The 70,727-nt window shown below is 47.9% G+C and overlaps 1 protein-coding gene across 2 annotated transcripts; it reads left to right on the top strand.

Annotated features, from left to right (window-relative positions):
• Window positions 1-51,086: 51,086 nt before the first annotated feature.
• Window positions 51,087-69,242, top strand: LOC128782190 (serine/threonine-protein kinase PAK 3-like). 2 transcript variants are annotated; one of them, XM_053932398.1, is made up of 20 exons: window positions 51,087-51,417; window positions 52,207-52,244; window positions 53,609-53,712; window positions 54,102-54,240; window positions 54,392-54,585; window positions 55,957-56,084; window positions 56,287-56,456; window positions 57,276-57,350; window positions 57,678-57,755; window positions 58,029-58,157; window positions 58,734-58,875; window positions 60,951-61,014; window positions 61,813-61,861; window positions 63,151-63,260; window positions 64,034-64,151; window positions 64,982-65,081; window positions 65,508-65,704; window positions 66,035-66,169; window positions 67,680-67,823; window positions 69,066-69,242. In XM_053932398.1, the coding sequence occupies exons 1-19, from the start codon at window positions 51,342-51,344 to the stop codon at window positions 67,722-67,724; spliced, it is 2,091 nt and encodes a 696-aa protein (XP_053788373.1). In that variant the 5' UTR covers window positions 51,087-51,341; the 3' UTR covers window positions 67,725-67,823; window positions 69,066-69,242. The 2 variants fall into 2 exon arrangements, with proteins under 2 accessions (XP_053788373.1, XP_053788374.1); XM_053932399.1 differs by lacking the exons at window positions 54,102-54,240; window positions 54,392-54,585.
• The last annotated feature ends 1,485 nt before the right edge of the window (window positions 69,243-70,727 follow it).

Below are 70,727 nucleotides of genomic sequence, written 5' to 3'. Positions count from 1 at the left end.
TTGGTATGCACTGTGATATGAGTTCCTTCAAGAATGTTTAAATGGATTTGTTTGAATCTCTGAATTCTTGATGGTATACAGGGAGAGGTTTAATGCACTGTGATGTCTTCCCCCAAATCTGAGCCCAGTGTGTAACAACTACACTTTCAAGCTCTCACAAAAAATGTCTAATGTCACCTTTCTATTATTTTTGTTGTTATTATTATTATTATTATTATTATTATTATTATTATCATTATTATTATCATCATCATCATTCAGCTCCAGAGAAAATGAATTCTAAAACTTTTGTGCTAAGGGAAACGTGCAGGTTTTTCCACTTTTTTTTTTTCTCTGTTATACCCCTTATTTTTCCCGGTGGATATGCTGAGTTTGAGGGCCCATCTTCATCAAGGTAACTGAAGGATCAGGGCTTGCCTTATAGGAAACCTGGAGGTTACAGTATTTTTCCAATAATTTGCTCACCTATTCAACAATGAAATGTCAATATCATAAGGAGAGAGGGCAATTCAGCTGTCAGATATCACCACTACTTTTATGTCGAGGCATATTGCAGTCTGTGAATCCACATGTCCACATCTTCTGCTCAAAGCAGTGACAAAATTTAGTGTCCATGTGCATTTTCAGTACAGATTAAGTCAATGAATGCAAATTAATCAGGTATTAATTCAGGATTTTGACAGAATTACTGTAATTTGTGCAAATGCTGTCGTGATAAGTACGTAAGGTACCCATCCTGAGCAGACCACAAGATCAGCACTTTGTAAGGTAGCAAAGTGACATAAATTAAACACAGAAAATTATCTCATGTCATCTCAGGACCCAGTTAATGTGCTGTCATTAGCAGCACCGCAAACAATTAGACTGCTTAAAACTCCAATGCCTTGTTTTAATTAGCTTAATGATTGGATGGGGATGGACAATTTTAAATTCATTCAGGTGCTGTTTACACCAGAGGGAAAAATAAGCTTTTATAAATATAAAGAAATCTATAAACTGATTTAAAAACACAGCCTTTTCAGAAAGCATTTATGGAAAATCTTTTCCAATGAAGTTTGATCCCAAACAGGTCAGAATTGATGAATGTGTCGACAACACCTTGTAGAGCACTTCTTCACTCATGCCTTAAAAAAAAAAAACCCTTTTTTTTTTTTGTTCTCTTTTTTTGTTTCTCATAAAGTTCCAGGGCAGCCTGAGACATGACAGATCTCAACTCTCTGTCAGGCACACGGAAAACTGGGAGCAGTGAAGTGTTGAGGAGCTAAACTCAGCTTTGCCCATCACAGACTGCCAGCTCCTGCCTTGTGAAGCAGGGAGTGCAATGAGGAAGGACAGGAGGGTGCAGTGGAAATGATGCTGAAAGTGAACAACACATTATAACAGAAGAAATAATTGAAATGGGCATCAAATCCTGGTACATGGAGGCGTCAGTGCAGCAGAAAGGAAAGACACAGTAAGGTTATTACCTAAACTCAGGGGCAGTGAAAAGGCTGCTGTAAATCTGTTCATATCAGTGGTTTCCTCTTAGAAAGCAGCTAAATTATAAATATTCCTGAGGTTATAAAGCTGTTGAAAAAAGCAAAACTAAAAATGATGGTAGTTACGTGCTTTTCAGAACAAACACCCAAATTATATGAAACAAGGGAAAGAAAAATGACACAAACAAATTGTCTCAACAGAGATTAAGGGATTTAAATTTATTTACTGTATAAACAGAGCACATCCACATGAGATACATGATCACAGGCTATAAATACTTCCAAGTTAATAATGAAAAATGGAATTATTTACCAGCTGTGCCAACAGACAACCCTTGCAACTTGCAATGAGGGAAAAAACCCTAATGTTAAAAGATTTATTATAAGCTTCAGAACCTTCTGAAAACTTAGCCATTCCTATTGACAGCTCTGTCCCTTTCTGAAATTATATTTATTGCAGGCCTGCAGTCCAGGAAATGTTGTGTTGCCATCAACAGCAGTAGCCACAAGATTTTGTTCTGCTCTTGGGAGGCCACACGACTGAGGCACATCAGGTTTCCTTTGTTCCATTTCATCACGACCTGCCTGGAGCTTTGTTTTAACTTGTTTTAGCCCTAACAGTGATTGATTTTTTTTTTTTTTTTTCCTAGTGGCCAGTTGGCTGTGGCCAATCTGTCTTACTTTTGCCAATCTTTGTACAGTGCAACCACAGATTCTGGGCAAGGTGGCAGTAAGAGGGAGTTATTTTGAGGGAGAATCAGGTATTTATTACTCCAGTGAAGTGTAGGAATTTATGAGTGTATGGAGCAGGGCAGAGCAGTGCAGGCATGGAAGGAGAGCAGTGGTGACAGAGGGGAAGTCGTGGCGTGGGTACGAGGCACTGCAGAGGCTGAATATTGGAAAATGGAAAAAAATTGCTCCCCCAAGGTGAATCAAAATAATCAGAATGGCAAGGAGGAAAAATAAAGCTCATCCTATTGAAGCAGTACCACTGTTTTGTGTAACTGAGCTTTTTACATAATAATATCCTTTATTTTCCTTTATTTTTTTTTTCCTGTAATGATTTAACCTAGGCTCTTGAAAATCTTTTAGAATTACCATTAAGACAATAAAGATTTTATTGTTATTATTCATAATAATAACTACTGGCTTTATGTCTGTGGTGTGTTCTCTTTTTGCCCATAACAAGCTTTATGAACATTGATAGCAGGGTAAAATAGACATTAAGTTACTTTAATTCCTTTAATATCAGGACATGTAATAAAGCAGTTATTTTATGAGGAGGGAGTTCTTAAATGCCTCCCAAACAACCACAGAATATTCTGCGTTGGAAGGGACTAACTAGGATCAACAAACTCCAAGCCCCAGGAGTCCCACCACCATTTCAATTGATTATCAGTGATTAGGGCAGCAAATGAGCCAAGGGTACGCTCACTATCTCACCTGCACTTAGGGCAGTGTTATGAAGGCACAAGGAAGCTTGCTCAGGAAAAGAGGCTCTCAGGTGGGACACATGAGCTGGGATAAATCAGCTTTCCCTGGAGCTGAGACAGGATGGGAGCTCGGCCTCGTCGGACGAATGTGACATTGGGACACAACTTCCATATCCCCTGTCAAATTTCTGAGCCAGGGAATTTCCCCAGAGCTTCGGCATATTTCTGTATCAAACCCACACTTGTTTAGGAATCCTGCAGACCCCCGGGAGAGGTGTGAAAAATGCACATTATATGACTCTATGCAGATAGTTACTATATGTATTATGTCATATTAACTAGTTGTGCTGTATTAACATTTTAATAGTGTGGTAAATGTAGTTTTGTAGTTAAAATAGAAACTATGTATGTAAGGTTTGGGTTTTTTTTTTTTTTTTAAGAAAGAGATACTCACTTCAAGATAACAGTCACAGAACACATAAATCTTCCAAAGAAAAAGAATTTATAGTTTTCTTATCAGAAGAAGCTAATTTCTTCAAGCCTTGCTCAGACTCAAAGACACCATAGGGATTAAAGAAAGCAGTTGAAATATAACAGACAGAGTTTCTTGTTTTCAATAAAATGTATGCATTGCCATGAAGTACATATGAATATGCAACAGTGCGTCATGTTAAAGGTTATTACTTTGCTTGTCGGGGGTGCAAGCAAAGCATGCTTGTCGGGGCTGAAGTGCCCAAGAGCATCCAGACGTCCATAATTCTTTGCTTTTTATTGTCTTGTAATTGTCCTAAAATTATATTACTATTTTTATAACCATTTTTTATTATTAAACTTTTAAAATTTTAAAAACCAAGTGATTGGCGTTTTTCACAAGAGGGCTTCTTTTCACAAGAAGGTTTGGGCAGCCGGGCAGTGAGCAGCCTGGGCCTAACCACGAGTTAGCTGTAGCTGTGATTTGATCTGTGCACCCTTTCTGCTCTGCTACCTGCCCCTCTAATTCAATTTCCTCAGCCCTAGCCTTCTCATTCTCACAGCACAGGAAACTCATTTGTTTCAGCGTGAGGAAGCAGGCCTTTTACATCTAGAGCTGATGGCCCTGAAGCAGATGCCACAGCTTTTGCTGCTCTGTGCTTTCGGGAAGCACAGAGCAGCAAAACAATCCAGAACTTCAAGTCTATGCAGACAAGGATGGTTTCTGCCTCTCTGTGGTCCAAGCACCAGCTCCTGCTCCCAGGATCATCAGCAGCTGGGAGAACAGAATCTGAAGAGGATTTATACCCTGCCAATGCTGTGTTTTTTAACAAGAGATTTCCACTCCCTGCCTGTCAATGGCTGCTGCTCTGTTGTTTTGGTCTGGTGTACATGTCTGGGATGTCTGGCCTCCAAAATCCCTGCCTGATTAAATGTACAAGAGAATCCTCCATCTGCCTCACAGAGAGAAGAAATTCAGTGTGCTTAGTAAAGGTTAGACCTGCTGAGCAATGACCTGAGGCAGAGTAGCCAGTTTTGTTTGTGATTAATAAAATCTACCAGGATTTCACAGATGCCAAACTCAGCCCTACAAACCATCTCCCAGAGCCTCAGGTGCAGCAATGCCTAATGTGTGGATCCTGGAGGCCCTTTAAAAGGGAACTGCTCAGTGCTGTCATGAGAGAAATTCAGCAAGGTGCACCTAGAAATAAAGCATTATATGTTTAAAGGTCTGTCAGGATCAGGAAAACAGAACTCTTTGTTGGATTTAGCTGTGTTTATAACATAAGCAGGAGTTCTGAGGATCTCCCTCCCTGGGGATATTCGATCTGGACACAATCCAGTGCCATGTGCTCTGGGATGACCTTGCTTGGGCCATGAGGTTGGACCAGATGATCCAGTGTGGTGCCTTCCAACCATTCTGTGATTCTGTGATCTCAGTTTTAGGCTAGCACAAAAATCCCTCTCACATCTCAGATTAAATATTTAAACTGTCATGGACGGCGCTGGACACTGTTCAGGTGATTTGATCGAACCAGTCAGCCTGGACTGCAAAAGCCCTCAGTTCAATGGTCAGTACAGCAATCCCTCTTTTTCCTAATGAGATTACAGGTCTGCTCTGTTGTTGTAGCTGAAAACATCATTTCTGTATTAGCACTAAATTATGCTGCTCACAACAAACTACCCTTGCTCGACTGCCTGTGCCAGAACTACTCATAGCATTTTTATTTCATTTCCACGAGCTGGTTTTATCTGAAAACCATTGATAAAAACACAGAAGCAAAAAAAAAATAGCACTGGGTCAGCAATGTGCTGTCCTCTACAGCGCTGTGTAAACAGAGTAGGGGGTGCTGGGATGTTTATGTAAAATCTGATTTTATTTCAGTGCTTCCCTGCGAGCAGCCTAAGCCTCTCAGAAAAAATCCTTTTCCTGAAACAGCCAGGTGGGCCACTGTGGCTCATCACATCCACTCTCCTTCTGCATTGCTGGTACTTCACTGGGTGCCACGTCCTCCCCAAAAAGCCATTGGTTCCAGTGAGGTGCTGTCAGTTTAACACAAGGGCACACAAAAATTTGCTGTAAATCTGGAAGTCGCAGAAAACATTTTCTTTCTGTTCACATCCTCCCCTTTATTTGTCCTACAGCACCAGTCGTCTACTGGTGCTGTACTGGTTTTTCTGGTCTCAGAGTGACTAATGCCCAGTTGCATAAAGCTGTCACTCACAGCCAGCTTCATCGCTCCCTGTCTGAGCCCCTTCTGATCTCTGTGCTTTTCCTCAGATCCTCCTGATGTGCAGTTCACACAGTGGGAAATGAGTGGGTAGAAAAAAGCACTCAAATGAAAGCTAGACCTGGGTGAGCATCTCTGGTGGATTGGGAAGGACTCTGCCTCACACCGCACTGCTTGATTTTCTCTCCTGTGGAGAAAAGTGTTTCATCTTTAACAGATGATGGCTACATTCCTAGAAGATTTGACAGCCATGGCAGAAACTAGACACTGACTTTCCAGAAACTTTTATCTACATGTGAGGTTAATTTTCCTACCCCAGTGAAAAGCTGGAGCTGACAGAGGAAAGAAAATGAGGGCTGGGTCATGGGATTACAACAGCTTCAGACTCCAAGTGCTGATTTCTGATGGGAACTGGAAGAACTTAAATTAGTTACAAGATACAGAAATTAAGAGAATTCAGGAAACACACATTGAATGAGATGTAGAACTAAAAGGAGACCTTCCAATGGTTATTGACATCCAAATCCAAATGCAGTTCAGAGGTCCCTTTTGCCAATAACCACCAGACCTGACAGCTGCCTGCAAGAACAGAGTGCTTCCATTTTGAGTATCAGCATTTCCTACAGCCAAGGATAGACTTCCATGTGTGCTCTGGCTCTTTCTCATTTCAGGAGCCACTCTCCAAGGCTATCAATACATGGGGAAGGACATCCAAACCTAGGTATGCAGATCAGAGTCCCAGCCTGACAGAGGTGCTCATACCATGCCTAACTCATGGTCTCGTGCTTGCTCTGTTCCCAGCTTGAGGGCTCCTGAATTCCTGAATGGAATGCAGACAATGGTCAAACTTCACAGGGAAGGTAAGCCTTGCACAAGCCTTCCTGCAGCTTGGTGGTTAAGGCTACCCCTGGAGAACAGGGCTTTCATTGAGTCTGGAACAGAAAGCCCCCAGAGAGCATCACCCAATTCCAAATACTCTGAGCAGGAGCAGTTGTATGAGAGCTCTCCAGCTCCACTGGCCTCTAGTTACCCTATAAAGGATACCCCAAAGTACTCAGTGACCTAGTGCCAAATAGTGCTCTATTCTGTGTTCTTGAGAAGGGAATTAAATTAAAGGTTTGTAGGAGTTTGGGTGCATTCCTATGCTTGGTACTTTCTGCCAGGTGTCCCTAGGCAGTTCCCACCTGAGCACACCAGCATGGATCTACTCTGCCTTTTCAGGCACCAGAAACAATCACCCTGAACACCCTTCAAGACTGCCTAAGGTTCCCCATTCATTTCATCTTCATGCCCAGCTGTTTAACGGAATGGCTCAGTTGGATTTTTTTAGAACCTACAGGAAGGTTTTCAGCGTGGCCAACTCACTGAAATGATGAAGTTCCTCTGAAATCTGGTCTGAGGACTTTCAGTGCTCAGTGTAACAACATCTAGAAAGATTTAAATCCTTGTCCTTCTGCCCTTGGGCATTGTCCTCTCTAAACTAGCATGATCTTTTTCTATCAGCTCTGTCCTTTATTTCAACAAACTCTTTCTCTCTCTTGTAAACTGTCTGCCCTTATCTTTGGCTGGAAGTTAAGAAAATTCTTGTCTGATGTTGATCAGCCAGCAGGGAATGCTTACAGCATCAGCTAGCCAGTCTCTACTTTACCTCCCAAGAAAGAAAACAAGAAATTCTCCAAGCCAGCTTCCCACAGCCTGGAGGGCCTGGGATTTACAGCCTGTTTGAACTCTCCCAGATGGTAACACACCAGGCTGCCGCAACACCACGCTCAGTGACTTCTCCAAAGGCACTTCCTCAGACTGATTTATTTGTTCTCTCAACTTCAACAGGGTTTTGTGTTTGTGTCTCTCTTTTCTCTCTCATTTTCCAGACTGTCCCAACTGGGCACTTTATGCCACGTGTCATTCTTGTCCACCTAGCAAAACACATTGAAGCTGGGGAGGCAGGGGGGAAGCTGGGGTCAGATATATTTGGCATTTTGGGAGGAAAATGGGGCAGGAATGTGCAGAAAGCTTCCCTGAGGAGGGCCCTGAGTGCTGGTACATCTGTGAACAGTAAACTATCTACAGATAAAGGAATACATGACTAAGCCTGGAAATGTGTCTTTGCAGTCCTTGCCTCTGTGGGCTTTATTTAATTGTGATATATGCAGCAGTCATAATAGCTTTGGCACAACATCATTTGTGTCTTAATTAAATGAAACATGCTGTTCAGAAACAACGCAGCCATGGAGTTTGGGAAACACTTGAGATATGCCTTCTGCTCACAGACTCAGCCTGGCACTACAAACAAAGGAGGCAGCGTGTGTTTGTGTGTCTGTGTATGCATATTTACATAAAAATAAATTACCATACAGGCCTTTCCTGCACAGTTCCTGATAATTCCATCAGTTTTAAAGCATTAGCAAAGAAAATGAGGAAGTGACTATCAAAGGGTGAAAGGATAAATGGCACTGCTTTCAACTCAGCAAGGCATCAGGAGGCCCAATCATCTGCAGAGTTTAGTTTTGCTTTGACAAACACCACCTCCTCTCCTGGGAAGCTCTTGAAGACATGGTGAGGTTGATACCAGCCTTATCACAAGGAACCAGGACAATAGCTTGGAAGAGCAGAATCAAAGCCAGAATATACTTATGAAGGAAGAAAATAAACTGAAAGGAAGGAAAAAGCTAAAATGCTTTTAAAGAGAGATTTTCAACAACAAGAACAACAACAGTAAAAAAAAAATAAAAGGGACACATAAATGCCCACATTGTCTTGTTGCAGTACCCAATTTGACTGAGAACGCAAGATTCCATATATTATTGTTGCTGGACTCAAATATACCCTCTTACCTGATAATGGAATCCTGCACACAATGTCAAAACGGGATACAGAAAAGCAGAACAGAAGTTTTTCAGATGTACAGTTTGCAGTTATTAAGGTTTGTTGAGACTGTTTTGAAAGCCAGCTCTCCATTTCGTGCTTTTGCCAGAAACTGGGGTGGGTGGGTGTGGACAAAATGAGAGCTAATTTACCTATTGCCAACCTACACGAGTCCTTCACCTTTTCTCTTTCACTTCTTCTGGTATTATATGACCAGTTTAGATGCCCCTTACTCTGAAACTCCACCTTTAGGTACCAAAAGCCATAGAAATTAAAGGACCCTTTCAAATCTAATTTTAACTTCTAAACACCTCAAAACACTTTTTAATCATTCCGAGAATTAAATTTCACTCATTCCCATGCAAAACAGCCAAAAAAGTATAATATATTCAGGGCAGAGGTGAGCAGAGAGACATAAAGTTGGTTTCTTTTATCAAGTATGGAATGGTAACAAAACCCAAAACTTGAGAATCACCATCTGGGTCACTCAGTTGTTGAAGAATTGATAGTACCAGAAATCTACTTCTTTCCCCACGATTCCTACCATTATTTGCCTTTCTGTACATTTTCAATAAAGTTTCTAAACAACTTCTGGGCATTAATTGAGGTATTGCATATTTTAAAACAATTTTTTAGCATTGTAACACATTTTGTTTGGGAGCTTTTCTTCTTGCCATATGATCTGCCTAAAGCTATTTCTTCTTTATTGCTTAACATAAACTCTGAACAAAAGTTATTTTCCCTGCCAAAACAATCTTTTTCAAGTCAATTGCACTTTTGCATGAGAAAAAGCTGTAGGGGATTGTCCCCATGAACTTTGAATGTCTTTCTAATCTTGGCTGAGAATAGTTCATACCACCTATAAATCTGGCTGCTACCCTGCTTGAATAAAAGCTGTTTTCTTAAATTAAACTGCTGCAGCAGGCAGGCTGTAGAACATTTTAGTTTCTTTATTTCTGTGCCTAGTCCCCACTCTGTAAATCTCACTTCTCTATTCCCTTCTCCAGCAATGTGACAAGGCACCTGTTCAGCATTTCAGCTGCATGTCTAATGGGAAATATTGGGATTTCCCACTTGGCTCAAATCCAAGGCAATCCAGTCTGGTATTGTGTCTCCAAAAGTGACTGTTTTCATGAAAATGGGAACAATCTGCTAATCACAGAAGAATTCCTCCTGACCTCTAAGAAACACTGGCTCAAACATCGGCAAAATACGTAACATGACTTCCACTAAATTAATCTCAAGAGAACAAAAACATTGGTAAATATCTTGAAACAATTTTGTGGACCTGTGATGTTTTGTCACAGCCTCCTGTGTGGAACAGTGTTGTTAATTTCTTTATTATCACATTAAATGTCCCCATCGTTATTTTGGTTTAGGAGAGCAGAAGTTCCTGATATCCCATCTTCGATCCACGTGGTAATGTGTACGTTCTATTATTACATTCTATTATTACTATTTTATATTCTGTCATTCTCTATATCTATACCTGCTGCTGTAATAATATCACTGTATTTACCTATGCCATGATATAACTGTTTTTACCTATACCAAATATCACTATATTTACCAACTCATTTTGTGTTGTTCTAAGATAATTTATTGCAACTGCATTTACCCAAAGCAAACAAATCCGCACCCAAAATAATTAATCAAGCCTCAAGATTTTCATTGCAAGTTTTCCATGTTTGGACGAAAAGTGCTAATTAATTGCTCAATATATTGGGTGAATAGCCTAGCTGGATTTGCAGAAAAATATTACTAGCAAATGTGTTAAATACCATCAAACACAAAAAAAAAAAAATCCCCTGAAATATGAAGCCAATTTATTTTAATTCTTGAATTTAACATATTGCTGGATTTGGGGTTTTTTTGGGGTTTGTTTTTTTTTTTTTTTTTGGGGGGGGGGGGCAGTGTCTAGAATTGAAATACTTTAGTAAATGCTTTGGTTTCTTTAGTTCTTCAGTTTATATGCCCTAGTCCTAGTAGGTGCCTGGGAAATGTTTTTTATAAACAAAATCACGCTTTGTGCAGCATTTTTTTCCTTAGTATATGGGGAGGTTGAAACTTTGGGGTGATTTGATTCTGTAATTACAACTAATTAAATTCTAAAATGTTACACAGCAACTCTCTTCAGGGCACACAGGTTCCTTCCAAGGACCACCTAAAATAGTCTACAATATTTTCAGAAATTCAACAGACTTTACAATTGTGCTAGACATTGTGAGGAGAAAGGGCAATGCAAATACAACACCTCTGGTTACGCTGCATTTATTTAGTTCTGGGCATACCAAGTTTGGAAAAATGGTGTTTGGGTTTATTTCGCATAATATGTCAACCATTGGGATATCATTTGCATCTTTAACTTAATGAAAAGAAAAAAAAAAAAAAATAAGCCCAAAAGATGCACTTTTGGCTTAGGAACAGGGTGCTGAGTCTGTGGCTGAATAGCAACAACGTCACAGGTTTTACTTTCATTACGGTGTCTTGACAGCAGAAGCATTTCACTACAAATTGAGAGAGGAACTAGCAAAGGACAGGGTTTTTTTTTGTTTTGGGTTTTTTGTTTGTTTGTTTGTTTGTTTGTTTGTTTTGTGGAATCTCAACATGCAATAACCTTTTCATTATTACAGAGCATGCTTATTTCAAAACTTTTCTTTAGGTGAGTGTGTGCATGTGGTTCCTAAGGATATCCATGAAGCCTCCCTCCTAATGACCCCAAAGGAATTTCAGTAAGATTTGTTTTTTCCATGACAGAAAAAGAAATATCAGCAATTTGAATGAAGGCAAAGCCCTACCAAATCAGAGCAATACATGAAGGCACAGAGAAAGACACCCATGGTAGACTACAAAATTCATCACAGATTAATAATAAGAATACAGAGCATGCTTATTGCTTGGTTTGCATAAGAAGGCACAAAAGTAGGTGTTTGTGATGTTTTCCTTTTCCCTTCCCTTCCCTTCCCTTCCCTTCCCTTCCCTTCCCTTCCCTTCCCTTCCCTTCCCTTCCCTTCCCTTCCCTTCCCTTCCCTTCCCTTCCCTTCCCTTCCCTTCCCTTCCCTTCCCTTCCCTTCCCTTCCCTTCCCTTCCCTTCCCTTCCCTTCCCTTCCCTTCCCTTCCCTTCCCTTCCCTTCCCTTCCCTATTTAATATTTTTTTACCATTGGTGATATGGGGGAAAGCCTGCACACCCACACTGATGAAACTCAGAGTTAGCCTACCTATGGTTTATGATGGAATACTCTCAGTATTTCAGGGCTTTAAGGATTGCCTTGTCATGCAGGTTGCTCAAAGACTCAGGAAAATTTTGAGGAGAAAAAATAATGCCACATATAATTGAAATTCTGCTCAGTGCCAACTGGATGTGATAAAAAGATCAGAGAAGCCTGCATCAAAATGTTCCAGCAGCCAGCCAGGGGGAGAAATACATCCACCCACCTTTGAGGAAATGTCTCTGAAATGAAAAGATGTTTTAATGGCAATGATTTTCTTCTTTTTTTTTTTTTTTTTTTCATTTTGCAGTGTGAAAAGTGTGTTTCAAAATATATTACATATTCATACAGCTGTATTGAGGTAAAAAAAAAAAAAAAATTGCAGACCAGCTCAGGGACAACTGTGGTACTAACAGAAATACAGGAGGAAAGATGGGGATCATGTAACTCACCTCCTCTTCTGAATTCTTCTGCCATCCTTTCTGACAAAGCTGTGTCTCACTGTGGGAACAGTAGGGTTTGCCTCACTGGAGGGAATATTTTACTCCTTGTGTGGACCTCCCTGTTCAGATATCTAATTTTCCACTTTTTCTCTCAGAAAATTGCAGCATATTAAAATTATGGGAGCAGTTGGGTTTTAGTGTTGTTTTTTTGGGGGGGTTTGCCGAATTTTTATTTTTTTAATAGGAATTTCTTTAAAACACAGCTAGGGAAAGGTTTTAAGACACAGGTATTGGTGGGAAGGTATTGCTGTGTCTATAAACCTCATTAAAATGGGTACGTTCTCTTTTACAGGGTAAAATGACAGATGACTTTTGAGATAAAATTATGGTTGTTCTGTGCTGCTGGATAAAGTATTTCCTCCTATAGGACCAGGACACTAAGAAAATGCAAAAAGCAGATATTTTAACAGGTTGGGTGGGAAAAAAAAAAAAAAAAAAAAAAAAGACAGTATCCATTTTGCAGTTATTTTGCAGTTATGCACTGTAATTACATGATTATGAATTCAGATTCAATATGCTGAGCTGTTCTAAATGTTCTTTTTTTATTTCCAACACAACTGTTAGAGTCACAAAAGCAGCACTAGGTTGTCCAGCTCATCCTCCTGGAAGATCATTTTTCTCCTTCTAAGCATTCCAGTATCCATTACGGTACATGGCTCCAGGAAAATGGAACCTCAGCACCTGTAACCCCACTCTTTTTAGAGCAAGGAAGAGCGAGGAAGCAGCAACTTCCATCCCACAGGGAGCAGGGATGCTGCCAGGGGATGTTCCTGCTGTGCTGGGGAAGAGTCTCTTGGCTGAAAACTCCATCAGCCCTAAGCACCAGTTCTGCAAAACAGCTGGGACACCTTAAAGTGTTTGAACCCACTTGAACTGAACTCCCTGCTTCAGGGAATCATGTTTATCAGCAGTCTGGCTGTGTCTGGTCACAAAGACACTTAAAGAAATTGCAGTGTTCGAATCAACACTGGCTTTCTGGAACTGTTTATGCTCTGGATTTAAAGCAGGCCGTGAAGCTCTGGTTCATTTTCTTCCTTAGGGCACAGTGGCATCTAGTGGTCCTACACGGAGTGGTTGACAAAGACAGAAAGTAAATTAAAAGATAGCTTTATTTCCCTTTCCCCCATTTCCCTTCCCTTCTCTTCCCTTTTTTTTTTTTTTTTTTCCCTTTTCTTTTTTCTTTCCTCTTTCCTTTTTGTCCTTCTTTCTTTTCAATAATTTATTTTTTCAAGCAACTCTTGCAATTGAATGGGTTTAGGAATATATTTATCCTGTGCTCAAATTTCATCACTAGAGATCTGGGCAAGCACTTCAGGAAAGGAACTGGAGCACTTATGCTGTCCAGTGACTTAATTTCACCTCCATTAAAATAATGTATTTTCAAGTTGATTAGAATGTGACTATCACAGTTACACAGATAGATGAGTTTTGGGTTTGGCTAATGCCAGGAGTAAGAGTGAGTGAAAGCTTTAAATAGCCACATATTTGAAGAAATATGGCGCTTAAATTATATCTATATTTTACTATATATTCAACTTGATAAAATTTCACACACCAAAAATCTTTCCATTTTTTTCCCAGCATTTGATTTTTGCCAGCATTTGTCATGATGGTGAGGGATAAAGAGCATTTCTGCTGTTGGAGATTTAAAAAAAAAGAAAAAGTGGGCCAAGCAAGTGTTGTGAGATTATTACTGAAAAGAGATTTAGCCAGCAAAATGGTCTGTAATTAAACATATCTATCCTTCAGAGAAGGAGATGTACTCCAAAGCTAGTAAGCATCCTGTTTCCTTTCGTTATGGTGAAAGTCTAGACAGTGTCCATGGGCATCTTTCCATTTCTGACAGCTTGATTTGCTGGTGCAGGGCAAAAAAATAAAATAAAACCAGCTGAGATAATAGCTTGACACTGCACACCTCGTGGCTGTCTTAGCTTGTAAATACAAGATGTGGCCGGGGGTATGTATTCTATCCCCATCTGTCAGAGCTGGGGCAGTTACCTTCTGTTCATTGGGCAGTTTTCTTTATCTCTTCCACAATTAATCCTCCCTCCAGGAGACCTCTTCTGTTAGTAGGCCATTAATTATTAAATACCTTCTGTTCGTGGGCCAGTGAGTGTCCCTGCATGGCTGATAAAATTCCATCATCCCATAGGGAGATGCTCTGCCCAGGAGGAGGAGCCAAGCATTCCTACCTGGATATAAGCTGAGTTTTGGTGCACCACAGCAGCTTTCTGCCCCACTGCATTCCCAGAGGAGCAGCTTTCTTCTCCACTCCATTCCCAGAGGGAGCCCAGGTGCATCTCTAGCAGCCCTGGAGCTCCAGAGGAAAACTCCAGCCTTGTCCAGGATCCTGCTCCAGCAGAAGCACAGCTGGCACTGCAGGAGGGCTGAGCCACCATGGAATGGGACTGCTGCCACCTCCCTGACCCACAGGCTGCCAGGGCCTGCTCTGACTCTGGCAGTGGGTTTTTTTTGCATTACTGCATTTTTATTTTTAATTTTTCTAATAAAGAACTGTTATTCCTACTCCCATATCTTTACCTGAGAGCCCCTTAATTTCAAAATTATAACAATTTGGAGGGAGGGGTTTTACATTTTCCATTTCAAGAGAAGTTCCTGCCTTCCTTAGCTGTCTTTTCAAACCAAGGGAGTGGATTTAAAATGAATGTCACTGGGAAACACCAAGGGATCTGCCTCCTTCTTGAAATGAGGATGCAATTCACGCTGCCATTACTGTGAGGTTAAGAGAGCACAGCCATGGGAGAAAACACCTCCATATGTAAAGGGAGGAATTCCACTCTTTACCACTTAAAAAATAGTAATAATGAGGAAATCACAAGAAACAAATGTTTTTGTGGCTGATGGAAGTTGTGCCATAGGTCTTATCAGTTTCAGTCACTTTTTTCACTTGCTGTATTTGTGATTCTTTGTGCTAGGCTACCAGAGCAGGGGAGAAAGAAAAAAACTGTTGTAGGAAATACAATAAAAATAAGGTGTCCCTGGTTTAGAGCCTGTCTTGTAAAGCTCTGTAATGACTTTTCCCACATTAATTCCAAATTAAGGCATTTTTAAAACCAGCTATGAGATATAGAATACGGACATGACAAAGAGTGTAGTGCTGTAGAATATAATGCACTTCCTGAGTCAAAATAGAAGTTGGAAAATTAATTATTCTTAGAGTGATGAGGAAGAAATCACTGTACTTTGAACCTTCTTTCCTTCTCAAAAGTAGTTATATCTTGAATTCAAGAAAGGCGATTGCTTGCAAACACCAATATAACAAATATTGCTGAAGATGAGCATTTTTCATGAGTTACAGAGCCACAAAATGTTGTCCTTACTTCTTGCCAGAAATATAAGTTGGATGTGTAAATGGTGCACTGGGTGAAGAACTGGATGAAGGGCAATTAAACTTCAATTACAATAGTCCCCCTGCCGAGACTTCATGAAAAAAAAAACAAACACAAGGGCAAGTGAAAGGACAGCATGCGGATCTGAATACTTTTAGTTAAAAAACAAACAAACAAAAAGTTTTAAAGTAGATTAGATTTAAAGAAAAAATTAAATCAATGCAACCCACTTCATAAGAGAGATTTTGGAGAAAAGGAAGATACTAACTAAGACTAATCTAGATTACACATAGAAGTTTATTGTGACAGCCAATATTTGAGCAAGAAACTAGAATTTTCTTTAAAAAAATACGTATAACACACTATTTCTACCAGGGTGTATGTATGAGTGAAAAACTCAAGAAATCAACCATCTGCTGACAAAACTTCCATGAAATTATCTTCAGCTCCAAACAAGACATCTGAATGCCACTCTGCAAATTTCATTCCTGAGACACCTGCACAAGACTTGGCATTGCAAAGCCATGCCCAACCCCATGCAGAGAGAGCAAGGACCATCAGCATTTGGCAATTTTTATGAATAGTTAAAAATACACCACACAGCTGACAAATCTTATTTGGTTAGATTTAGATAAAGAATTACATGGTAAATGAAATGAAAGAAACAAACTCTTTCCACTCTTTGTCCTATGAGTCTGAGCATTTTGCAGTTTTCCGAGCTTTAATTAGGTTGCTCCAAGCTCACAGAAAACAAACAAAACAAACATTTTGCAGCCTACTGATGTGGATGAGCCATGCTAAGACCTAATTAAAATTAAAAATGCTCTCCAAGCTCATCATCACAGCTAGCCAAAATGAATAAAACATGGTGTGCAGCACTGAGAAACATTAAAATGAGAATAAATGAGAGCCAGGACAAGAGGATTTTTGGATTCCCACTGGGTCATACACTGGAAAACATCTTCCTCTCTTGAAGGAAACCTCCCCGTGTTCACGTAACAGCAATCAGGACAGCTTGTGTGATGGTTCTCTCTTTCCTTTGTGGTAATAAATCTAGATCTGGTAGCCCAAAATCCATAGGAATAAAGATCATTCAGAGACAATGGAGAATAAACTTCAGCAGGTTTTACTGTTAACCTTTTCCTCCTGTTCCTGTCGAGAGTTTTTCAAGGCTGATCTCTGTCAATAGGCAGACATATGTATTCCAAACAAACTCAGATTAAAGTCAGCTCCAAACTTGTTTCTAGATAGATTAATAAGGAAGAGGGAAAAAAAGAAACCAAACCCTGCTATTCTGGTTATATAATGTGTTTTCTATCCTTCAATTGCCTGCAAAATCTTGACCCTACTTAAGACTTCTTTGTTGATCTTTGACCTTCCCACAAAACTGAGAACCCAAAACATCCAGTTGGTTAGTCAGAGAACGTTCTACAAAAGTGGATAAAGATGGGAAGATCCTTTCTTCCCAGGGGCAGCCGGGAAACTTTTCCAAACCTGAACTATTCCATTCATATGGTGAAGGAAGGAAACAAGCAGAAAGCATAATCAGTTGTGTTCTCATGAGGTCTTCAATCTGGCATGAGGAAAAAACTTACATGGGAAAGGTTATGTGGAAACTTATGTGGGAAAATAGTCTTGACTTCGTGTCATCAGCGCGCGTTTGCTGTGTCCTGCCGCTGTTGCCACGACCATGGCCGCGCGCCGCGTCCTGCCCGGCCCGGCGCCACTCGGGTCTCCCCCCGCGGCCGCCACACAGTGTCCAGACAGCTGGCTGTTTAAAATATTTAGAATCTAATCCATCTTCTCACAGTGCTGTTTTTAGGTCTCTCACAACCGCATAGTCTAGTCTTTCCCATCTCGTGTTTGCAGTCCATGGACTACGAGTCACTGGTAATATGATGCTGTCCACGTTCACTATATCAAAGTTTTTGGTTTTTAATGCTCCCTGATTTTTGCCCAGTCTGTGATACCAGACACTTGTGCAAATTGTTGTCTTGATGCATCCTTTGTCATCCGGGAGTTCGCTGACATTTTTGGCCTTTTCACACTTTGCCAAGATGTGGTCCTTTCATCTTCGAGGGCTATTGAAGTTCTTGGCCTTTCTGCACCTTGCCAAGATGTGCCTTCTCTGTTCCCAAAGGGTATTGACACCTTAAGTATCTCTTTCCTTCTTGGATGATGAGTGAGAATCCGCATTGGCATTTCTTCTCCTCCTGGCTGAGGAAGGGAAAGCTGCCTTCCCTGTGCAGCACACAATCCCTGTGCAGCACACAATCCCTGTGCAGCACAGTCAGAGGAAACCACGGCTGAAACCGCCGTCTGTCTAGCAGGTAGCCTGGGTGCTGATGAAGAAGGAATATTTACAGATGATATGGAAAGGGTGTGGCTACCTTCTGCTGGAAGGAACAATTGGGAAAAATGCATTGCCAAATGCAAACACAGTTCTAGAGTGCAGCTTGTTAATTGGAATAAAGGTTTTAACAAAAAGTCTCTTGTAAATGGAAAAGATTCCTGTGGAATTTTAGATTACATAGGTTGTTGTTGCTCTTGAGAAGGAATGTCATGAGTTCTGTTGTCTTTTCATTGGTGTTCTTCTTGAAACTGTGCAGATGAGTGTTTCTGGAAATCTGTTCATTATTAATGATATGAAAAAAAACATTGCGATTTGGCCATTCTGTTACTGGATGATGCTGTCGCCACACCTGCTGGGTGCGGCTGCTGACCAGGACATGTGTGGCAACACAAAAAAAACCCCTACTAACTATAGCTAAGTACCAATATTGAAATGTTAATTAGTTAATTGCTCTGTTTGTTTTCTCTAAACTACCTGGAGATAACTGGCCTCCCACCCCTCCATGCTGCCATTCTGGGACTAACAAGCAAATAAAACCCCTTAGGATCATGGGAGTATTTTTAGGAGATAAAGAGGACCATAAATCAAAAACTAAACTCAGTAGAGGGGTCTAGACAAATGCCCTAGCTGAGGAAGAGGAAAAGAAACACATCCTCTGATTGACTTTTACCTGTCGCCATCACCTAAGAAAGAACAGACTAGGTTAGGCTGTGAGAAGCAGGGAGACAGAAGGGCAGAGAGAGCCCTGGTGCTGCCACCACGGAAGGAGCGGGGACAGCTGTTGTTCTGGACTTCAGCAACAGACTCTGCACGCCATGCCACCTCATCCTCTGGCCACCGGTGTGCCACAAGGAAAGAAGAAGGGACAGCTGCTGCTCTGGACTTCAACGACGGACTCTGCACGCCGCCTTCCTTTCGGCTGCCTGGGAAAAGCTACAACCGCGGGGGCGAGCTCTGTGTCAAGCCCCCTGCCTGGCTGATCTTTTTAATAAAGAGCTGAACATTAATAAAGGCATTAGCTCTATTCATTTCAGTGTGGACCTAACTGAAGAGTCTGGGGTTGGTGTTAGAAACATTGGAGAAGTTTGGAGAAGGCCTTGTGTTGCACTGGTTTCAAAAGGCAACTGTCTGGATCTCATTGCGGGGTGAATGTTGAGGTCCAATCACTCAGCTCTGCCGCAGGACATTTGATGCAATGCGTGTGCTTGTAAAAAGTTGTTTGCTTTGGCTGCTGTGGTTTCTGGGCACCGCTGTGTATTTGTTGTTAATTTTTGGGTGTGCACTGCAGTTGAACCATGCGACTGCAGGCTCACCGATGCCGCAGAAAAATTCCGGCACCACTGCTCTGCCGCTGCCACAATGCAGCTCTGTTGTTGCTTGCTCGCCACTGCTGATGAAAGGAAATGGGCTGTTATAAATTGAGGCGAATAATTTGTTCAGCCTTTCGAGAGTCAATCAGAAATTTATTGGTTACAGCAAGCGATGGCAAACAAACAGCGCTGGGTGCAGCCAGGGAGTCAGCACTCTGCCAATGGCTCACACCGTTTCCCCCTTTCCACAGTCTTTTTATACTCTCTTCCTTCTGTGTCCGCTGTATCTCTGGGTGTACTCTAAGCTTGCGCCCTCTGTTGCTAGGGGGTCTTCTTTTACTCTCTGGTGGTCGTTTGAGGAAGGCTCCTCTCTTCTTCCTCGGTGAAAGTCCACGCCCCTGTAATAGTCTTTTCTATATAAGGTTGTACGTTATATGCGTCTAAGCTCAAATCCTGTTACCTACACAAGGCTTCCCCTTTGGTTTCCTGTTATTTACACAAGGCTTTCCCCTTTTTGTCTTAATGAACGAAGAGTCTTTTCTAACTTATCACAGGGCGGTGCGTTGCTCGCACTTGCTGTGGAGGGGCGGTGAGCAAAGGGAATCCCTGCCTTGGCTCTGTTCAGCCCCTGTCTGCGCTGGCATAGGGGTGTGGAGAGGAATGTCTCTGGTGCAGTCACGCCCCGCTTCTGCCTGCCTTGACATGGCTCCGCCTCTTTCTTGCTCGCCCCCTCCCCGCTCACGCCCGCTGCCTGCTGTGCCTAGCTCGTGCCTGGGATTTGCCTCTCCGAAACCAGCGCCCACACTCCCAGCCCCTTCCGCGTTCGCCATGACTCTCGCAATGGCACGCATGGCCTGGATTTGCCCCCTCTCTGTCTGAGATGCGGGAAGGAGCACCCTCGCCCTGACCGCGCCCCGCCCACAGCGGCTCTGGCACGGCTGTGCCCTCGGGAAGGCGGGAAGGCTTCTTCCTTCCCCCGGCCGGGCCTCGCACCGCCCCGGTCCCGTTCTGGGCCGCGCCCTTTGGGCTCCATGGCAGTGCCGGCACCCGGCACGATTCCACCCAGCGCCGCTCGGGTCTGCACCCGCGGCCGCCGCGCAGTGTCCGGACGGCTGGCTGGCGTCCGCCGCCCCCTCAAACACCAGCGCGGCTCCCGCCGCCATGCCCGCCTTGACTGTGCCCGCGGCGCCGCCCTGTTCCGCTTCGATGGCTCCGGCCCCTCCCGCCGCCTCAGGCCCCACGCCCGCCATTACGGCCGCTGCTGCACGCTTTTTCGCCGCGGCTCCACGCACCCTCGCGGTCTCCCCGGCCGGCCCCGCACTGTCCCCACGCTGCCGCGGCCCCCGGAAAGGCAGCTCCCGCCCGTCCCCCGCGACCCCCGGGGCTACAGAGCCCGCCTGCACCCCTCTTGTTCCCGGCGCCGTCTCTGCCTTCCCCCTCCCCACCGCCTCTCTGCCTCTTTCCTTGTGAAAGGAGGTGAAAGGTGTTCTGCCGCCAGGATGAAGTTTCTCGTTGATCTTTGCAAATCAGGCGAACATGCCTCAAAAAGCATCAGGGTGTGGAGTCCCAATTGGGTAGTGGGTGACCATTCCCCCTGCCCTCTGTTTTGATGGGATTAATTCGGCCCCCCCCCCTGCCTTGGTAGCAGCCCCCACTGTCCGCCTTGGCTAGACAGCATTCCTCCCCCCTCTCTGCCCCGGGGGAAGTAACAGCTGGCTGCTGATAGCTATGAGCAGCCCCCATGGTTTCCTATAAAGTTGTCTCCAGCATAATATTTGCTGGATCTTGAAGCTTCAGGGTCATTTTATCTTCAGGGGATTAAGTGTTCTTGCTTTTGACCGGTCTTACCACTAACTGTGTCGTCTGCAAACTCAATCCAGAGAGATCTCAAGTGGGGAAGCTCCCAGGCACCTTGGGTTCTCTTCCTTTCCAGGTTCGAATTTAAGGCGACTCATCTCTGCAGAGATTTAAGCTATCTGTTCAGGAATCCTTCTCTGGCCATGCTTCTCTCCTCAGTCTCAGATTCGGCATCTAGTTTGTGTCCTTTCTGAAAATCGGGCCCTTTGGTGCTCAGGCTGGGTCGATACCAGGTGGTTGGTGGTCCGAGCTCAAGTCCTCCGGGCTTGTGGCCCCTCAGACTGCCCACCCAAAGGAATGCCAGTTATGTTGGGATCTGTGATATTTAAATGCTCCCGAGATTGTAGAAAGTCTCTGTCTTTCAGGCCCGCTGCCAAAGAAGGAGTCGTAATTTATCTGTGCTGGTTTTCAAGGTTGTTTATTTCTTCTTATCTAAAATATTTTCTTTCTGACCTGCAGCAGATCTGTCTCACAGTACAGCGTGTGGGGCTCTGCCCCTCAGTGGGATGTTACAAACATTGTATACTAGAAACTATATGTGCTATGTTTACAATAACATGCTAATATTTATCACTCATGTTGAACACTGTGTCCCCAGCCTAAACCAGCAGAAAAATGCCAACACCACAGTGAAACATGGAAGGCATGAAGAAGAAGAAAAAGGACAAGGCATGCCCAGTTTCCTCCATCTTGCCTTCTTTTAACCCCTTATCTTGAATCCTAAAATTCTACTTTTGCACCCGTGCCACACTAATTACTACTTATATCAAACACTCAGAGCTTGTAATTCATCCTGTAAGACTGAAAACTCTTTTTCATGGACAGAGATCAGAGACAGTGTCTCTTGGGGCTCTGTACAAGGGGGTTCCTGACCCCCTGCCAGGGTTCCAGACCTTCCAGGGTAGCCAGAGAGAGATGCCCTGGATTCCCACAACTTCACAGTACTCTTGCTTGCAGAGGTCCTCTACCATTTTTATAATAGATTATGTGCTACAGTAATTATTATCTCCTGTTAAAGGAAACAAAGATTTCATAGTCATCACTATGCCAGGAATCACTGTGTCCCCTCAGTGATGGGTGACACCCACATACGGTACAACTTTTAGCAGAATGTTTTTTAAAAGTGTGTGGATGATTTAGAATTCCTTGCTTCAGGAGGTGAACAATTTTATGTGAGATTTAAGCCCCTGTGCAAACCATTGCCTTTGAGGTCTTTACTGAGAAGGTCTCAACTCTCCATGATCTTCTCCTCACCCCTGCTATTTTAAAGAATAGCAAAAATATATTTAAAAAATTGTTATGTGACCATCAGCGTTATATACAGCAGTGACACACCGGGAATTCATGAAGGCAGAAAAGTTACAAGAGAAGACAAACATTTCCATGGCTGATATTTATTGGTAGGCAAATTCTTAATTGAATTTAACGTATTATACTTTTTCACACCAATAAGCAAATTTTTTTTCAGGAATTGTCAGTGTTACTGAACATAATTAGAAAACAAAGCAGAAAACAAACAGATAGTCATAATTTTCTTGATGAAAAAACCTGAGGATGTGCTTCCTAAACTCCATTATCTTCCAGGACGTTTTATTAATAAGATTAATTATTAATTTCTGTGTATAAAGGTAAAACAATACAGCTCATTAATCTGAAAACACCATTAATTATGTGTCATCTCCACCCGGTCATGACATGTGATAAAAGCTGGAACAGCCCCATCATCTTCCCATAGCTTTTGAGAGTAAAAAGGGAGGCCAGCAGCCCTTCCTGCCTTTCCATACCTGAGAAAAATGCGGGATCCTTTACATCAGAACACTCAAACAAGTGTGCCCAATTATTTATAAACAGTCTGGAACTTCCCTGTGTGTCTCTCCTGGTGAGGCTTTCCCAGCTGGTTTCCAACCCAAACACTATGAGTGTTGTGTCCCAACCAGGGCGCTTCTACCAAAAAATCGGACCAGAAACTTGTGCCAAACACTTTGAAAGCACACTTTGAACAGAAACACCATTTGCATTCCCTGCCCACGTCATCCAGCGAGCCTGCCTGTGTTCCACAGGTGTTTTCCAAAGGCAAGTTTTACTGCCAGGGAGAAGCGGGTGCTGCATGAAGCTGGCCCAGTTGTTACGGGACAAGGCACCACAGTTCCATCCTGAAGAACCCAGTCACGGCTGAGCTAAATTATTTCAGCTACGAGGAAATAAAACCCATGAAATTTACACTGAGGTAGCCCCGTTCCCCATAAAACTTGCCTTTCACCTGAGGGTTTAGCATTCCTGTCACCACTTTTTTACTGAAACACAGAAAAATAGATGTGTCCATTCAACTGTTTGAGTCAGTGTTGACACGTGGCTAAACTCTTGAAAACCTCACGTTTCCTAAGCTACATACTCTGGAAAATAATGTATTTTCTCTGCTAAATCTTCATGCCAACAAGTAATCTAAGATTTTTCTTCTCCCTACACTTAGCTTGTGTTTTCCTTCTTGAACTTACACCTTCTATCATTTTTCAATGGGAAATTCGGAAAAGAGTTACCCTCTCTCTTCTGATGTTTTAAATCTAGTCAGCACTCTTCAATGCTATTTTTTCTACAGCTTTCTGTTTTCTAGATTGAATAATCCATTCTTTCCAGCATTTCCCTAGAAGAAAAAGGAATTTAACCAGTTAAACTAACCAAGCAAATAGGTTTTGAACTAAAAGGAATTCTAAAAGATCATCTGGGAGGTCATTTTTCATTTTTGGTTTAGTATCTTCTTTGCACTAAACTGCACTAGGTTAGCCTGACATAAATAGGGTTTTTTTCCCATGGGTCAAAGGCCAAAGAAGATCAATTTTTTGGATCTGAGAACCCATTTAAGTACTGACTTTAATACTTTGGATGCTTCCACTCCCTTATCAGCTCAGAGTATCCAGAACTCAATTGCCTTTTGGCTGAGCAACAATAAAAGATAATTTATGAGGCTATACGCACAGAATGTGACATAAATAAATCATAAATAGAGTGAATCAAAGTCTACTCTTTTTATTAATGTTGTAAATTCAGTTTCTGATGAATCATAGAGTAATGCAGACAAAATATATTTATGATCATACTGCATTTGAAAGATTACAATCAATAAGAATACAGGAAAACAAGAATACAAATTCTTATGATCAAAGAAAACCTCCTTGATGGTGAAAATATTTTTCAGGTATGGAATTGTTAAATAGTTCTGTGTTCCCATAAAAATATCCCTGAAATTTCATGGTATGAGCTAGCATTGGTATTTAGAATAAGAAGCTGTGCCTGGAATCTTGGGAAATGGAAAACATAAAAAATCAAAAAGATTTGTTTTCTTATGCAGCAGGGAAAATCTGAATGAAAATACAGTAAAATTATGGTCTAATTCTGAATGCTCTAAAGTGTAAGGAGTACTTAATATGGTGTTTGGCTAATCTCCTGCAAAAGTACAGACTCTGTTCCAATACAGAAAATGAAAAAAATATATATTAGCATAAGAAATGGAACTGTTCCCTTGAATTGGGTAAGAAGGAAATGAAGGAGATAGGTGGCCAGCTTTGATGGCAAAATAGGGGAAAATGTACTAAGAGAAATATAAAAAGGACTGGGAAAACCACTGAAATATCTTGTTTCCTCCCTTTGGTCCTTCTTTAGATCAGAATTGTGGCACTTTGCTATTACTTTACAGTTACAGAGACACCCCTTGTGGTGAAAACAGATATTTTTACGGTTGGGTTTTTTTTTCAGGACAGGGAGTCACATCCAGTAAATTGTTTTTTCTTTCTGTATAAGTATATAGCTATATTTATATATACATGCACCGATTTCATTCAGAGATTTTGGGAGTACATTCAGTTTTTAATTGGTGGTCCAAAAACTGCAGTAAAAAGATGCCAGGTACAGAGGCCTGAAAGGTGGTGGTTGTCATATAAAAAGGGCAGGAGATCGTGCTCCTTTAAGATGCCTTTATTAGAAAGTGACCAGCTCGGGTGGGGGCCCGACGGGTCGCACGCATGCCGCCGCTGCTTCCCGGAGTGGCACAGAGGAGGAGGAGGAGTGCAGCTTTGTCCACCTTGCATGCAGGCAGAGCCGGGGATTCCGTCCTCACAGAATGGCAGCATTCCGAAGTCTGACTTGTGGTCAAGGATCCTCATTCTAGCAGGCATCTCTGTTGGTTAGAGTGAGACATTAGAAAGGTTCCCGCATGTGGCTGCGCGTTACTTTTCCCACCTATGTAACACCCACGGACACTAGGACTAATTGCTCACCCTTTGCAGTAGTTTGAGTCCTTCGGTTTCATTGTGGCTCACTGTTTTAGGGGTTTTTAGTGCTGCATTTGGCGTGTTTCTTCATTTGCACACTGCCTCTGATGTCACTTCCTCCTCACAGTCCTGGGTGCCATTTTCTAGGAAGCAGCAGGGGTGAAACCCAACCCGACGGAAAGGGATTTCTAACAGGAGATGAGCAATAGGTAATTAACAGGGGATGAACAAGGGGTAATTAACAAGGAATGAACAATGGGTAATTAACAATTACTTAACAACCGGCCATAAGGTAACACTTTATAACTTTTGTGAAATAAGCAATTTCTTACTCGTAACAGTTGTGAGGGATGAAACATCACTTTGCTTCATCCTAAAAAGATTATGGAGTAAAAGAAGGAAAACTGTTAATTTGTTTTGTAATTGTTGTTACCTGTGATTTAGATGTGGTTTGATTAATCTGCTTGTTGCACTTGTTAAGTGTTGCTGGGAGCCAGGAGAGAAGCAGGGTGGAAAACAAGACCAAAAAAAGGCAAGAAGGGGAGGTGGCCGCGAGAGAGTGGAAGTTCCTTCCCGTGATAAGGAAGCCCAAATATTTCCAGGGGGACGACAGCTGGATTTTTTCTTCTGCAATTTGGAATCCCGCATCCTTGATGGTTCTTAACGTCCTTTTCAAGGCCACTTGCGAGTATGTGGAGGTAGCAGCACAAATTAAAATATCATCCACGTAATGAAGAAAAATCGCGTCTGGAAAGAGGCGGCGAACAGGGGAGAGGACCTGAGCAACAAAAGTTTGACAGAACACCGGGGAATTTTTCATTCCCTGGGGCAGAATGGTCCATTGGTAGCGTTTGTACAGCTCTCCTCGGTTGATGGAGGGAACCGAGAAGGCGAATCTGGGAGCATCTCCGGGATACAATGGGATGTTGAAGAAGCAATCCTTGATGTCAAGGATTGCCAGCTGCCAATCCCGGGGCAGCATGGAGGGAGAGGGAAGGCCTGGCTGCAGGGGGCCCATATCTTTGATGACATCATTAACCCTGCACAGGTCTTGGAGCAGGTGCCACCTGTCTTTGCCGGGTTTCTTAATCACAAAGACAGGTGTGTTCCAGGGGCTGGTGGAAGGTATTAAATGCCCCAGGCGCACCTGCTCCTCAACAAGTTCATTGAGCGCTTTTAATTTTTCAGTTGGTAAGGGCCACTGGTCCACCCACACCGGTGTATCAGTTTTCAAATTAAGTGGTGGGGAGGTGCGCTCCACAGTGGCCCAGACTAAAAATCCCACGCAGGGCTAGGGATGTCAAGGCGGGCACCCCACTGGGACAAAACATCTCTTCCTAATAATTTGATATTTGATGCAACGACAAAAGGTCTAATTGTAGCAATCTGACCCTCCGGCCTCTCCACACACACTAGGTGCTTACTGCGGTGGGAGTTGACAGCTCCTCCCATGCCGGAGATTGTGCCGCAAGGGGACACCAACTCCCAGTCGCGAGGCCACTCCGCCTGGGGAATGATGGTAATATCTGTGCCGATGTCTGCCATCAGGTCGAGTGAAATTGTCTTCCCCCGAAAAACAAAAGAAGTTTTAATAATAGGTCTTTGTCTGTTAACATTTTGCACGAAAAAGGCAAAAGAGTCTTGGTCCGATAAAATGTCCGAGGAGGTGTCCTTGTTGGCTTCTTCTGTGTGGACGTGGAGGATGTAACACAGGGCTAAAGGAGACCTCTTGGGCAGAGATAAAGGTGGTTGGTGGCAAACCACTGAGACCGTGAGCTCTGTCCCCGGCTCGAAGTAGATGACCTCTGGGATGATGGTGAGGTCGTCCAGCGTGTTGATAAGAGTCTCCTAGTAGCAGGACAGTGGCAGGGTAGTTGCAAACCGGCGGTGGCAGGAATCTCGCCGGGACACGGACCAAGTCCTCATCCGGGAACATGATGTGGATGCTGCTCCAGAGGACTTGGCGGCGGGTGCAGTTCAGTTGTTTGGTTCTTCTGAGGAGCTGGAGCCCATCCTCCTGGCTGCGGACGTCCGGAGAAACGTGCTGCTGGGGCAGTGGTTCTCCAGGAGCAATGGCAGCACAGGACGCTGGGACGGGCCATTTGGTGTCGTGGCGCGGCCCCTCAGCACGCTCCGCCTCCCGTTTGCCGGCCGATGAAAGCGGGGATTCCGGTACGATGGTCTCGGGGAGGGGTTGTACAGATGGTAGGACCTCTCCGGCGGCCAGTGCGGGCAGTTCGCTTGAATGTGGCCCAACTGGCCGCAGCCGAAACAGCATGTGTTCATTAAGTCTACCATCGCCTCCCCCACCCCTTTGCTCACCGCAAAAGCCACTGTCTGCTCCATCGACGTCACCTTGGTGCACTCCTCTACCATCTTAGCGATGGTAGGCTCCGGATCTTGGGGAAGAGCTCTCAGGATCTTCTTGGTCTCAGGGTTGGCGTTGGTCAGGGCCATCTTCCGCAACAGTTCCTCACGGGCCCCGACGTTCTCAATCTGCCTGTCAATGGCCTCCTTTAACCTGTCCACGAACTTGATAAAAGTCTCATCAGGGCCTTGAAGTACTGATGAAAAGTTTTGGAGGGGGGTGGTCCCGTCAGGGATTTTCAGTAGTGCCTCCTTCCCAGCGTCCCTGATGTCACCTAACAAGTTCTCGGGAAGGAGGATTTGGTCTTCAGACCTACTGAATTCCCCTTCCCCTGCCAAAGCTTTAAGGCCCTCTGCGCCATCTCCTAACGCTTCCTTAAGATCGTATTTGGTTAGGAGAGGCTTTATTAATTTCTTCCAATGTATCTCCCACAGAAGAAATTCTGTGGGGGACAGCAGAGCCTTTGCAATGTAGCGAAGGTCGTGCTGTACAAGTGAATGTCTGGAGAAGGTCAAGTCCAGGATGTTTTTAAAGAAAGGAGAATTCCTCCCGTAGTCCTTGGCTGCTCTCCTCAACTCTTTTACCTCTGCGTATGGTAATTGCTCCCATCTTGGTTCTTTCCCCTTCCTATAAGCAATTGGTGCCGTGAATGAACCTAGATCCCTTGCGAGATTGAGGTCCCCATCCTTAATGGCCTTGGCCCGGATCCGGGCCCAGCCCTCCCCCGGCTTGGTTGCGGGCCGGGGGTCATCGCTGTCCTCATCCTCTTCCGAGGATGAGGCAGGACGGGCTAGGGCCCGAAGCCTCTCCCTTGCCGGTGGGTCCCGGTGCCAGGAGGCCCTGTAGGCCAAGATGGCCTGCTTCCGGCAAGGCCTACTTCCGGTTCCGGTAGCATGGGAACCGGAAGCGGCAGGAGAGGGGGCGTGGCCTGACCCACTGACCAGGGTGTGGCCTTCTGGCAGGCCTGTCCCACCCACCAGGGGCCCACCCAGGGGCATGGCCAGGGAGGCAGGATGGGAGGGTCCCGACGTCACAGAAATCGACGCATGCTGGGAGATGGGAGCCGACACAGGGGCGGCAACCGACAGAGGGGGCGGAGATGTTACAGTGGCGGGAACCCAAGGGGGTGTGGAGGAGGAGGCGCTATTTTGTGCTTTGTGGCAATCGGCCACGAGGCTGTCGCCATTTTGTGATGTGAAAACAGTATTTGAACAACTACTACAACCGGGGATCGAACTGGGGTTAGGGACTCGCGGAATGTGGGAACGGGTAGGGCTTGTGCTGGGGTGGCCAGTCCCAACACAAGAAGAGGACAGGGTGGAACGGGAGGCAACAGGGAGACGGCAGCAACCCTGTGCCTTGTCTTGGCAGGATCTGTCTCCCGATCCACCCTTAGGGGAAGTGGGGCTAGGAGTGAGGGGGGCGGAATGAGGGGTAGGCGAACTGGGGCCCAAACTTTCCCCTTTTGATTTAACTAAATTAAAAATAACGTCATAAATAGGTAAAAACCTCCCCACTTTGAAATTCCCAGAAACTTGAACATCGTAAATATATCGTCCAACTCTCCCCCAAAACGAAACGGAAAAGACGTCTTCCTTAGAGACGTCAGGAAAATGGTCAAAAATAAAATTAACGAAGGATTTTAAAACCCCTTTTTTAAAAGAAATGTTTCCCAACACGAGGGCGGATTTAACTTGGACATAAAACTCTCATCATGCAGGGGAAAGGTGGTTGCCCATTTTTCCCACTGCAGGAGAGATCCCCGGCCAAAGCAAAGGAGAGGAAAGAAAAGGAAAAAGCCTGCGTCAGCTGCTCGCCTCGAGCAGCTGCACTCACCAGAATCCGGACGCGGCGAAAAGAAGAAGACTTTGGCGGGGTGGTGGAGGGCTGCTGGTCTTGTAGAATCCAGAGCTTCCCCCGAAGCTGCAGGATCGGATATCTACAAGTTGTCAGCAGGTCCAGGAGGCAGAAGTCTTCTTACAATAGAAGGACAGCTGGTCCTGGAATCGGCGGCGAACGGTGCTTCAAATCCTGGAGCGCAGGGTCACGGATCCAGAAGCTCACAGGAGACCAGGGCAGTGGTCGCCGCGTTCGGGCGCCAATTGTATTATTAAATAAATCCTTCTGGGCTTCGCCTGGGTGCCCAGCCAGTCCGGGGGGAAACCCCTCAGCTGACCAGTCTGCGGGGAGGAGATGATGGGACCCGGACAACTTCACCAGACGGACGAGAGGACTCCGGAGTAGCGGTATGCCTAGAGGCTTTATTGTAGGAAAGGTGCAGGAACAGGAGGAGGAGATAAGGGACACAAGCGCTCTAGGAGGGAGCAGGCTCCAGGAGCCTCAAGGGAAGGCGGGACAGGGTATATAAGGGCAAGGGAGTAGGAGTGGTCGGGGTACAACTTAACCAATGGGCAACAAGCAAAGGGGAGGAGATAGGATGGGGTGACATACGGCAAACCAATGGGGGTACAGAGGAGGAGTGGTTCTCTAACAGGGGCCAATGGGGGTAACAGAACATATGAACTTTCCAGAACCAGGGAGTATTCCAAGCAGTGATTGATAAGTTAACTGGGGCAGGGTAATTGACAAGGGGCAAGTAATTGACAGACACTTCTAAACTGTTGCCACCTCCCATGGGAGAGCGGGGACCCCTCCCACACTCTAATTATTCAACCTTTTTTAAATTGCAGAAATTCTGTACTACACATGTGCATTCCTATATTTCGTCCACCTTGAAAGCTTTCATTAAAAAAACTGCTGTTGCATCCTGGGGTTCGAGTTTAGATTAGAGGTTTTAAGTTTATGTTTGATAGCCAAGTTCTGTAGTCCCGTGCACGCCCCGTGTTTTCCCCTCCCTGCGGTGGTTCGCTCCTCGCTGCGTGCTATTGGAGCTTACCCCAGTCACTCCTGCAGACACTCCCCATCCTGTCCAGAGAGTTCCCTGCCAGTCACCCCAATCCTGCATCCCCAGTAGCCCAGGGACCCAGGAACTGCCCCAGCCCTGTCTAGGCTGGTCGCTGTGGTCGATGTCACCGCCACGGCAACCGCCTCTATTGGATGGGAGGCTGTGGGTCCTCTCGTCCTACCCCCAATAAAATCCTATACCACCGAAGCCCCTGCGCCGTTTTCTCCCATGCCAGTGCCGGGAGCGGTCGCGTCTTTCCACCGAACCGCGCCGTGTGACCAATAAACTGTTCCTGCCAAGCACGGAGTAAATGGACAAATTCCTTACTTCTTTGCCGGATCCCTAGCTCACGGTAACAGCGGCTGGCCAGCCCACGTGCCCAGGACATGGAAGCCGTGTCCGGGAACCCACGGCAGCAAACCCCGGCAGCACGTGGAAGCTACGCCACAGCCGGGCTCCCAAGAGCTGCGTGCAGCTGGGGAGAACTAAGCAAACGCCGCAAACTGCTTTTTATATTACTACTTCAGTATTGTTTGGAAAACTTTGTCTTCTGATTCAAGGCAACATGACCAGCAGAATGGGCAGCTGCACTGACTTAGACCAAGGATTCCCAAAATATCCCATGACTCAAGAGTATTTTATCATTCCACTGTGAAACTCTCGCAGCCCTGCGGGAGGTAGTGAGCATCTGAACCTAAACGTATGTAATCTTTGGACTTGGGGACTTGGGACAACACCTCCCTCTAGGAATCTGGACCTTCCACAGGACCACCACTTTCAACAAGAATGTGACCATCACTTGAACAAGGACTGTAAACACCACCTGACAGGACTGCAACCGTCACACTGACCAACAGCATGCCAGGCTGTAGTCTGACTTTGTGGGTCTAAGCCACTTTCCTCTGTATCATTGCATCTGTAGTAATCTCTCCAGTAAATTTTATCTCTGACCTGAAATCTTTCTTAAGGTAGTTCAGTGGGGTTCATTTCTCCCGCAGGTTCACTTTCAAACCAGCACATCTTTCCATCCCCAAACGTATTTAAATCCCAGAGACTAAATGAGAGCTGCAGCAAGCCCTGGGAATGCTTGTATTTTTGTGAAAGCACAGCCCAGCCCATGGGAAGGGTCCCTGCAGAACCAGCATGAGCAGGGTCAGAGAAGCTGGCACGGCCATTTCCAACCCCTGCCCTGCCTGCTCCAGCAGGGCTTGGCAGCAGCCCCTGGCCACAAAGGCTGAACACATTTGTCCCCAGAGGCTTCCCAGCTGTCCCCACCAGTGTGAGTGGCCAGGGCTTTGACCTCGGACCCTGTCCCCAAGAGATCCCCAGACACTCCGGTGGGAGCACATCCCAGCTGGGGATCCGTAAGGGCGGGATCACCCCAGAACAAAGCCCAGAGGTCTCCTTCCCTGGGCCCTGTTGCGGTCTCCCAGTTTCTGCTGTGCTGCAGGTCTCCAGAGAAGCCCTCCTTGCTGCTGCAGAGTTCCTCAGGTGGAAGGAGCTGGAGCACCTGGTGCAGACACAGCAGCTGCAGAGGATCGGCGGTGCTTGGTGTGGATGATCCCCAGGGCCAGGCTGGGCCAGGGCTGCCCTCCCCTCCGGCTCTGCGGCCGGGCCCCAGCTGCCCTGCTTCAGCCGGAGCCTGGAGCCGCACCCTGGTCCTGCCCTCAGCAATGCAAACCCCGAGGGCTCCGGAGGCCCCTCTGCCCTCTCTGCAGGGGGAGGCCTCTGGCCAGTGGGGCTGGGGGAGGTCTGGCAGCCAGGGCTGCTCTGGCCAGCTGCAGGATCTGGGATGAGCCCGTGCCCCTGTGCCTTCTCAGCTGCCAAGGGACGGGAGCAAGGCTGAACAGAGCCTTGGGTACCTGCAGGACCCTCAGGCCCATGTGAGAGGCGGCCCTCGGGTTCACGGCTGAAGCTGTTCCCCGGGGTCCCTCTTGGGCAGCCTGATTCCTGTCCCCCCCAGCCCAGGGGATGCCCTGGGCAGGGCCTTGGGCTCCCCCTGCCCCTCCTGCCCTCACAGCTGGGCTCGGCGGGCACCTCGCCCTGTGCCACGCCCAGGCTATCGGTGGTCACTGGGGCCAGCCCCACTGAGGGGCGAGCACAGGGCTGGGGGAGCTGCTGGAGCGCGCCGGGGGCTGACGGAGCTCCGTGTCCGGGGATGGCCGTGCCGAACGCAGGGCCAGGCTGAGGAGAGGCTGGCTCCGATCTTCACCTGAGTGGGGAGCGACGGCTGGGGGCAGCCGGGGGAGCTCTGCAGACACGGGGGCTGATCTGGGCTCTGTTTTCTTGGGTCATAGCCCTCCAGCCCCTGGACATGGACCTCGACCCCACCATTTCTTGCCTGGCAGCTCAGACTGCCTGCATCCTGAGGAGCCCAAGGAAGCAGCAAAGACCACTTTCACACCAAAAAAGCAGTAAATTATTTTCTGAAGGAGAAGCTCAGGAAAAGTAGAACCCCCCAAGATCCTCAAACCCTCCAGATCTCTATAAAACCACTGCACTTGTATAAATTACGCCATTTGTGTACTCCACAGAGTAAAGATAGGTCTAAAAGGAAATAGAGAACAAGTGTGGGTAAGTGCAAAAGAACTTTTGGGGTGTCCTCCTATTCTAGGAATCCTCCCTTCATTTTAGGATCCCTCACCTCCATTTTTGCGAGTGGACATGTCCACCCTCTGTTTCAGTGCCCACCACTCTCTTTTTTAGGATTCTCTTGCCTCCTTTTTGGGGTGCCCACCTTCTCTTTTGGGGTGTCCACCTTGCGATTTTGGGTTCCACCTCTTGTTCTTTGGGGTGCCCCCTTCACTTTGTGCCCCTCATCTGCCTGTTCCACACATCCTTAGTGTCCCCTAAAGGGCTAGCAGCTGTCTGGGGAATACTGGGATCTACAGTGATGCTGGATGTCCCTCCTGGTGACACATGCCATCGTGTCCACTCGGCTGCCGCTCGAGTGACCCGGCCAGGTGACACGGTGACAGCAGAAGGCACTCCCTTTGGTTCCCCGAAGGGTTTTCAAGGAGTGCCTCCGGAGGAGAGACGGGACGGCAAAACCACTGAAGAAAGAGGCTGACTCTCTTTGGGGGCAAATGTCAGGCTTTATTGATGATTCCCGGAGCTCCAACAATGCCTAACCCAGGCCAACCGACGAGAGCCCCGAGAGGGACTCTGCAACAACTTATAAAGGGGGGAGTGGAAGGGGAGAACAACCAATAGGGTAAAACTGGGGAGTGGCTTTCGGGGAAATGGATAGGGATGACGACCTATTAGGGGAAGGTAGGGGAGGGGTCCCTGGTCCTGATCCAATCACTCGACGCCCCTGATGGAAGTTTCTAGGTAGTGGGAATGGGCTGCCGAGTGATGGACAGGGCACCAGGGAGGGGACACGGGAATGACTCAGCAGTTCTGCTGAGTCAAGGGGCAGGCTTAGGGAGGAGTGACAAGGGTAGAACCAAAGGGATATGGGGGAGTAACAGGGACAAACCATCTTCAAAACTTGGGTAACAACAATAGTACAAACGAACATGATAAAACACAATACAACAGACACATGCTTCTCTGACCCATTTTTGAGTGCCAAGGCCCCCATGAGGAAATGCCACTGCTGCCATCCATCCGTCATGTCTCTCATTGTTCCCCTGGATCCCTGATGATCTCCATGCCCCTGCAGCACCCTCAAGAATAGGACTTTGCTACCAGCATGCCCATAACTACTCCAAACCCATGCAGTGGCTCTGTTGCCACAATCTTTTCATGCATATGAAAATACCCTTTAGTTAATCTAATAATCACAGTAAGTTTTTATTCTCTTAGATTCTTTCTACTTGCTTTGTTTTCATCAAGGAATGTAGGCAGGAATTAACTCCTCTTGAATGTGGGGTGTCAGGGTAGGCTATCCTATGGAAAGCTTTGAAAGCCGAGCAGTGCCTGTTTCTGTAGGACAGAAGAGGCTGAGAAATCAAAGCTGAGGCAGCTAATAATGGGCTGAAGTTGCCTCTCTTACCCTTTTTTCTTAGCATAAATTGAGTAAGACAGCAATTTGTGTAAGTGCAAAGAAGGAAAAGTTTTAACTTAGGAAAGAAAAAAACATTTACGAATCCTAGTCTGGGAAGGAAAAAATCCCGAGAAGAAGCTCGGGAAGCACCTCCTGCTCTCTGCAACTGGGGCTGAGGGCACCACACACAAAACTGGGGGCACCACACACCTTGGGGCAGGCTGAACCCCCACTTTCAGCCGCCCTCTGAGATGGACATGAGCAGACATCTGGCTGATTCGCCCCGTGTGGCACCTTTGTTCTGTGCACACAGACACAAGCCTGTTTGTAACCTCGGGTGGCTGAATTTTAATCTTGTGCAAAAATCATGCTATGTAAGACCAATGTCCACAAAGAAGATGGAGTCCAGCCAGAACCAGCTTTACTGACAATAATGTGCTAAAGCTCACCAGCCCATAGCTTTGCGGGACTCTCTGAAGTTTCTGGAGGTTGCAGTCTCCCTTTACCCTAAACTGCTGGCCCCACGTTGCCCTCCTCTTTTCCCCATTGGCTGAGGGACGAGGGAGGGACAGCATTCCTGAATTGCCTACTACATATTCTCTTTTTAACATGTATTCTGCTCCCCACCATACATTGTACGACCATTAAGGTTAGCTGTAAGTGCACCCTAGGTGGACAAGTTAGTATTCATAAATCTGTTAAGTGCACACAATCTCCTCTGAAATACAGACTGTACTTAGTCCTGCAACAAAGGGGCTTGATGTTTGTAAAGACCCACACACCCATTCTTCCACAACCCAATTGATTCTTTCAGATCTAATCATTTGCGAAGAAATTGACACCTATTTCTTTTATCAATCAGATGCTTCTTAATGAGATTCTTCAGGTGCAGCACAGACTTTCTGTTCAAGCAACAGGCAAACATGCAGGCAAGGGCTTCTTGGGCTGCTGCTTCGGGACCCATGGAAGGATTGCAGGGGAAAAACCAAAACCTGCCGAGCCGTGGGGGCTTTTAGCCACTCGGCACAAAGCTCGGATAGCTGGTACATCTGAGGGTCCACCAGAAGAACGGGAGGGACACTCGGGCTGCTGAAATCCTGCTCGTTTATTGAAGGGTCGCAGATGGGGCAAACAGGGAGACAACGAAGCAGAAGGGAGGCAGATTCCAAGAGCCCCGAAGGGCGGGGTGAGGATTCTTTTACTGCGTAGGGGTAGGAGGGTTTAGCATTTGAGGGTACAATCGGGAGAAGGCTAAAGGGAGGGGAAATATAACATTAACCAGTGGGGAAAAGGGAAAGGAGTGTTCTTGGTAGAAGAACCAAAGGGAAAACGTGGAACAGAGAAGATTCTAGGCTAAGGGGCAGACTTGAACAATAACTGACGGGACAGGGGGAGGGTACAATTCTCTTACAAAAGGGGGTGGAGAACTCATACAACTGCTGTTTCCCATGGCAACCCTAGACTGCCTTCCCCAACCCCTCCTCCTACATCAGCCCATAAACAACTGGAGAAAAACAGTCACTGACAAGACCCAGTGGGTGAAAAGAGGCAGAAAATGAGAGGGGAAAACCGTGAAAAACATGAGGCAGTATTGGGATTGACTCGGCCCAAGATGAAGAAGATGATCTGGGAATCTGTTGGGATTCCAGCTGGGAATTTCCATGACTGGGAGGTCATGGGAAAACCCTTCAGACTCATAGCAAGTCAAAAAGGCTAGTCCTAGAATCCCCTCAGTTGTTAAACGCAAATTTGTGCTAGAAACTTCTCTGTTCTCTCCCAGTTGATTTGTTCCCTGGCATTCAGCAAAATTAAAGAATTAAGTAAAGTGGCTTGAAACTATGGGAGAAGCTCACCATACTTTTTTAACCTGATGACGGCGACCTTCTCAGCTCACACTTTTACATCCCACGATGCATGGTACTTAATGACCCCACTGTTAACACCCACTGAGTATTCACTGTGGCAATTGGGGTGGAAGGCTAATTAACTTATTAATTAATTAACTAAATTATTACAAGATTATGCTAATGACCCAGCCAGGGCACAAATTACCATGGACCAATTGGCAGATGAGGCAGCTCATGCAGGTTCTGACCAGGATCTGTAGACCTTCCTAAGGTCTAATCTGTAGACCTTCCTAAGCCCATCCTCAGTGACTGGGGACTGGGCTAGGATGGTGCTGATGCATATCCCAGAAGCAGATAAACCTCATCAGGACTATGCCAATATCTGGCAAGGGCCTGCTGAGCCCTATATGAACTTTCTAGACAGGCTCAAAGCTGCCATAGAAAAACAAGAAACTGATGATCCAGTGAAGGAAAGACTATTTAAATAACTGGCCGCTGTAAATGCCAATTCAGAATGCAAGAAAGTTTTACAGGCACTTACCTTCCCAATCACAACCTACCATTCCTCAAATGGTTGAGGCCTGTAATAAACTAACCACTCCAGAACATATAGCTAAAATTCATACGCAAGTGTTGGCCAATGCATTAAACAATTCTCAAAAAAAGCCTCAAAGTCAACAAAATCAGAAAACTGGATCAAATGGACAATGTTTTAACTGTGATCAGAAAAGCCATCGGGCAAAAAACTGCAAAAAACAAAAAGGGGCAATGGTCAAGGACAGTGTAACTGCAATAAAGGCAATCCAAATACTAACCAATCTTATCAAGTCTAAAGGCACTGCTGTTGCCAGCCCGGAAACTGCCAGGAGAATGCAGGACAGTGGGGCACAACGACACAAGATACCCTGTCACTCGCCCTGGTGAGCAGCACTGGAGACCATCAAATGCAGAACTGCAGCATCTCATCTGTGAGCTCCCAGTTTCAATGTCAACAGATACCAGACTGGAGCTGTCAAATGCCCAGCCAGTAATGATCACTGACATTACACCGTAGAGTTTCTACAGGGCGCCTTGGCCCGGAACAGCGGCCACGAGACTTTCTCATTGTAGGTGTGGACAGACAAGTTGTGGAAGGATTTTACGTGTTGCCTACAGTCTTATCAGTTACATCCAGTCAGGAAACTACCGTTTCGACCAAATGTCCTAACCCCCCTTGTTTCATACCTAAAAGTTTAGTTTTTGCCCAGGTCTTTCTCCTTCCTGACGCTGATGAAGACACCAATAATGTGATCTCCAGAGGGCCGTGCATTGTGTGGACCTGACACATCATGCAAGGAAAACCTCAGCTGCCCTGTAACTGACCTGCAACAGGATGATACTGTATGTATCACCGCTTCGGAGGGTGTCCCAGTCTGGACAATTCCAACATCAAGGTCTGCTGATTCTTCGCGTCAGGGAGAGTCAATTTTAATATCAAAAGGGGTTGTTGAGTTTCTTTTACAGTATTTGACCACAGCCTTGGAGTCACATCCAGAGCTGTTGACTCATCTTCCGAAAATTTTTCAAACAATACAGGGCAGCCGTGTGTTTTCCCCTGCAGCAGACGTTCCATTCTCATCCACAAGCACCCAGCCCTCATCTTCGCAGATGCCACAGATGCTGTGGATGTCAGTGAGTTCTGCTGCACCAAAGCCTCAGTCACAACAGATGACTCCACTCCACAGGCAAGTACCCACAAAACTTCCAGCCTTACCGAGCGCAAAGCTAGACTGGCAGGACATTCGAGCAGAATTGGAAAAGGAAAAAGTTTTATTGCAGGGCTCGGGAAACATCATTATGCCAGTGAGATATGACGCTCAGGGACAAAACCCAAGGTGGCAACGCCTGGATCGTGGTGCGATCAAAGACTTAGCCAAAGCCATCCGAGACAATGGGTTGTCATCACCGTACTTCAAACAAATGTTGAAGAGCATTTTTGGTATGTATGATTTAACACCCTATGATCTTAAATATCTTGCAACATCAGTTCTTACAGACACCCAAGCTCTTGTGTGGCAGAAGACATGGAGGAGATCCCTGGAGGAGCTGAGAGCCAGATATCAGGGTGGACCAAACGCGAACCTCACCATGGTGCAGCTTGCTGGTGATCCCCCCGAAGACGACCCGACTCAACAAGCGGTGAGGCTTCCACAGAACGTGCTCAGCGACATCAAGGAGGCAGCATGGAGAGCAATCCTACAGATTGCTCCGGCGGGAGTCCAGGACAACATCTACACGGAGATCAAGCAGGGTCCTTTGGAGCCATTCTCCTCATTTGTGGATCGTCTTTCCCAAACAGTGGAACGACAAGTGGTCGATGAGGGGGTGAAACCACATTTGATCAAAAGCCTTGCTTTTTCCAATGCCAACCCAGAGTGCAGGCGGATCATCAGCATGATGCCGCATCAGACCACCTTGGCAGACATGATAGAGGCATGCAGCAAGGTGGGGACACCACAGCATGTGGCATCCATCATGGAAGAACAGTTGGGAGAGCAGATTGAGAAGCGTGTCAAGGAGGCTCTTGCAAATTACACAAAGAACAATGGCAACACAGGAAGGCGATGTTTTGGATGTGGGGCACAAGGACATATTAAAAAGAATTGCCCACAATTTGCAAAATTCGACAAACCACCAGATCTTTGTCCCCAATGCAGGAGAGGGAGGCATCTTGCGAGTGAATGCCATTCGCAGACAGATGTGGATGGAAGACCTCTACCACATCCGGGAAATGGGAAAAAGAGCGCGAATCATCGCCAGCGCGCTCCGACACAAATCATGGCGGTGACGCAAAACCAGCAGGGGCAACCCTCGGGGAAGAACAAGCAGATCTCCTCAGCAGAGCAATCTCCAAAATCCCCAGCGACCCAGACTTGGTATCGCCCGGATTCCAATGCGTGCTGGCAACCGCCAAATTGACATGTCTTTTGGACAACAGCCACACAGTGATACCCACGGGTGTAACTGGGACTTCCTGGAAGAGGCAAGATTTTTTGATAATGGCCAGGGACAGAAGCAGCATTCTTGGACTTGTTGTTTATCCATCCTTGATTTCAGCAAACCACAAAGAGGAGCTGATGGTCATGGCAAAAGCCCTTCAACCACCTTTGACAATTCCAAAAAATACACCGATAGCCCAGGCCATGGCTTTGCCGTCCCATGCAGAAAAACAAATTATGTCAGTGCTTAACAGGCAAGACTTCTTTTCTGGTAATCAAGCGGAAGTACATGCATCCTGGGTGAAACATTTGAGCTGAGACTGACCCATCGTTACCTGTCAGTTGACTTGTAACGAAAAAACAGTCGTCATTACAGGGATGCTCGACACAGGGGCAGATGTCACAGTCATTTCATACATCTTTTGGCCCCAGGAATGGGACTTGGTTGCACCTTTGGGTTCTCTCGCAGACATAGGAGGAAGTTCCCTATGCATGCAGAGTGAGAACGTAATCATTGTCACAGGTCCAGGAAGAAAAACAGCAATGATTCGTCCTTTCATTGTGCAAAAACCCATCACAGTGTGGGGAAGAGACCTCTTAGCACAGTGGGGACTGAGATTGGAATTGGATTTTTAACAGGGGTCACTGTGGCACTCACAACTCTGAAATTGACTTGGAAAACCAATGATCCTGTTTGGGTGGATCAGTGGTCCCTTGAACGAAAGAAATTGAGTGCATTGAAAAAGTTAGTCCAGGAACAGCTGCAGAAGGGACACATCAAACCAACGAATAGCCCATGGAATTCCCCAGTGTTTGTCATTCACAAGAAAACTTCAGGATCTTGGAGACTGCTTCACGATCTCAGGAAGATCAATGAGGTCATCAAAGATATGGGGCCACTCCAGCTGGGACTTCCATCTCTCTCAATGATCCCGAGAGATTGGTCGCTTGTCATCATCGATCTCAAGGACTGCTTTTTCAGCATTCCACTCCATCCAGATGATGCTCCACGATTTGCATTTTCCGTCCCAAGTTTCAACAGGGAGGAACCCCTGCAAAGGTACCATTGGACCGTTCTTCCACAGGGTCTCAAAAATTCTCCGACCATCTGTCAATGGTATGTGGCTCAAGTTTTGTGTCCAGCGCGGGAGAAACATCCGAAAACAAAAATTGTTCATTACATGGATGATTTGCTCATCGCGGCACCAACAAAACAGGAGGTGCAGAGAGTCCGCAATTGTGTGATCGCAGAGGTTCAAAAAGCAGGAATGGAAATTAGTGCCTCAAAAATACAAGAAATTGCACCTTGGAAATATCTGGGATGGAGGATCACAAAGCAAACAATAAGGCCACAAAAACTGGAGATCAACACAAAAGTCACCAATCTGCAGGACTTGCAACAGCTTTTGGGGGAGATCAACTGGATGAGACCGATCTTGGGAATCACAAATGATGACATTTCATCACTGCTCGATCTCCTGAGAGGGGACAACAACATCAAATCCCCCAGAACTCTCACGCCTGAAGCACGGAAAGATCTTGAAAAGATCACAGATATGATTCAACAGAGACAGGCACATCGCTTTGCGGAATTGCTGCCTTTCCACTTGGCAGTGTTGGGGGAAACAGCACAACTGTATGGTTTGATTTTTCAATGGGATTCATCTCAAGGAGACCCTCTTCTGATGATAGAGTGGGTTTTTTTAGCTTACAGGCCCTCAAAAACAATTCTCACAGACTTGGAGATGATGGCTCAGATCATCATCAAAGCAAGGACAAGGTTGCTGACAATGTCAGGCAGGGATTTCTCAATCATTCATTTACCTCTGAAGAAAGATTATTTTGAATGGGCAATGCAAAAATCACAAGATATTTCCATCGCGTTGTTAGGGTATGCAGGGGTTTGCACAGTTCATTTCCCACCTCACAGAATGCTAAATGCAAAAATAAGTTTTAGAGAAAAACCAAAAATAAGTCAGGAACCAGTGGAAGGGTTGACAGTGTTCACTGATGGTTCAGGGAAAACCACAAATCAGTGATCACATGGCAAAACCCAAAAACAGAGGAATGGGAATCAGACATCAAGACAGTGCAGGGTTCACCACAAATTGTAGAATTGGCAGCAGTGTTCAGGGCTTTTCAGTTGTTTCCAGAACCTCTCAATCTGATCACAGATTCAGCACATGTTGCGAATGTGGTCGAACGATTGGAGGGATCACTGTTGAAGCACACAGATAACGAAATTTTATATTCATATTTATCATGCATGAGAACAATCCTAGAAAATAGGGAACACGAATACTTTGTTACACACATCAGGGCGCATTCCTCACTTCCAGGGTTTTTAGCAGAAGGGAATGCTTGCGCAGACAAGCTCACAATGCCCATCTTGCAGACACTGCCAGACATTTTCGAGCAAGCAAAATTGAGCCATGCATTCTTCCATCAAAATGCTCAAGCATTGATGGAATCCTTTCGCCTTTCAAAAAGCCAAGCGAAGGAAATCATCAGTGCTTGCCCAGATTGCCAACTTGTGCAGCCACCTGCATCCACAGGAGCAGTCAATCCAAGAGGATTGCGAAGTCTCCAGCTGTGGCAAACTGATGTCACAAAATACCCATCTTTTGGGCAGCTCAAAAACATCCATGTTTCAGTTGACACATTCTCAGGGGCAATTTTTGCATCATTACATACAGGGGAAACCGCAGAACATGCCTGCAGACACTTTTTACAAGCACTTGTATCATTGGGGGTGCCACAAGAAATAAAAACAGATAATGGACCAACCTACACAGGCAAAGTGCTTGGCAAATTCTTAAAAAAATGGGGAGTCAAACACATTTTTGGTATTCCTCATTCTCCCACAGGTCAAGCAATCATCGAAAGAACACATCATACCCTGAAATCCCTTTTGGATAAACAGAAAAGGGGGGAGGCAGGTGCAACACCTTATATGCGGTTGAACAAAGCTCTGTATGTGTTGAATTTTTTAAATGGCTCTTTCTCAGACCCCACTCCACCAATTACCAGACACTTCACAAACAGCACACAAGCAAAACTAAGGGAAAATCCTTTAGTTCTGATCCGAAACCCAGAGACAGGACAAATCGAAGGCCCATTCACATTAATCACTTGGGGCAAGGGTTTCGCTTGTGTCTCCACAGGGCGAGGGCTGAAGTGGGTGTCAGCAAGGCACGTGAAACCTTACCGGGTGCAGACGCAAGCGGACGCAGATCCAAGAAGCAAAGACACAGGCACGCAAACGAAGGCAGACAACGGCGCTGCAAACATCTCATCAGACAACGATTGACAACTCAGAGACTTGGGGTTCTTCTTGGGACTCGAGTGTCATTCGGATGTTGCTGCACTGCAAGGTTTCTCACAGAGAGTGAGGACATGGGCATGGGGTTCAGACAGATAGTGTTCATGTGCTTCATTCTTTTGCCTGTTGTCATGAGCAATAGGGCACATTTTCCCATGAGACAACCAAAGGGAAATGTGTGGGAAACTTTGGCAAAGGCAGCAGGTCTGGACAGCATTTGTCTGACTCATTCAAGGCCAGGGAAACCATTCTCGACATGTTTGGTAGGTGTGCCGGTGAAGGAATGGCCAATCCCAAAGAACATCCCTCCAAAGGTTCTGAAATCTTTTTCAGATCCTGTGGAAGGATGGCATGTTTGGACACAGTTCCTTCCTGTGGCTCATTTCGAACCCCAGGAATTGGACATCTTTGGGTCAACAAGAATGAAATTTTGCATCATATTCAACCCATCGGGAGTGACAGAGACAGATAACCACACGATAGATGCCACTCCAAACCAGCTCCTTTACAGAAATGCATCATCCTGGTGCAATTACACCAAGATGATGAGCAAACTATCCCTCCAGAATCCAGCCGCTTTACCAAAAGGAATTTTCTTGATTTGTGGGGACAGAATTTGGCCTGCTATCCCTGCAAAAATCAGGGGCGGTCCATGCAGCATTGGAGGACTCTCATTGATAACACCCAATTTGAAAACTTTGAGGGAACAGTCACGCAGGAAAATAAGATCCATTGAACAATATGGCCCAAATTGTGATGATGAGGTTTATACCTGGAACAAGGCTCGGAGAATTGCAGTAGCAATTTTCTCACCCCAAGCAGCATCGGGGGTGGCCTTGACACAATTGACCACATGGTGTGTTGGTTGAGCAAACACACTCGTGCCATTTCTTCTGCACTGAGCAACGTGTTAACAGATATCGACAGTGCGAGACAAGCAACGCTTCAGAACAGGGCAGCAATTGATTATTTGCTGCTATCACACGGACATGGGTGTGAAGAATTTGAGGGGATGTGCTGCATGAACTTGTCTGATCACTCGAAATCTATCCATGAAAATATAAAACAAATGCAAAACAGCATCAGCAAATTGCAAAAGGTTACAGGATCCTGGTGGGATGACTTCATCAACCTTTTTAGTCTCTCACCATTGTGGAGGGAGCTTTTGAAGATAGCATTTTATATTCTTATAGGATTTCTAGTTCTTCTGCTTGTTCTGCCGTGCATTTTTCTATGCATTCGGCGGGTCATGGACAAAGTGGCAAGACAGGTCTTCTTGGTGCAAACAGGAGGGGGAGATGTCGGAACCCAAGGTGTCCCTCAGACACTCTTGGATGTTCCGGGTCCAGGGCAGAAGCCTCTGAGACCCTGGCAGGCAGCCAGAAACCCCTGTGGTCTTGAGTTTGACCCATGGAACAATTTACCAACTTTGCAGGAAGAACAAGAAATCACAAAAGTTTAGATATTATAATAGAAGTAATCACAAAGTAAAAGGTAGGATTTTTGAGTGCTGTACAGGGGAGTTCTAGGCCTTGTACAGAGGGGTCTGAGTTTTGTACATGGGGGTCAGAGGTTCTAAGATGGAGGGATTTGGGCATGCCCTGTCCTCCTTCCTTCTTCTTCCTATTCCCCATGTTCTTGGTGGTGTTGGCACTCACAGATTGGTTTAGAGTAGAAAGTCACCGTTCAACATAGGTGATAGGCATTGGGGAAAAACTATAAACATCTAATACGTAATGTGTGATATAAAAGATGGCACCAGCCCCTCGGGAGGGGAAGACCAAGGGAAGACGAAGGGAGATGAAGACGAAGGGAAGACGAAGGGAGACGAAGATGGAGGGAGACGGAGAGAGATGCAGAGGGAGAAGGAGTCAGGGACAATGTCAGGGAGTCTGTGTGCCTTGAGATAACATGCAATAAACTGCCTTGAGACCAGACAACTGAAGACTACTGAGTCTTTCTTTGAAGGCACGGGTTGGAGGAGAGACTTTACCACCACCCGGAGTCACCCCAATCTGGGGGAAGGCTCCGGCACTCCACCTCAGTGAACTTGCAGTTCCAGAGTCGCAGTGTAATGTAAGAAAATAATCAGGCACTGCATTGGAGTTTAAAAGGTTGGGTGGTCCCAGCTTTAGATGCTGCCTGGGCACAGGGACTTGTGCCCCGCTGGCTCCTCCAGGGCCGCTCCTCCTCTGTGGGGTTGGACACAGGTCGGGGACAGCTGTGGCCCCTCTGGAGGCCAGTCTGTGATGTTCCAGCTTCCTCCTGCATGCTGGAGCCTGCGGGGCCACTGGCAGGAGTCCTCTCCTTGGAGTTGGAGCTGCTGGAGCTGCTGGAGCTGGCACTATTGTTCTCCCTGGTATCGTGGGAGCGCAGCCATTTCTTGGCTTCCTTACTGCACCAGCCCACAATGACATTCATGAGGTCACGAACCAGGGCTGCTGTGTGTTCCTCCAGGCAGTTCTGCAGCCTCAGGACCAGGATCGCCGCATCGGGCCCATGGAGGCAGAGTTCACACAGGATGGAGCTCTGCAACCTCTGCCCGCCACCACTGGACCCGGAATATTCCCTGCAGCCTCCGGCGCAGCCCGGGCCACGTGAGCTCCAGGACGTGTCGTTGTTGATGGAAAATTCCTGCCCACACCTCGGGCAGGAGGCTGCCCACAGACTCTGGCCCTGAAGGCCCCTGCTCAGCTGGGGACAGCATCCCCTGTTGAGAAGGTGCAGGGGACACCACAGGGCCATGGGGGCTGTTCTCGTCCAGGTGATCAGGAGCTCTCCCTGCCTGGCTGCGGCCTCTGCTGACTCCACAGGTGTAGCAGCGTGTGGCTACAGTGATGATCGTGATCCAGGGAGGCCACTACCAGCAGCGGGGAAAACAGACAAGACAAGTCTCTGTTGTTCAGCAGGGGAGTCCATTTTATTCCCACCCTGTGCCAGGGGGAGCAGGGGGGCAGAGGCCCAGGAGCCTGAGCAAAGCCCAGAGAGCCCAGAGCTGAGAGCAGAGAGAGCAGAGAAAGAGCGAGCAGACCCAGGGCTGTGGGGTTTTATCTGGCGTCCCATGGGAGGAGTTTTAAGATCAGATTACAGCCTCTTCAGAAGGGGAAGGCTCCACAATTCTTCCATTTATAAATTGGTTAAAACAAGGGGATCTCAGGAATATGACTTAATGGTTTACAAAACTAAAATGAACATTATTAAGCTGAATTAATAGTAACAGAAAAGCATTTGACACTTAATTACAGAGAATAAAGTAACAGAAATTATGATACTGAATTAAATGAATATATTTTTGTTTAGTGGGTTAATAGTTCATTCTCCTTTGGCTTTTGATCTTCTCACCAGAAGGAGTTCTTGGCCTCCTCTCTCATGAGGGGCACACTCTTTAGTGTTTTGAGCTCAGATTTGGTACTGATGTTGTAGGTGTTTCTCTGTTGGATGATGATGACTGTGAAGCAAGGAGTGGTGAAAGCAGCAGTGGGACAGCTTGCAGCACACAGCAGAGGGGCAGAAAGTGACAAAGAAGACGATAGTAACTCTGAGCCATTCTGGCATTTTCACTCTTTGCCGTGCTTTTAGGAACAAAGGGTAAGTGTTGTGGTTTGACATGGAGGTGGATTTTTTCCAGGAGGTTGGGTCGGGCCGGTCAGTGGTCAGGTTTGGATGTTGGCGCCTGGAGTGGCCGCTGGGGGTGTGGACATGCCTCTGAGAACACAAGGGGTTGAAAGCGGGAACTCCCAGGGGAGTTGTCTCTTTTTGGTTCCAGTCGTCAGAGAGTGCAGACTCTCCCCTGCCCAGCTTCAGGCTGGGTCGGGGAGGGGAAGCCACACGGCCTTGTCCAGGTAGGCCGAGGGGCTGAGGGTCTGGAACCGAGCCGGCTCCTGTGGACGGAGGGGTGGGGAGAAGCGGAGATGCCTTTGTTTCCCCCCCCCGCCAGAGGGAAAGTGACAGAGAGCCTGGCGGCACCTGGAAATTTGCCGGCAGAGGAGAAGGAGAAAGGGGGGGGTGATGCCCAGCGTGGGAGACGGAATGCTGGACCGACATATCAGCTGTCTGGGGAGTCTGAACTTTTAACCCTTTCCAGGAAATGAGGGCTTTGTAAAATATTGCTCCTCCTTGATTTGTAGTAGAAGAGAGACAGTTCGGGACCTGACATGTTAGAAGAAGAAATATTTAGGTGGGAGGAGATGATGAAGTAGCTTTTAGCTGGACTTTTCTTGTTAGCCATGGACTGAACCAAAATCTCCTGCAATGGAGACTGCATTTGAGGGGGATGCAGTGGTGACCCAAGGAGACCTGCTTCAGCTTCTAAAAGCACCGGAAAGGCAAGAACAGAAGAAAGCTGAGGAGGGAATGGTGATGCCCTCTGTCTTCGGGAAAGAAGATGATTTCTGTTCTTGGACCCTTGGCCCCAGGGGAAAATGGGGGGGACTGTAGTCCCAGGATGAGAAGCTGAACTGTTGTATCTTTGGGTCCGTGGCAAAGCATCCTTAAAGGAGCCCTACGAGCAGTCTGTCCATGCACGGTGGTGACAGCACTGTGACATGGAATGGAGAGTGTCACACTGGCAGATTTTCTCCGGGCGGTTGCCATGTATGAAAGGGAAACACAGATGTGGCAACGGTGTTTCCTGGGGGGTCTGTGGTGCAAGAGAGACTTCTCTCTCCCTTGATAGTTTGAGTATTGATTATCTGAAGGGTGGTAATTTGATCAGGAATCCCGGGTGATGTTTCATGGTGGGTGTTTTAGGAATGGGGAGAAGGAGGGGTGTTTTAAAAGGTCTTCATCCTGGATTTAGTTTATGTGTTTTCTGTATTAGTAGTAGTTTAATAAAGTTTTTTTCCCTTTGTTATTAAGTTTGGGGCTGCTCTGCTCTGTTCCTGATAACACCTCATAGCATTTATTTGGGGAAGATGCATTTTCATGGGGGCGCTGGCATTGTGCCAGTGTCAAACCATGACAGAGATCTTACAGCCAGCAGCTCACGACGAAGGCCCCTCACATCCTCTGCAAACATGACACACGGCAACAGTCAGAGACTACACAAGCAGAGGAATCTGCTGACCTTAAGCCCTTTCAGTTTCAGGCCAGGAGGAACCTGCCCTCAGCTCCTTCACTCCTCAGAAGCCCTGCAGACAGAGCTGGCTTCGCAGCAGCTGCACTAGGCAGGGCGATCCCCAGAAACAAAGCGCACGAGGCTCTCACCCAGTATCGCCTCCTTGGCCTGCGTGGCTGTGCGCACTTGGGCTTCCACACGGCTCCTGGCTATCTCCAGCTCTGATACGTGCTGCTGAGCCTCCAGCAGGCTGCTTTGCAGCCTCTCCTTCTCTGACCTACAAGTTGTGAAGACAAAGAGCAATTGTTCCTGGCACACAGGGGCAGTTTCTCCAGTATGATGTGCCTTAAGAACCCTACACCTTAGTATGGAAAACAGCTTGCATGGAAACTCAGGTACAGCAGGACAATTTTACCACTTCAAATAGCAAAGCAAGCCCCTCCAGGTGACTGGGCAGCCTTTCCTCATGATCTAGCCCAGCACAGAAAGCCCAGCTGAGTTTGAGCTCAGCGGACAAAGCTCAGATTGCCGTTGCCTGACTTATCACACACGGGTGGCTGTGCCCACAAAGTCTCTGCAAACGAGCAAAAGCCCAGCCTCTGCTCACAGCCCTCAGCTCATCAGCACTTCCAAGTCCCTCTGCAGGGGGACAGAACAGTGTTCTCCTGGCCGACCCGTCAATGTTTCATGCTATCCACGGTGTACCTATAGGTACTTTGTTTGCCAGGCACTCTCTAAGTAAAAGGGACTGAAGGAATTCACCAAACGATATTACTGGAGTGAAACCTCCAGCTTCTAGCAACATGAGTAGGAAACCAGAACCAGGTTTTTATCTGAACAAGAACTGTGTAGGAAAAGGAGAGATGGACAGCTATCCTGCCATTTAAATCATTGGAAATTTGTGAACAAGAACACTTCGTACCTTGGCAAGCCTGGAGAGGAGGCACCGGTGCTCGGGGCGGCTTTGTGCCCAGCCAGCTCATGGCAGGGCTGTGGAATCAAAACGCCTAAATCCTGCAGTGCATGGGAAGATTGCCTTCCCGGTCAGCCTGCGCTTAAGCTGTGCTGTGCCCGGGCGCTGTCCATTGCCCTGGCGCTGTGCCTTGCGGACGGTCAGTCCCGTTTGTGGCTCCGCGCTGCTTCGCAGCTGCCCGAGGCTCTCCCCCCTCACAGAGGGGCCCCGCCCCGCCCCAGGCGCCCCCTGGCGGCTGCCCCGCCCCGCCCGGCCCGCGCAGGGGCGCTCCCTTCCCATGGCGCCCCCCAGCGGCAGCCGCCCCTCACTGCAGGCACGGGGGCGGGATCGGGCCCTGCTGCTCGTCCTGGCGCTCGGCTCCCTTTTCCAAGAGCGAGCGCGGCTTGGAAGGAAGCCTTTTCCAACTGTGTCCCTCTGCTTTACTTTGAGGGGGCCGAAAGTCTCCCCTGAAGGTGGGCCTAGTGCGTCCATAAGTGCTGACGCAGCAAAAGGCCCATTTGTTCTCCCACCAGCTGCCACTACTGGCTCAAAAGCAGAGCCCAGCTCTGAAAGGAGAAACAGCCCGCGGCACAGTGGTGCCATCCCTGCCCAGCCGGAGCTCTCTGGCAGAGCAGCAGCAGCAGCAGCAGCAGCAGCAGGGCTTGCCTTGGCTTCACCTGGGAAGCCAGAAGCCTCCATAAATCAGCAGGTTCCCAGGCTGCATCGGCTCCTGATGCTGGGTGAATCCTGCTAGCTCTGACTGCTTCCAAAAGGTTATAAAGGCAGCAGTATAGACATACATGCAGAGCAACCAGCGTCCAATACATGTGTAAAACTATGGGGGTTTGTGTGCTATTATGAGGGCTGTCATGCTGATAGTGAGTGCCTCCTCCACAGCTTGTGTGCAGTACCATTGCTGGGCCACTTTCCTCCCCAAGCAGTCACCCCCAGCTTCGTTCTCTGGCTCTGTTGCATCTCAAAGCTCAGTTGCCCAAGCTCCTGTGTTCCAGCTCTCAGGCTGGAGCACCAACCCGTGCTGTTGCACGTGAACAAATGGTCTGTCTCCAGTTCACTGTGCTGGCAGAAGGCACTTTTGCTAAGACGTAGGATGTAGAAAGTAGAGGAAAAAATTGGTTGGAAACTCTTGGGGTGGGGGCAGGCTGCCAGAGCTTTCTGTTGCTTTCATTTGAGGAAACAGCAGTGTTTTGTGACTGGGGGGCAGAAAATGGTATGCATAGCTCTGTGGAGTGTTTTGTAAGAAGTGCATGCTTGAAACTACTCCCTGATCTCTAGCCCTGAGGGAATGAGGGTCACCCACCAACATTTTAAAGCTTTGGGATTAGGACACTAGGACGGTGCAAATGTGGGGTCTGTAGATGCAAAGGCATTCGTCATCTAATCAGTCATTTCTTGAGCATTGTCCTGACTTCCAGTCTGACACACAGAGGGAATTTGCATCAGGACAATATGCAGCCTGGAAGGAAGCTTCTGAACTTTGGAAGGCTTGTGGTTGCTCTGTTTTCCTGAGCCTGCCTTCCTAAGGTGTGCCCACCAGCTGAGCTATTTGGTCTCTGCCTCAGGGTCTCCTCCTTTTTCGGTGGGACTTGCCCATTTTGCCACATTGGTTTCCTCCCCCCACCAGCTTCTCCGGTGTCCCGCACTGGGATTTGATTTCCTGTTCCTTCTTTCTGGGTGTCCATTAGAGTCAGATCTCTGTGACTCCCAGATGTGTGCCCAAGAAAGCTGCCAGAAGTGAGTCACAGGCCCCAAAGGCTTCATTGAGGTGCTGTGATTGTGCAGCAGCAGTGTGCTGTGTGTGCAGCAGGTTGGTTACTTGGCTTTTTCTCCCCACTTAGGTGTCATTCTTCCTACAGCGAGCCCTACAATTTGCTGGTTGATGTCAGCCATGCAGTAAATGGGCAGGAATGGCAGAGGCATTCCAATGTAGGGAACTCTCCGGGATATTAGCAAAGCACGATTTCACCCACAGAATTTAAAAGCAAAATTAAAACTGGCTTTAGTCAGAAGCACTGCTGGCCAAAAGGGCGCGTGGCCTTTGGTTTCCTCACATCCTGGTTGTCTCTCAGTGTTCAGCTTGGTGTACAGGGTGTATGGGCTTGGTGCCTGTTTTGTGTTACTCTTGGTTCCTTTGAGCTGTGGGTTTTGGACTGCAAGGGGGTTTTGTGCTGCTTTGGGGCAGAGGAGAACTTTCCGGGCTTTTCTTCTGTCTTAGCTGCTGAGAAGGTTGGGTTGCCATGCATGAATTCACAGACCAACCCAGAGCAGCTGCTATTGTGATGTCAGCAGAGGGCTGCCACGTCACAGCGCTGTCAGCAGGAGGTTTCCTGGTGCCCGCAAGGCCTCAGCGTCCAGAGCAGCCCTTGGCACGCTCGTGGCAGGAGGATCACCTCGACTGTGCTGTTCTCAGATTACAGCGGGTGTCCTTTTGCTTCTGTATTTTCTTGCACAGTCCGTAGAGTCGTGCAAGTGTCCTGTTGCTCCCCTTTTTCCTTGCACAGTCTGGGGACTTGTGCAAGAGGGGGGTTTTTTCTATTTTTTTTCCTGGCCTACGGACTCAAGCAGCACTGCTCAAACAATGGAGCGAGTCCGTAGAGCAGTCAGCAGCGCCTTTTCATTGGCGGCTTCTCGGAAAGCTTTTCATCGTTTGACTGGTAAATAGAAGTTTTTCCTTGGGGCAGCACGTTGAAACAAAAATGGCATAAAGATGCCATGTGTTTGGTAAAGCTCCTGTCAACAGCTTCACCTAAAAAGGGGGTGTCTCTTGCCCAGCAGGGTGTGGGAACCTCCCAAATGCAGACTGGGGGAGCTTTGCAGGTGTCCTTCTAGAAACTGTTTGGTTCTCTCCAGAGCTGAGGAAAAGCATCTTTTTTCTGCATACCATCCTTCAAGGACGTGCCTGTCTAAGTGGGCCCCCTGTGTGTGCTACCAGAGCGACTGGCTTTGCGCTGAAGGGCAAAGTGCCGAGCAGTTTGTGTGTGCTCCTGAACCCCGGAGCTGGGCCTGTGCTGTGTCCCAACAGAAGTGCAAGCGCTAAGAGGGGCTTGGTGGGAGCTTTTGTGGGGAATTGTTTACAGCAAGCGTGTGGGACATGCTGCATGCAATTTACAAAAAGAAAGAGCAAGTCCAGGAAAGAGAGGAGAAAAAAGCTGCTTTAGCTGCAGGCTGCACAATGAGCTTCAATGTAGGCACTGACTGCTAAGGAACAATTTGCATCTTCTCAGCCAAGTTTCTAGGTCCTTAGTGGCAAAGCCGAGCAAAAGGTAGACACAGCCTAGGGTTTTGGCCTGCAGTCTCGCTTGCTGTGCTAAAGAAGTGTTGCTCCTGGAGGGATTGGTTGCGAAAGGAAAATGCTCTCTGCTTGGGTGGACTTGTTCTGTGGGATTCCTCAGCACAAACAGATTTCTAACAGCACCTGGTTCATTTTCCCTTGTCCCCGGCAGGTCGCCTCAGACGTGGAAGGAATCGAGTGCACGTTTTGGTGAGTGGGATGGGCACCCTTGACATTCCTGGTGTCTGAGGATTGTGGAGAAAGCTGTGGCCTTGGCCTGTTGCAGTAGAGTGCCAGCAGAAAGTCCACTAAGTCGATGTGTGCATGAACACTACCAAAAGGATTCCATCCGTTTCCTCCTTTTCCACGGAAGAGGTTATAATTAATGAAAGTCAAGCTTTGCAGACAGGAGGCTGCATGCTGATTGTAGGCAGGCTGAAACATCTCCTTCAGAAGCATATGCAATCCCGTCCAAACATTAGTCTCATTAGTGCACTTGAATTGAGTTTGGATGACTGAGCATCCCACTTGTCTCCAAATTCATGACTTCTGCTGAAGAGAGCTGAGGATAGAGCTCAGGAGAAATAAGGTTCTAAATGACAGGTTACTCCCTGTCCCTCACGCTGCTGCCTGTCTGCAGAGCACCTCCTCTGGCTCGCTCTCTTCCTCTGGAGGCTAAAGGGGAGGTGTCCTGTCAAAGGACAACAAACCTCCACGTGTCGTCAGTGCAGGGCCTGAGCATCCTGCACCAAGGAGTGGCAGCTTTGGTTGGTTCAGTGCAAAGCTTTGGTGCAGTGCAGAGCTGCAAGGTTGTGAGCAGGCAGCACTTGCCCTTTGTGGCTGAAGATGCTGTGGGCTGGAGTCCTGCCATGACCTAGCTCTTCAGCCCAGCCACTGACCCGTGGGAAATGGGATCTGAACTTTCCCATGCAGGCACCATTTCCCTGGCATTCTCACAGGGACTGGGAACTTCCCTTGCTGTGAGATAAGCGGTAGCATGATGTCCCTTAGTGCTACTGGTGCAAAAGTCAGCCCCTTTGTGCACAGAGCCTGTGCAGGCTCCCTGTTGTCAGCAGAGGGAGAGGGCCCAAGGCGCAGTTCACCGCCTTGTGGGGTACGGAGGAGCCACTGTTGCCTGCAGGGACCTACCCCTCTCCATGCCCTGTCTAGGTAGCTACAGTCACTGCTTCGACTACACCCTTAACTGTGACATGAGCCAAGTTTGTTGAGAAGAATCCTGAGCTGCTCTGCATGGCAGAGACAAGGTCTGTCTGTGAAGGGCTGGAATGCAGTTCCTATTGGCTGCTCTCCAAGGCCTGAAATCCTGAGGGGAAGCCAGCTGATCAGAGCTGAGCAGGGAAGTATTCCCTGCTTCTACTCAGACACTTCCAGAGCAACTCAAGGGTTAGTTGGGACATAAACACCACCTAAACACCACCTCAACAGCCCCACACACAACACATCTTGCCTTCACATGAGCTGTGTCTCTGCTTGCTGCTTCTGCCAGCTCTCAGGAGCCAACTTCCCTGCTCCTTATTGCTGCTTTGTGGTTTTTCCCTGCCCATTCCTTGCAGGTCCCTCAAGGAGAGGTCCTCGCCAGTCAGGACTCCTCGGTCCAGGCAGGAAAGGCGGAGCGGCAGGAGAGCACGGATAGAGTGCGCGGCGCTCAGGAGTTCAGGTATGTGTTAAGCTTTCTCGCTTTCTCTGAGCAGGGGTGGGCGTTGCTGGGCTTTTGGAGGCCCAGGGTCGAAGAACAAATTTGGCTTTCTCATAGTTTGACTTGCTCAGCACAGCCAGGAGAAGGCAGCCCAGGGCAGGTCTGGCTGCCGACTGACCTAGAGCATAGCTGCCTCCTGGGACTCACTTCTCAAACCTTGACTAAAAGCATTCTGAACTAGATGAGAGTTAAAACAAGGGAGGTTCAGGCTGAGCTTAAGGAAAGAAAAGCATTGACCTGGAAAGACAATCATGCAGCAGAACAAGTGCCTCAGAGAGCATGTACAGTGCTGGTTTTGCAAGGAGACTGTGTTGCAATTAAATGCTTGTTTGTCTGTCCCCTTGTTGTAGATGGAAGCAGTTGTCTGCATTTGAGGGAAAGCACCACTCCTCACTAGAGAGGGCGTTTGAAGTGGCGGCACAGACAGCGGAGGAATCACAGCCTCAGAGGGATCTGCTGAAGGAAGCAGTTCCTCTGGCAGCGCCAAAGGTACGCTCACCTTAATCCTAGGCAGCACCTGTGGGAGAGGGATTGGTCCTAGCCAGGCCCCCCTGAATGCTGCTTCTGGCAGCAAGCTAAGAGCGAGACTGTGTTGTTGTTGTTGTTGTTCCTCTTGAAAAATGGTGCCCCCCACTTGCAGGTTTGCCGCCCGCAGCGGCCAGCCCACAGGGGTCTGGAGAAGCTGCTCCAGGACTTCTCTCGCCAAGGGCACGCACTGTCCCAGGTGTGCAGAGAGAAGGCGGTGCTGGCGCAAGAGAACGCTGCCCTGGAAGCCCGACTGGCAGCCACGGAGCGGGACCTACGAGGCGTTTCAGAGCAGCTGGCAGAGGCCAGGTAAAGGCAGGGAGGGGACATGATTGAAGGTCTGGAATTACAAAGGTGGTGAGCATTATGTCAGGATTTACTGCCTCCTGTGTGCTCTCCTGATGTTTCTCAGACAGGGAGGCAAAGAGACATGAGAAAAAAGTAAAGGATACTGTGATCTGAATGTTATTTTTCTGCCAAATCAAGCTCTCCAAGCTCTTCTGGGTGCCTGCTTGGGACCTCTTGCACATTCCTGTGAAAAGTGCAAAGCAAACCAACTTGGCACTGAATTGAGTACCAAGGAAACCATGCAGATGTTTCCTGAAACCAGAAGTTTCCCTCTGGTTTTGCTTTCTCCTTCGGTGCATCTAAACATTATTTTTTCTTTGCCAAGTAGTTTGACATGGGATTTTCAGAATTCAAGGCTCTTACATGGGAATGTTGTGAGTAGGGTGCTGATGCTTCAGCTGAAGATGGAAGGTCATGCTGAAAAAAAATCTTGAGACTCTTCAGAGCTCACTCTTGTGGAGTATGATGCAGGACCTAGAGTAGCTTATTAGCAGCAGCAGCAGCAGCAGCAGGGAAAGGTCTTGTGACTTCTCAACAGTCTCTAGGGATTCTTGCTGAGCACTGATACTTGCCCACTTGTCCCCCCACCTCTGTAACCTCGGTCAAGGTCCCTTTGGCTGGTCCCTCTTCCTTTTTAAAGAGTGCCAAGTCATTTGGGCACTACCAGCTTAATTACCATAAATAAAGGTAGCAAGTGTTCTTGTTCACAAACTTCCAATGATTTAAATGGCAGGATACCTGTCCATCTCTCCCTTTCCTATATAGTTCTTGTTCAGATAAAAACCTGGTTCTGGTTTCCTACTCATGTTGCTAGAAGCTGGAGGTTTCACTCCAATAATGTCGTTTGGTGAATTCCTTCAGTCCCTTTTACTTAGAGAGTGCCTGGCAAACAAAGTACCTATAGGTACACCATGGATAGCATGAAACATTGACGGGTCAGTCAGGAGAACACTGTTCTGTCCCCCTGCAGAGGGACTTGGAAGTGCTGATGAGCTGAGGGCTGTGAGCAGAGGCTGGGCTTTTGCTCGTTTGCAGAGACTTTGTGGGCACAGCCACCCGTGTGTGATAAGTCAGGCAACGGCAATCTGAGCTTTGTCCGCTGAGCTCAAACTCAGCTGGGCTTTCTGTGCTGGGCTAGATCATGAGGAAAGGCTGCCCAGTCACCTGGAGGGGCTTGCTTTGCTATTTGAAGTGGTAAAATTGTCCTGCTGTACCTGAGTTTCCATGCAAGCTGTTTTCCATACTAAGGTGTAGGGTTCTTAAGGCACATCATACTGGAGAAACTGCCCCTGTGTGCCAGGAACAATTGCTCTTTGTCTTCACAACTTGTAGGTCAGAGAAGGAGAGGCTGCAAAGCAGCCTGCTGGAGGCTCAGCAGCACGTATCAGAGCTGGAGATAGCCAGGAGCCGTGTGGAAGCCCAAGTGCGCACAGCCACGCAGGCCAAGGAGGCGATACTGGGTGAGAGCCTCGTGCGCTTTGTTTCTGGGGATCGCCCTGCCTAGTGCAGCTGCTGCGAAGCCAGCTCTGTCTGCAGGGCTTCTGAGGAGTGAAGGAGCTGAGGGCAGGTTCCTTCCTCCTGGCCTGAAACTGAAAGGGCTTAAGGTCAGCAGATTCCTCTGCTTGTGTAGTCTCTGACTGTTGCCGTGTGTCATGTTTGCAGAGGATGTGAGGGGCCTTCGTCGTGAGCTGCTGGCTGTAAGATCTCTCAGCAAGCAGCAATGTGAAGACATGGCTCAACAGCTCCGCTGGGCAGAAGAGCAGTGCAGCAAGGCTGTGAGACTCTGGCAATCTGCTGAGAAAGCGAAGGAAAGAAAGATCATGCAAAAACTGGTAAGAAACAATACATCCCTGAAGTTTTCAGGCAAGTTTGGAGGGCTGGCTTAGCAGAAGAGCAGCCTGAGTCAGTGACATGGTGGCAAGCATCTGCTGTAGGCTACACGTTGCTGGGCCGGGCAGCAGAGGGCTTCAAGGGCTCCTACTTGAAGGCCTGTGAAGACCCAGAGGACAATGCTGGGACAGTATATGCAGCCACAGGTTGAGCACGGGCATAAGCCAAGTTCCCCAGGAGGCTGGGTGGTCGCCACCCAAAGCATGGCAGCGAAGGGGCAGCGTCTTCCCCACAGCCTCGTGCCATGCAGCAGACTGCTGCTGACCTTGCTGCCAAGTGCAGTGCCAGCAAGTGGCTTCCTTGCTTTCTGTCCTTCCACAGTGGACAGAAGTCTTCCCTTTGAGCCTGAAGCAGTTGCAACAGGCCCCGTGTTGCTGGTATTTCAGCTGGTGGCCTGTCTTGTGACTGGGTCATCGAGGTGCTGGCCTCATCCTCGTCCTGCAGTCCATCTGCAGCTTTTCCTTGATCAAAGGGCAGGGGGAATTTGAGAACAGAGTCTCTGAGAACAGACAGAAATCCTGAAGAGAGGGGGGCCAGGAAACAGGCAGCCATCAGAGCAGGGAAGGAAGGTGACCTCTCCTTTCCTTACACACGTTGGGCCTCCTCCTAGGTTTCTTGTTAGGGCAGGAGTGCTGGAGGGCACAAAGTCACTAGTGTGCACTCTTCAGGTACGGGGGTTGTTGGAGGCATGGAGCTTCTATTTCTTTTCTTTGGGGAGCATTGCTGGGACTTCATCTGGAAGTGTGTCTTCCCCTCATCAGGCGAGACAACAGCTGGAACTACAGAGGTTGGAGGCGCAGAAGAAGATGGAGCAGCTGGAAAAAGCCCTGACAGAGGTACAGAGGGGACAGAACAGGCTGCTTGAGATGAAGCAGTAAATTGCCATCATGCAGCCTGGATGAGGAAAGATAAGAACCAGAGAGAGTCAAGAGGCACAGAGTGTGAAAAGAGAGCTTGTGTGTTGTTTTGGACTCCTCTGGGCTCCTTATGAGCACTGTTTCTCTGGACACTGTCTGTCTGGGTGGCATTGTCTCTTAGCTGGCCCTTGGTAAATACAAGAAAGAGAACAAACTGCTTTTGGAAAGCGTCAGCACGTCAGTCTTGGTTGCCACACAAGTGATGTGTGGGACATTTAAAGCCGTCTTCTCTTTGTTTCTGTGCAGCTCCAGTGCCAGAATGCTGCTCTGTGTGATAACATGTGCCAGCTGAGGCAGGAGCTGAACAAGCTGAAGAAAGGGCAGGTGAGCCTGACTAGCCAGGTAGCAGAGGGAAGGACAGGGATGGGGGCATGAACTGGAGATGTCAGGAAAGGGGAAGCAAGGACTACTGCAGGCACTGGAAGCACAGAGCCTGGCAGGCTCCAGTGCTGAGCAGCAGGCAGAAGAGCTAGGATGGAAGGGTTAGAGCTGGGTAGAGAAGCAGAAGGAAGTGGCTGAACACAAGTGCTTTTGAGACTGCAAAAGAGGAAACTTTTGCAGTGAGATTGCAGATGCCAGTAAGATTCCTCTTGACAGAATATCAAGCTGCAGGCAGAGCTGCAGGACGCTCAGAGGAAGATGAAGGCCATGGAGAAGAGGCACAAAGAAGAAATGGAAAGGATGCATAAGGTCCTGCTGCAGTACAGCCCAGCTGAAGAAAAGCAGGTGAGTGAAAGAGCAGGAGGCACTGCAGTCGTGCAACAAGTGGTCTCTGCCCTTGCTGCCTTTCCCCTGCAGAGCAGCAGGTGGATGGGGGCAATGTCTCTGACGGCCATGCTCTGTGGTCTCCATGGCAGCTGGTCAGAAGGACACTTACTGGGCCGCTGAATCTCAGCTGCTGCCCTGGGCAGCAGGGCTAGTGCTTTGGCCGGTGGGCCAGCAATCCTCTGAATGTATTTCTGCTGGCCTCTTAGTGCTCGCTTTGTTTTTTGAGGGGTTTGCTCAGGCGAGCATGGTGACCCACACAGATTCTGAGCAAGTTGTCCCTGTCCATGGTGAATGCAGTCCTCAGAACGGGGTGAAGTGTGAAGTTGTTCTTTCCCTTTTGCAGTCTCTACTACGGCTGACTGTGACAAGCTGTGGTCTCTGACTGCTCGTTTGGGTTTGACTGGAGGTGGAAGAGTTGGCAGCTCAGCTTGCAGCCTAACAGCAGTGCTGTTCCTAAGGGCTTGCCTTTGAAATGCTCTGTCTGGGGCATCTCTGCCAGGCACCTTTCTGACACACACAAATTTCTTGTTCCAGATGGACGCAGGATCTGCCATCAAAGCTGCCGCTGCAGCAGCATCCTCCGAAGAAGCCTCCTCTCCGCAGCCCGAAAACCCGAGCGTGAGCAGTTCGGCCCTCTCAAGCCGGGAGAAAGAGAAGCAGTTCCTGAGGCTGCTGAGTACGTCCTGGGGATTTCTTGTGCCATCGAGCAGCGCATTATAGTGTGTGCCTCAGCATGAGCTGTAGCACATGTTCTTCCTCGCTTTGGTGTCAGACAGACCTTTTGGACTCCCTACAGAAGCCATTGTTGTGCTCGGAGGCAGCCAGGGAGCATTTGGGGCGTTCCTTTTGCCTTTGAGGGCAGCTGGGCGTGGGTGGGCTTTGCCTGAGCTTCCCTGTGCAATAAAGACAAAAGCAGGGATTGTGTCCTGAGCCGCAGTAGCCTGCAACCTATGCAGTGACCGGGTGAACATGTGTGTGCTAGTCTGGCCAAACGGATCAGAACAGTTGGCTTCCTAGATTCCCTTTAGACTCCTGACTTGTCAGCAGCCTTTGGAGACAGAATACATCAATGAATTTGATTGGCTGTGCGGCTTGTTTAATGCTGGTGTTGTTTTTATGACTCTTAGTACTTCTCCTATTCCTTCTACAGTTGGTTTTGATAAGAATCCTCCATTTTGGTTAGCCTGGCCTCCTTGAAATGAACATCAGGTGACAGCACAATTAAGAGAGGAAGAGGTCTTTTCAGTACGCCCTAAAAGTTAAAAAATTATATTCTTAGAAGAATCTTGAGGAATCAGAGAGGAAGAGTTCTTTTCAAAGTGCCCCAAAAGAAGCAAAACAGGATACTCTTTTTACAGTCCCTCTTTGATATCTTAGTTGTATGCTTAGGAAGATGCATCAAAGAAGGAAGCCTCTGCTGCATGTTCCTCTGGTACCAGGCACGCTGTACTGCTACTGCCCGCTGGTAAATACTCCTGGAATACTAAGCATTGGCCTCAATCCCTGCACAGATCGTACTCTAGGAAAGCACACCAAGGCCTTGCTGATTCTGCAGTACAACTGAGTTGCTTCTTGCCACTGGTAATAGCTGCCAGTGCAGTGCAGAGAATAAGCGGTCAGGTACAGAACAGAGCCCGGTTTACTCAGCGTCTGCCACCAGCTGTTGGGACAAAAGGTGGATTGATCTACTGCTCCGTGGGTCTGAAGTCAAAGACAATCATGTTCTGTCTTGAGTGAGGTCAGCAGCTTGTAACGGGGCTCAGTCTGGCTCTGGCTTCTTCACAGTGGCTGTCAGTGGCCATTTGTGGGCTTTGCCGAGCTTTTTGTCATACCTGCCCTGCCACTGACAGCTGGTGTGACTGCAGAGGCTGGAGCCTTCCTTAGCTGTGAGGTTGCAGCTGCCATCCCGTTGCTGCAGCTTTGCCTGGACTGATGAAAGGATCAGCATCTCATTTGTGCAGGTGTCTGTGTCACGGCAGCGCCTGAGGAGCGGCGCTGTCCTTGTTCCCCGTCTGGGCTGTGCCCATTTGGGAAGATGGGGCACGTGGGTGGTGTCCAAGGGGCTGAGTCCAGTGCCAGTGACTGCTGCACGCCAGGCTGAAGACAAGGACTTGTAGTTCTTCACTACATGGGGAATGGGCAAAGTCATCTTCAGAACTTAGCCTGCTCATCAATGAAGAGGGTCCTAATTCTTAGAGCCATTGTTCTTGGTTATAGCATGAGCTGCTTCTCTCTAAAAATGTCAAGGCATTCTTTAGGCAAACTGCTGAGAGGTAGAGAAGGTGCCCTCCTCTGCCAGAATTCACTTTGCAATATTCTTTCTGCTCTGGAAAAAACAGCAGAAAAAAATTGATAAAAATTCATCCCAGATCTGAGGGTGCATTGAAACTTTGGAAGTATGAAAGCTTTTGTTGAATCTCACAAGAGAGTGTTTCTTCCCAAGAAAATGAAGTGTCCTGATTTTCCAGCCCTCCTTCCTGTTTCTGGATGACAACCACTTGCCTTGGTGCCTGTCCTTTTCTGGTCTCTGTCTGCTCTGATGCTTTTCCCATGGGCTTAGTTTCCTCTCAAGGCAACCCTTCAATGGAGTGTGGAGAATCAGGCTCTGTGCAGGCCAGGTGTGCTGCAGAGCTGCCTGTCTTGCTGGGGCTGCTGTTGTTGTTCTTGTTGATGTGAGTGAAGCTGGGTTTCAGATCTCCTGGAAGTCAGGATCTCTGTTTTGAAGTGTGCTTCTTGCATTTTGTTTTTCAGGGCGTGAGGTGAGTGTGGGAGATCCAGAGAAGAAGTACACTGGATGGAGACCTATTGGCAGTGGGTGAGTGCACGCTTACTTCTACAGAACCATGGGCCAGGTATTTTGGTGCTGCAATATCATGTGGGAAGTCAGGCAAGCTGCAAGCATCTTCAGCCCCTGGCTTTAGTCTGTCCCTGTCTCAGTGCTGAGGCAGTACAAGGCATCATGAAAGATCACTGGATGCTGACGACATCTTGCCTGCCTCAAGGAGCAGGACCTGGAAGCCTTCCTGTCCCTCAAACACGTGGCACCAGTTTGCCTATTTTCCCAGGAGACATGGTTTTGTAGGATTCAAAGTAATTTGGCCACACACATGAAGGAAGAAGAACCTGAGAGAGCAGTGTCCCACCTGATAGCTGTCAGATAGCAGCTGTCAGTAGCATTTCTTAGTAGTATTTTGCTGAAAACAACATTCTGTGGTCAGGAAAATAAGGAAGGCTGTGTGGAGTTGCCTGAGTTTGGCAGGTAGGATGAAAAGAGAGTGGTGAGAAGGCCCAGCAGGACTGTATGTTTCATTGCCTGGAAAGGCACGCCACAGGCACAGATGCCAGAAGGAAAAGGCGAAGAAAAGACCCGCATGCACAGTCTAGTGTGTACATTTGAGATTTGTAGCAGCCCTTTCTCTTCCGGTTGCACCCAGCTTTTCCCTTGGACACTCTGCGTGGCAGAGGGCTGCTGGGCTGCTGTGCCTTTGGCTGAAGAGTAGACAAAGCCCGGTGGTTTTGAGACACTGCAGGCAGCAGAGAGCTCCTGCCTGGGCTGCCTTTTGCTTCTCAGCACTGACCAACTTCTCTGTTCTTGCCACTGTTCTGTTTCCAGGGGGTTTGGAACCGTTTATAAGGCCTTCAACGCTGCCACAGGACGAGCGGTAAGTGCCAACAGCCCATTCAGATTTTGCAGCCCTTGAGTGCTTTCCCTTGTGATGTGATCCGTGGCCAAAGCTTTGGGCCGCCTGACTCTTTGCTGCAAAGGCTGTCCCACAGAAGCAGCCTGTCCAGAGGCAGGCTGCAAAATGCATTTGGGACAGACTTTGTCCTCCCTCCCTACCTGAATGAATGCAAGGATGGCGGTGGTGCCTTTCAGAGAAGGACACGCTGGCTTGGACTTCCTGGATAAACATGCATAGATTAGCAGATGGCAAGAGCCGTCATTCCAGCCCAACTCCTCTTAAGCCCAGGTTCAGACACAGATAGGATTTCCCATTGTTTTCCATCACGTGGTTCAGTTTGAAAATATAATGCAAGTCCTAAAGAAGGAGAGATCTTGTTTGGAGCACAGTTTTGCCTTTCAGTCCTAGGGAACCTAGTTCACACACACACACACACACACACACACACACATGTGCGCAGATCAATGAGAAGAAATTGATGAAGAGCCTTAAATAATACAACCTTGTGTTGATCCTGTGTTGAAGACATGGTGTCTTGGAGAGTGCCGCTGCTCCTTGGGACGATAAGTTCATAGTCCTTAATTCTTGTTTTTGGCTCTCGGCAAATACAACTGCATCTTTCTGGTAGTTCATTATCCACCTGCAGTGCTGCGCTCAGGAACTGCACTTGGAGGGAGGTGGAGGAGGCGTCCGAAAGCCTGAAGCCCTGCTTATGACCTGCTGTGCATCCATAGGGTACCACATAAAGGGTTATTCATTCTTAAAGCCACTAAAGAATTACAAATGACAATAATTCCACAGTGTAAACCATGTCCAAGATTGTTCTTCAGAGTTGCGAAGCCCAAACTGAAGAAGTTAGGATGTGCTAGGATTGTAACTTTACTTTGAGTCGCCTTGGAGTTTTTTTTTGGACATCATGGTCCCTGTCATGTAGGTGTGTGTTTCCTTTGGCACCCAGTCAAGAATGGCAGCCATCTCCAAAAGGCTGGTGAAAGCCCCTAGAAATGCTAACGTATTTCCAGTGGTTTCAATTTACCTTCACAGGAGTAAAATTACTTTTGGCTTGCAAAACATGTGTGAATGATAATAGTAGTGATAAACAAAGTCTGTTTGAGAAGTCTGCAGGTGCAGAGAGTGCTGTTAGCGCTTTGTGGTTGATGGTTTAGCGTCCATTTCTACCGAGGTGACAAGGCATCCAGGCCCGTGAGTGCACGGAGAAAGAGGCTCTCGTAATGTCCGCTCCTGATGGCTTTTCAATGTCATTGTAGGTGGCCATAAAGCAAATTAATCTCCAGTGCCAGGGCTGCGAGGATGTGTTGAAGGAAATCCTGGTCATGAAAGAATATAAGAACCCGAATATTGTCACCTACCTAGAAAGGTAAATATTCTGGCAGAAAATGGATCTTTCAATTAACATCAATCTAGTCCTGCACAAGGCATGGGAGGAGATTGCATTTTGTCCCCATGAATGCTTCCTGGCAGAAATAGCTTGAAGATCGATCTCAGAAACCTGGCTCTCTTACTAAGCCAGCAGCATGCATGTTCACTCGCTGCATGTTGTTTTGCTCTTTTGGGGTGTGATTTCTTCCACGTGTCGAGGAGAAGTGCCGAGAAAGCATCACAGAAAGGATTTCCCTTGCGCCATTCCCACTGGTTTCCATTGCCTTTCCATGCCAAAAGACTAGGCTAGGAGAAACATAATTTGCCAGGTTTGAAATTGTTTTTCCTGTTTGTGACTGTCCTTTCTGCAAAGTTTTCCAAAGGCTGTTGGCAGTGCTGCACACCCACCTGCCCTTCACAGTAAAAGCTGTGAAGACTGTGCCTCCTTGCTGCTGGACTTAATGGTGCAATTTGTGTATGAAGATGATGAAGCAGCTGCCGGGATGTGTCCGCTTCCAGATTAATCTTTGCCATCACAAAACTGGCCTTTTCCCCTGCTTGCCACCTAAGCCGCCTCCTTTTCCACGGATGTGCCTTCCTCATTCAGACGGCACAGATGGCAAGCACTGGATAGCCTGGGTGGAGTGTGTCTTCATTTGATTCTGTCTTCATTTACCAGTGACCTGGAAACAAAACTCAGCTGCAGTCTTTTCTTCATCCGGCAATTCAGCTGTGCACATTCAGCTCCACGCTGTTGCTTTCATCTTGCAGCTACCTTGTCAATGAGGATGTCCTGGTGGTGTTGGAGTATATGGATGGAGGCTCCTTAGCTGATGTGGTCAGCATGAAAAGGATGGCTGTAGGACACATAGCAACAGTGTGTCGGGAGGTAAGGGGCCCTGCTTGTGCTTGGGATGGCTTGGACAGGCTCGTCCCTCAAAAGCGCTGCAAAGCGAGTGATTCCATGTTCAGAGCTTTCTTTCTGTGTTGCTCTTATGCTTTGGAGAAGAAAGAGCATTGGGAGTGAACTGCCTGCCAGTGTCCCTGCCCTTACTATAGTCTGTTCTTTACTCTTCTAGACCATTGCTGAACTCCCTGTCTCGTTTTCATTTGTATTTTCTGTTCTGCACTTTGCCTCTCCAAGCCTTTGCCCAAACCCTTTCTGCATTGCCTTCTTTGCCTGTAAGTGCAAAGGTGCTGGTGTCCAAGTTTTAAACCAGCGGCAAAGCCAAAGAGAGACTCATCTGTCACAGTCCCAACTTCAAAGGATGGCACGGCACCCACCATGCTGCTTGCTACTGAAAACTGACAAATGAGCTCCTTCCAAGTCTGCTGTCGAGGAAGCCCTATAACCCTTGTCCTCCAGCCTCCCACCCAACAGTGATCCCCTTGGTACCCAAGGGAGGAACTTTTTCTCTTTTGGCAAACCATTGCTTGTCCTCCAGACAGGGAGAGCGCATCCAGTGCAGCAGGGATCATTCTGACTGGCTTTGCAGGGGACAGTCTTGAGCAAGGACTGAGGTTTCCCTCTCAAGCGCTAATATGCCTTGCCTTGGAAAGATCGTGCTCTCCTCCTAGTGTTGCAGCAGCAAGCACTTCCTCTTGCCAGCGCTCACTGCTCCTTTGAGATCTGTGAATCTTCAGGAGCAGTGTCCTTTTGGGTGTGATGAAATCAGATCAGGCTAACTTTTGGCCTCCTGTTTCTTTTTTCTCTCCCAGTGCCTGCAAGGCCTGGCTTTCCTTCATGCCAACCAGGTGATCCACAGAGACATCAAAAGTGACAACATCCTTCTGGGCCAGGATGGCTCCGTCAAGCTGGGTGGGTGTTCTGGGTCAGGCGCAGCGCTCCGGGGAGGCGGTGTGGGGCTGCTTTTGAGCGGCTGCCGGGTGCCCAGCAGTGGCGCTGGTGAGAGGGCAGGGAGCACTCTGCGAGCCCAGGGCGCAGCTGTAAGGGGCTGAGTGGTCTAGAGAGCAAGAAGGTAGCAAGAGTAACTTTGGTTTGTGTGTGTGTTCCTTCCAAAGGGAGAGAGCTACAGTGTAAATGTTCCGGTGCCTGAGGAAAAGCCAGGGTGGGAATCCTGGGGGGGTTGCTAAGTGGACAATTGCCCATGTCCTTGGCTGCAGCCCTGAGGAATGAGAGCCCAGCTGCTTTTCCAGCTCGATTCAGCACTGCATTCTGAGACGGAGAGTGAGGAAACCTTTTCCTTGGTTCCCTACTTGAAGCAGTGTTTGTTTTTCTCCTCAGCCGATTTTGGCCTCTGTGCTCCACTCAGCCCTGAGCAGAGTAAACGGAGGTCGATGGTCGGGACCACTTGCTGGATGGCACCCGAGGTGGTGAGAAGAGAGCCATACGGCCCCAAAGTGGACATCTGGTCCCTTGGCATCGTGGGAATAGAAATGGCCAAAGGAGAGGCTCCTTATATTCGGGAACCCAGTGAGAGGGTAAGGTGCAAATACGCTCAGAGAGCAGTGTCCTTCTCCTGTGTGTCCATTAGACAAAATCCCATGCCCACAGCTTAAAGTGCTTCCACCAAGGCCCACTTCTGAAAACGTCCTTGGGGCTGGCATCAGCTGTCAAGGCAAGACCTGTTGCAGCTTGGAAGAGCTGGGGCTGCACTGGAGCCTTTTTTCCTTTGGGAGGGAAGGCTCATCTCTAAGCATCTGCTAGGCAAGAAATTGCCACTGCAGACTGGAGCTTAAAAGATGGGGTCTAGGTGAGCACTGAAGGGTATGGAAGAATCACGTAGAGTCTCATGTTTCCTTTGGCTCCAGGCTAACTACCTGATAGGCAAGCAAGGCGTACCAGACCTGCACAAGCTCAGGCTGCCCTCTGGCTTGTGTGAATTTCTGGGCTGCTGCCTGCAGATGGATGTGGACAGGCGAGGCTCTGCCAAGGAACTTCTGCAGGTACAAGGCAAAGCGGCTGCAGCCCAAAGAGCTGTTCCCTGTCAGGGTTTGTTCCTCGGCCAAACTCCAGGGCTTCCGATGGGCCCCCGCACATAGTAATATCCACTCTGGGTGCTTTTCCAATGAAAACCAAGCAGGATCCAAGACTGGGTGAGATTAGAAGGGACCAGTGAAGGTCATCTAGTCCAAAACCCCAGTCACTGGCAAAGACATCTTCAAGTGGATCAGGTTCCCATCCAAGTTGACCTTGAATGGTGCCAGGCCTGGGGCTCCTCCCAGCTCTCTGGGCAGCCTGTGCCAGTGTTTCAGCACTCTCCTCGTAAACACTTTCTTCCTTAGAGCCAATCGAGTGTCTTGTAGTTTAAAACCATTCACCCTTGTCCCCTTAAAATTTGCCTTACTAAAAGATTTGTCCCCATCCTTCTTAGAAGGCCCTACAAATATTGAAAGGTCTCCTTGGGGCTTGCTCTTCTCCAGGCTAAACAAGCACAACTCTCCCAGCCGTTCCTCAGAGGAGAGCTCCCAGCTTCTGGTCATTTCTGTGACCCTCTTTTGTTCTCAGGTGGTGTATTCATGTTTACCTGGTAGCAAAGGAACTGAAGTATTGCAATGCCAGGGACGGGGGCTTGAAGAACACAACAAAAGCAGTCTAGAACCAAGCGGTTCTAGACTGGTCCGTGGGAAGGCAGGGGCTGTGGGGGAGCTCACTGTGAGCATCCGAGGGCACTCAGCTTGTCCCTCCTGCCCCAGCCTTAGAGGTTTCTGCCAGGCAGACGGGGACAGCTGAGCAGGAGTTGTGCCAGCCCCATGTGCTGCCTGGCCCGCTCAAGTAGATGAGAATTGCTGCGGCTTTGCTGCCAGGTTTTGTGGCAGACAAGGAGCTGGTGACCAGGCCATTTCCTTGGCTGTTCCTGCTGAGAAGGAAGATGCCAGCCAGCACAGGAGCGGGGGGCATGCCAAGGCAGACACTGCTCTTCCTGCAAGCCAGAGCTCAGCCCAGCTGTGCCCTGCTGCTTGTGTCCTTGCTCCTGGCTTGCTGCTGAAAACCTGCGTGTCCAGCGCTCCTGAGAACAACACGTGCGGTCAATAATTTCAGAGCCCTTGGGAGTCTCTTGAGGACTGCCCAATGCCCCACATCTCCTTTGGACACTCAAATAGCCCATGTCTGTAGAAAAGAGGAGCTGGAATAAATCTGTTGAGTTTCCTGAAAGGACCAAAACCTTTGGACAGCAAGCAGCAATCCCACAGTGCTGTCAGGACAAAAATGCCAGCAAGTGATGACACCTTGAGGAAGGGACTAGTGCAGTTCTGGGCCATGTTTGCCTGTGCTAGCAGCACCCTGGACATGAAGGCTCATGTGCTGATGGTGCCCTCAGGCCGCCTATGTTTGTGTATTTCTGGGGGCTAGAGGAATCCAGCTTGACCCTGTTAGGAAGTCAGTTTGGAAAAGAATGGTTCCTTTTTCCTTTGTCTCTTTTAATTTGGTTTGTTCCTTTTCCCCTTTGGGCAGCATCCATTTCTCCAGTCAGCGGAGCCTCTCTTAAGCCTCTTCTGACAGCCTGATCGCTGTCATCCCTGCAGCCAAGTCATGCAGGAAGCAAAGGAGACGACAAGGACCACTTCAGCACCTGGAGAACTGAACCTGTGAGAACAGGTAGAAATCCTGGGGGGAGAGGAGCCAGGAAACAGGCAGCCATCAGAGCAGGAAAGGAAGGTGGCATCTCCTTTTCCTCGCACCTGCTGATCCTGCTTTTGAATTTCTGCTTGGGACAGCATTGCTGGAGGGCACAAAGTCACTACTGACGTGCACTTTTCAGGTGGGGGGTGGTGCGAGGCATGAAGCTTCCACTGATTATTTGGGGAGCTTGGCTGGCACTTCATGTGGAAGTGTCTTCCTCCCCTCACCAGGAGTCGGAAGGGCAGCGTCTGGAGGCACAGCAGCTGCTGGCACAAGGGGAAAATTTTCTGGCAGAGGTACAGAAGGAGCAGGAGAACAGGCTGCTTGAGATGAAGCACTAAATTGCCATCATGCAGCCTGGGCAAGAAAAGATAAGAACCAGAGAGAGTCAAGAGGCACAGAGTGTGAAAAGAGAGTTTGTGTGTTGTTTTGGACTCCTCTGGGCTCCTTATGGGCACTGTTTCTCTGGACACTGTCTGTCTGGGTGGCATTGTCTCTTAGCTGGCCCTTGGCAAACAGTGCTGGAGAGATTTTTGTGTCTTCAGGGAGCGGTCTGGTGAGAGGCTACCAGAGCGCAGGTTTGAGGAAGGCAGGAATGGCGCTGCAGGCCCAAAGAGAAAGGGAAGCCCAGAGCTTCCCCTCAGAAGGAGGGAGGTGCCACGGGAAGCCCCTGCAGAGCCAGGCTGGAGCTGTGGGAGAGGGCTGGCTGTCAGGCTGCTGAGGAGGTGCCTGAAGCTGCTGAGTACGTCCTGTGCATTCCTTGTCCAATCGAGCAGTGTATTATAGTGTGTGTGCCTCAGCATGGGCTGTAACACACGTTCCTCCTCCTTTGGTGTTGGGAGAGACATTTTGGACTCCCTACAGAAGCCACTGTGGCGCTTGGATGCAGGCAGGGAGCACTTGGGGCATTCCTTTTGCCTTTGAGGGCAGCTGGCAGTGGGTGGGCTTTGCCTGAGCTTCCCTCTACAGTAAAGACAAAAGCAGGGATTGTTTTGGGAGCAGCAGATGGCTGGGACCTAGCCAATGACTCAGAGAAGGTGTGTGTGCTAGTCTGGCCACACTGATCAGAACAGTTGGCTTCCTGGATTCCCTTTAGACTCCAGACTTGTCACCAGTCTTTGGAGACAAAACACTTCAGAGAAATTGATTGGCTGTAGGGCTGGTTTCATACTGCTGTTGTTTCTATGACTGTTTGTACTTCTATTATTCCTTCTACAGATCACATGGGCCCCTGCCATCTAAATCCCAACTCTAAGGGCTTTTCAAATGAAAAGGAAGGAAACTTGCAGCGAAGCAATCGAGGAAGCAGAAGAGATGACCAGGACCACTTCAGGATTACTTCCTCCAAAGGCAGCTTGGAGCTGGACTCACAATAAAAGTCCTATACACCCCCAAGCCTGCTGGACGATTCCCTTCCTTGTCAGCCATGGAATAAGGCTCTACGTTCCCTTCTGAATTGGCCATTCTTTCTTAAAAATGGAAAGTCCCTCTAAAGGGCATTCTGGTGTGGTTTGGATTTGGCAACAATCTCCTCCATTTATCAGCTCCAACCTACACTGCCTTTGGAATGCTGTCCATTGGCTAGCTTTTTCCCCAACCATGGATTTCTGGATGAGGAAGAAAGGGCAATTGCATTTCCAGCCAAAACTCAGTGAAGAGCAGGGCAGCCAAAACATCCTGTGGAGATACAGGCTTTCAACTGGGCACATAGAGGCTTTTGGTTCCTGCTCGGTGTAGCCGGCACGTCTCCTCTGTGGACTGCTCCTGCCTCCCACGTGGCCATGGCTAATAGGTACAAGGCTCTGCAAGTGGATCGAAGAAGGTGGGCACATCTGCTGGCAGTACAGGAGAGCAGAGAGGAAACAGCCTGGCAGGACCCTGGCCAGCAAGGCAAGGCACCCGCTGGACCTGCTCTTTGTCAACAGAAAAGGACTGGTGGGTGATGGCACGCTTGGGGTTGTCTGGGCTTCAGCAATCATGACAAGTCTCTGTGCTTGGCTGGGTTTGTTCCTCTTTCTGTGCTTTCTGTTGTCCCTGTGCTCTGCAGTGTCTACCCAGGGCTGTGTAGCTGCGTGGCACAGCTAAAGAGCAGGAGGGCCTCATTTGTCTGCCCTTTGATATGGCTGCTCACGGCAGCCTTTTCAATCTGCAAGCTCCATCTGGAGAGTGACTTCCCCCCTGTGTTTGGTCTCGGAGGCCAGGGCCTGTCATCTGCAGTCTCAGGTGGCATTGAGGGCTGCCCAGTGCCTCAGGCTGCTGTGACCCTACCGCAGAACAACAGGAGACAGTGGCAGGTGGTTGTTTCCAAAGTCACATCCTTCAGGGGCGGTGTGCCATGTGTGTCCTTTGTCCAGCCCAGCCCCAGACCTAGGGATCAGACGCAGGCGCTGCTGCTGCTGCCACTGAAGTCAGCGAGGATTTGGTGGTTGGTTTCCATCCCAGCAGAACTGGTCACTTATGAAGCCGGCTGCTGATGGCGCCCTGCAGATCTCTGGGCTGCACGGCTGTGAGGGAGCTGTTCCTTGTTGTTTTTCTCCATCAGGGAAAGCTGTGCCGGCCAGGTGTGCGTCTACAGGGCAAACAGGGAGCGCGCAAGTCTCTTCCATCTGTGTCTGCTGAGAGTGATGATCTTTGAGATTAAGTGGCACAAAGTCAATTGCTTGTTGTCCCTCTGTGGGTATCCATGTTAGGTAATGCTGCTAAATCTGCCTGTAGCACAGCAGCAGGGGAAAAAGCCTCTCAGCTCTGCAGGTGCGATAAGCTGCCATTGATGCGCAGAAAAACTGCATTTTGTCTTTATGAGGAAGAGAAGAACTGGCTTAGCAGCAAGAGAAGGTGGAATGGTTCTTCTGATCTTTCCTTCTGCCTCGTACAGGCAGA

Source organism: Vidua chalybeata, chromosome Z (genome assembly GCF_026979565.1).
Source record: "Vidua chalybeata isolate OUT-0048 chromosome Z, bVidCha1 merged haplotype, whole genome shotgun sequence".
NCBI classification, from domain to species: Eukaryota; Metazoa; Chordata; class Aves; order Passeriformes; family Viduidae; genus Vidua; species Vidua chalybeata.
The sequence above is the reverse complement of the archived record's forward strand: the minus strand, read 5'-3'. Positions and strand labels throughout refer to the sequence as shown.

Coding starts and splice junctions, on each gene's coding strand:
- LOC128782190 (XM_053932398.1), top strand. CDS start 51,342: ATGGAGCGAGTCCGTAGAGCAGTCAGCAGCGCCTTTTCATTGGCGGCT. Junction 57,351..57,677: donor TGGAAAAAGCCCTGACAGAG/GTACAGAGGGGA, acceptor GTTTCTGTGCAG/CTCCAGTGCCAGAATGCTGC. Junction 57,756..58,028: donor ACAAGCTGAAGAAAGGGCAG/GTGAGCCTGACT, acceptor TCCTCTTGACAG/AATATCAAGCTGCAGGCAGA.